At 48.8% G+C, this 68,879-nt stretch overlaps 4 protein-coding genes and 1 pseudogene across 8 annotated transcripts; all 5 read left to right on the forward strand.

Moving 5' to 3' along the window:
- The first annotated feature begins 1,810 nt into the window (after positions 1-1,810).
- Positions 1,811-16,026, forward strand: LSR (lipolysis stimulated lipoprotein receptor). 3 transcript variants are annotated; one of them, XM_054589020.1, is made up of 10 exons: positions 1,811-2,190; positions 3,334-3,678; positions 8,836-8,955; positions 10,882-10,938; positions 11,492-11,638; positions 14,294-14,455; positions 14,605-14,664; positions 14,763-14,894; positions 15,173-15,798; positions 15,891-16,026. In XM_054589020.1, exons 1-10 carry the CDS (start codon positions 2,082-2,084, stop codon positions 15,924-15,926), a joined length of 1,794 nt encoding a protein of 597 aa, XP_054444995.1. In that variant the 5' UTR covers positions 1,811-2,081; the 3' UTR covers positions 15,927-16,026. The 3 variants fall into 3 exon arrangements, with proteins under 3 accessions (XP_054444995.1, XP_054444996.1, XP_054444997.1); XM_054589021.1 differs by having other exon boundaries at positions 14,608-14,664; XM_054589022.1 differs by lacking the exon at positions 10,882-10,938.
- A 1,112-nt stretch (positions 16,027-17,138) lies between these two features.
- On the forward strand, positions 17,139-26,879 carry USF2 (upstream transcription factor 2, c-fos interacting). Of its 2 annotated transcripts, none has more exons than XM_054589024.1 (10): positions 17,139-17,206; positions 17,473-17,519; positions 17,629-17,747; positions 17,883-18,083; positions 18,471-18,621; positions 18,745-18,832; positions 19,119-19,177; positions 25,782-25,876; positions 26,011-26,139; positions 26,233-26,879. In XM_054589024.1, the coding sequence occupies exons 1-10, from the start codon at positions 17,145-17,147 to the stop codon at positions 26,320-26,322; spliced, it is 1,041 nt and encodes a 346-aa protein (XP_054444999.1). In that variant the 5' UTR covers positions 17,139-17,144; the 3' UTR covers positions 26,323-26,879. The 2 variants fall into 2 exon arrangements, with proteins under 2 accessions (XP_054444999.1, XP_054445000.1); XM_054589025.1 differs by having other exon boundaries at positions 17,883-18,002.
- A 2,155-nt stretch (positions 26,880-29,034) lies between these two features.
- Positions 29,035-30,521, forward strand: HAMP (hepcidin antimicrobial peptide). Its single transcript, XM_054589026.1, has 3 exons — positions 29,035-29,187; positions 30,171-30,230; positions 30,313-30,521. Exons 1-3 carry the CDS (start codon positions 29,101-29,103, stop codon positions 30,415-30,417), a joined length of 252 nt encoding a protein of 83 aa, XP_054445001.1. The 5' UTR covers positions 29,035-29,100; the 3' UTR covers positions 30,418-30,521.
- Positions 30,522-34,939: 4,418 nt separating this feature from the next.
- MAG (myelin associated glycoprotein) lies at positions 34,940-49,187 on the forward strand. Of its 2 annotated transcripts, none has more exons than XM_054588856.1 (11): positions 34,940-35,010; positions 36,818-36,877; positions 37,363-37,431; positions 37,611-37,979; positions 39,149-39,445; positions 39,562-39,819; positions 41,232-41,492; positions 46,152-46,439; positions 46,793-46,889; positions 47,625-47,724; positions 48,689-49,187. In XM_054588856.1, exons 3-11 carry the CDS (start codon positions 37,386-37,388, stop codon positions 48,851-48,853), a joined length of 1,881 nt encoding a protein of 626 aa, XP_054444831.1. In that variant the 5' UTR covers positions 34,940-35,010; positions 36,818-36,877; positions 37,363-37,385; the 3' UTR covers positions 48,854-49,187. The 2 variants fall into 2 exon arrangements, with proteins under 2 accessions (XP_054444831.1, XP_054444832.1); XM_054588857.1 differs by having other exon boundaries at positions 34,974-35,010; positions 36,841-36,877.
- A 5,293-nt stretch (positions 49,188-54,480) lies between these two features.
- LOC129083027 (radixin-like) lies at positions 54,481-56,583 on the forward strand (annotated as a pseudogene).
- The last annotated feature ends 12,296 nt before the right edge of the window (positions 56,584-68,879 follow it).

The following is a 68,879-nucleotide window of genomic DNA, read 5'->3' on the forward strand; positions in this document are numbered from 1 at the left end:
ACTATACCATGGATGGACTTGAAAACGTTATGGTTAGTCAATAAGCCAGACAAAAGACAAATGTTACATGATTTCACGTATATGCGTACCTAGAATACGCAATCTGATAAGGAAAGAAAGTAGAATAGAGGTAACCAGGGGATGGGAACAGGTAGGAATGGCGAGTTATTGTTTAATTGGTACAGAATTTATATTGGGGATGATAAAAAAGGATAGAGCGATGAATACACAACATTGTGAATGTAATTAATGCTGAATCTTACAGTTACAAATGGTTAAAATGGCCCGAACTTGTGCAGCTCAGTTGGTTGGGTGTCCTGCAAAGTGAAAGGTCACCAGTTCCATTATCAGCAAGGACACCTGCCTGGTAGCGGTTGGTCCCCGGTAGGGGTGCAGGAGAGGCAACCAATGCATGTTTCTCACGTTTCTTTCTCTCTTTCCTTCTCTCTAAAAATAAATAAATAAAATCTCAAATGGTTAAAATGATACATATTTTGCTGTGTACATTTTATCACAATACAAAATTTTTTTTAATAAAAAGAAATAGATGTGAAAGGTGGGGAAGGATGTTTAAATTTTATAGAAAGTGGCTAGGGAAAAATGTTACTGCAAAGGTGACCTTTAAGTAAAGCCGTAAAGGAGGCGGAGAGTCATGTGCCCACCTTCGGTAAGGGTGTCTCAGCAGAGGGATTATTAAGGGCAATGGGCTTGAAGTGGAAGTGTGAGAGCCATATTCCGGAATAGGGGAGGCCAGAGTGACTGAAATGGAGGGGGTGAGGTCTGAGAGGGCGCAGGCCACAGTTAAGTATTTTGGTTTCTGCTGGGAGGGAGGGTCACAGTAAGGTTCTGAACAGAGAGAGATACGTGATCCTACTTGAGTTTTAACAAGATCAAAACAAAACATCCCTGGTTATGGAACCGGCCAGCCAGAGTGGCCAGTTTGCGACCTCCAGCCTAGTTGATAGCGCGGGGTTCCCCAGGACGCAGTTCCCCTACCCGCCATTGTGGGGCAGCAGAGCCTCACCAAGCGCGGCGTCCCGACGGCCTCGCCCCGCCCCGCCCTAGCACGCAGGTGGTCCGGTCCTTGGGAATCTTAGCCGAAAATCTGAAAACCTGCCTTTAGTCCTGCGCCTCCGGTCGGCCCTTTCAGAGCCTGGGTTTCTGGAGGCCTGACCCAGGGCAAGAGTTGCCTAGGGATCAAACCACGATGGGAAGAGGGGGACGCGGAGAAAACTTCCTAAGTACAATTCCAAGTTTTCCTGGGCCCGATTCCCCTTGGACGTCCCAAAGGGATAAGTGCTTCCTTCCGAGAACTTCACTTGTTTCTTTACGTCGTCTAAGTGAAAGACCCGCCCTGGCAGGTCTCTAGTTAGAGAGTCGTTCCCGTACCCCAAAGTTGTGGGTTCGATCACCAGTCAGGTGATACCGACACTCCTCTCTCGCTGCTAGGTCCCTTTGACTCGCCCCGCCCTGCAGGGTGTATCTAGGCGGGTCCATCGCCGGCCCGGAGAGGGGCGCGAGGGAACAGGTGCGCACGAAGACCCCGCCCCCCTAAACAGGTGAATCACCCCAGTTGAGTCGCCGTTCTCCTGAGTCACACTCGGCTCGTCTTGGCACAAACAGGACGGAGCCGGACGGAACCCCAGGTCTATCGGTGTCCTCCCGGCAGACTTGTTACTTGGTTCCAACCCTAGGGGCCGGAGCGCACCTGGGTCAGCCCACTTCCGGGCAGGGAAGTGGAGGAGCCCCTTCCGCCGCAAGCCGCCCACCCCCTAGCCCAGCCCTTGTTCTCGCCCTCTGTACCTGGGCTGTTCCATTCTTCATAGTGTGCGGGGGGGTGAACGAGTGGGAGAACCAGTGAGTCAAGCCATTTTCTCCCCGAAACCTGGAAGAGTCCTTCATCCACGTTGTTTCCGTTTACTAAAATCCTAGAACCGGGAAGGGTGGGCTTGGAACAGGGACAAAGAACGGAACTGGGAGGGGGAGGAGCCTGCACCCCTCCCAGGCTTAGTGCGCGCCGCGCCCCCTACCCTCGGTACCCAGCAGGGGACGCGCGGACTGGACTATCCCAGACGGCCGCGATGGCGCCAGTGGCCCGCAGGCTGACTGGGGTGCTGGGCTCCTACCCGGGCAACCCAGATTGGGGCGCGGTCTTCTTTTTGTGGCTCTTTCTTGGCACTCTGTGCACAGGTACGGAGAGCGGGGCCCCTGGTGCCACGGAAGGGCGGGAGGGCATTAAAGAAGGAGGATGGATAAAGTTCTACACTGCCGAGGAGGCAGGAGAGCTGGGGGAGGGGGATCGGAAAGACCAAACCTTCTGATCCCCAGTGTCTGGGGAGATCCCATGTGTGCCAGTATGAGGGGAATTCTCCCATTCGCGTTGGAAGCGCTCCCCCGGCCTTGTTCAGAGGTAGCAGGAAGTGAAACTCCGGGACCGCCAACCGTGGAGCAGCAAGGAGAATGGAACTCTTTGTAGGGAAGGGGTGATGGGACCTCTGGGTAAGGCCGGGATGGAGACGAGCGCACGTGGAGATTTCTAAGTGTTGGGGTAGCGGGGAGCGGGCACTCGATCAGATTTGTAGTGGAGGGGGAGATCAAGAAACAGTGCCCAGGCCTCGGGTGGGTGCGGGATTAGAAACTCCTCACCCATGTCCCTCGGGCTCAGAAGTATCTGTGCAGAAGAGTCTGGCGAAGCCGACTTCTGGGCTTGGTTTGAAAGTCTTCTGCTGGCAAGTTTTCAACGGATCGGATGTTTGGGTGGAGGCGTGGGGGGAATTTTATCTTTTCCAAGCACTTTTGGCATGTTTATTTGAGATGGCTTTGGGTAGGGTGAGGTGGGAGGCTGATGGGGACATTGTGGGGCTTAGCTATTACATAGCAAAGTAGTCAAACAACTCCAAAATTTAACCCCCAACCCACAAAAGTGGGGGTAACTGGGAACGTTGGTTGTGCTTCTTGAAGTGAGGCCTCCAGCACTTTGCGGTGGCCATTTGGGCTTGCCTGTATGGACCACAGAGAGGAGCCCTTTCCATGAGAGAATGGTTGGGGGACGAGGGGGCTGAGGTGGTTCAGAGGACACACTCTGGGAAGAGAGATGGACAGGATGTTCCTGGAAACCTAGCTTTCTGGTCTTCCACCTGCTATGGGTCTATCGAATGGTCATGATTATCAGTGAGGACACTGGTCGTGGGGATTAAGGAACAATGTGTGCCAGTCTCTCTATAAAACCATACACTTGTAAGTGTCAAGTTGATGACAAGTGATGCTGCTTATTTCTGCTGAAGCACTTTCAGAGCTCATAGTGGTCCCTTCTGACTCTCCTCTTGCCCTCAGCCCCTGCCACTGCCATCCAGGTGACTGTGTCAGACCCCTACCACGTGGTGATCCTCTTCCAGCCTGTGACCCTGCCTTGCACCTACCAGTTGACCACAACCCCCACAGCACCCATCGTGATCTGGAAGTACAAGTCTTTTTGCCGGGATCGCATTGCTGACGCCTTTTCCCCAGCCAGTGTTGACAACCAGCTCAATGCCCAGCTGGCGGCTGGTAACCCGGGCTACAACCCCTATGTGGAGTGCCAGGACAGTGTGCGCACCGTCAGGGTTGTGGCCACCAAGCAGGGCAATGCCGTGACCCTGGGAGACTACTACCAGGGCCGGAGGATCACCATAACAGGAAGTATGTTGGGTAGGGCAAGGGAGAAGGCGGGATGGGGTCGGGAACAGGCTTGTGCAGGCTCCTTGGTGTGCAGCCCGGAGTCCCTACCTGGAGGATCATTACCGCCAGTGTGTGAAATGACTGATAAAGGGAGGATCCTTCCTTCTAGCCATCTTCTATTCCTTTACTTAACAGCAAAGATGTATTGAGCACCTAACATACCAGGTGTTGTTCAAGGCCCTGGAAATACAGCAGTAAAGAAAATTATCAAATCATTTCCCTCATGGAACTCGCAGTCCAGTAACGGAGATAAGATAAACACAACACATACTGTCAAATGCTTGGAAATTAAGAGCAGTGGGTAATGGAGAGAGAGGCAGGGGTTCTATAATACCAGTACTACCAGTAATAGTAAGTAAAATTTACATAAATAACAACTTGTAAAATACCCCCTATGTGCCAGGCTTTAATACAGGTTTATGTAGATTAACCCATTTAGACCACATCATAATTGTTTGAGTAGATTCTGTGAGTGTCATTTTACAGAGGCCCAGAGAGGCAAAGTGATTTGTGCAGGGTCACAGAGCTGGTACTGGCGGGGATTCTAAGTCAGCCACTTTGGGTCTAGTGTCTAAGCTGGTAACCCCTTTGCACAGGGCTCACAGAGGAGGTAACAGTGAACTGAAAGGGTGAGCAATTTTAATGGAGAAAGTCTATGACTTGCTTTACACATCACTGAGTCCTTACGGCCACATTTTACACTTGAGAACTGAGGTACCAAGAGGTTAAGAAGCTTGTCTAGGTGTATAGCTAGCAAAGAGCTGGAGCTGGGATTGAACCCAGGCAGCCTGGAGAGCCCTTGTCTATAACCTTAATGCTGTCTAATGCTAGGAAGTGCTTGTTGCTACTAAGTAAGGGGCAGTGGGGAAGTTCTTTCATTTATCCGTTCAGTTGGTATTTATTGAGCATTTACTAAATGCCAGGTGTTAAGTGTAGGTGCTGGGGATGGAGTGGTGATCAGGACATCTGATATCCCTGCCCTCAAGGAGGTGATGTGCGAGTGGGGTGAGGCAGGCAGTAAACAGCAGATAAAAAAAGTAAGAATATCAGAGAGCACTAAGTGTACAATAAAACAGACTTGTATGGAGTGACTCAGGTATACACCTTAAGACCTCTGTGAATGTGATTTGAAGAGGGCCTGGGACTGGGTCCTAAAGAATCTAGAAGGCAGGGAGGAAGGTGATGAGCAGCAGTGGACGAGGAGTGAAAGCTCACCCACTTAATGGAGTTATCCTTTTACTGTCTTAAACTAGATTAGATTTTAATCTTGGGCATGGGAGCCGAGGGATGAAGGGAGCATCCCTTTGTAGACCTCAAGAGACTGGGGCATGGGCACACTGCTCTCACTCTGTCTAGATCATGGACAAAAGGCAAGGTTCCAGGGACTGCACCTGTCAGTCCTATTTCTAGGAACCTACTTGAACTGAATTTCCATGGGCAGCTCAGCCCAAAGCATCCTGCTGTTTTGGAGAACAGAGTGCTTCTTGGGTGTTCAACCTGTCCTGCCCCCTCTCCCCCATATCCCAGTGACCTCTCCCACTGGCCAGGACCAGGTATGGCTGGCTGACTGGCAGCCCTGTCAGGACAGCCAAAGTACTGGGAGTGCCCTGGGAGGCTGGCTGGAATTGCACCTCTGCTGAGTCCGAAACTCCAGAGTAACCCTCAGGCTGTAGCCGGGGCAGATTTTTCATGCTCCAGAGGCCTCACAGACTCAGGTCTTTCAAGCTGCTTTGATCTGGGCCCATGTTTGATACAGGCTGTGAGCGTCCATTGTATGTACATCCTCTCAGGAAACCCAGTAGCCATGGGAGCTTCCTCCATTTCAGCTTTGAGAATGGAGAAAAGTGAACTCCTTGTGGTGTTCCGAGGGTCACCAGCCATCTGGTGTTTAGTGAAAGTAGTTCTGAGCAAACCATAATGGTGGTTCACCCTCAGAGTCCCTCAGGTCTTGGAGGGACACTTCCCCTTCCATTATTCCCTGCTCTGGGTGACGTGTGGAGTACCCGCATAGATTCCTATGTCTAGCTCTTCAGGCTGCTTGGGGACCTTGTCTGCCCCTCCGCCCCCCACAATCAGTTACACTGATCCAGATTGCCCACAGACACCCAAGATCGTGAGGGCTGCCTCTGCTGTGTGTATAAGGAACCAGAGGTCCAGCTTCTGTTCCCGACTGGAGTCCCAGTAACTTCTCCCTGTGTCTGAAATAGCAATGCCCAGCCCCAGGTGTCAGGACCAGACATAGTACATACCGGGAACAGGGTGCGCCATGCAGGAAAGAGGTGGGCCAAGGCCTTAGAGTTCATCAAACGAGTTGGAATTCTGTATTTTTCCTGGGTTTCGGAAATACCACGTAGGCCAAACAAAACATTGAGGCCTGGTTCCAGGCTACAGGAGCCCATAAACTTTCACTGTGGCATGGGGTTCCTGTCCACCTCTTCAGTGCTGGGTGGGACCTGCCCTAGAGCTCTGGTTTTGGAGAGTTGTGGTCAGAGTCTGGTTTAAAGATAGGGTAGGGAAATGATGGTGTTCTGGAGAGTAAAGAGTTTGGGAGAATGTACAATAATTAAGAGTTTTATAAGGATTCAGTGAACGAATATGTGCAAAGGGACCCAACACAAAGTAAGAACTCAGTAACCGGTGCTAGATACATGGCCTTGGAGGGGGGTCCTGTCCACCACTCCTACACATCTGCTCCAGAGGTCACCCTGCGTAAACCTGCACAGCCCCCGCCTTCACACGGGCACTTTCTGTCTGCCTCCCCCAATTAATTTTCTCTATGTTGCCTATCACCGTCTGATATGCCATATATTTAAATTTTTCATAAATATTTAAATATCTCTCCCAATTAAGGTCTGAGCTCTATATCTCCTGTCCATAGCAGGGGTTCTCAAACTCGGTTTAGGGCCTCTACACTCATTTCTTTTTTTTTAATCCTCACCTGAGGGTATGTTTATTGATTTTAGAGAGAGAGAGAGAGAGAGAGAGATTATCAGTGTGAGAAAAACATTGATTGGTTGCCCTCCTGTATGTGCCCCAACCGGGGATCAAACCGACAACCTAGGTATGTGCCCTGACCAGGAATCGAACCTGCAACCTTTGTGGTGTATGGGGCAGTGCTCCAACCGAACCACCCAGCCAGGGCAGGCCTCTACATTCTTAATCATGGAGGTCCTCAAAGAAATTCATTTTTGTAGCTAGCAAACTAAGAGAAGTTTAAAAAATATTTTAAATGGTGATAAGTTCCTTATAGGTTAATATGGATAACATACTTTTAATGGAAATACTACTGTATTTTCCAAAACAAAACAAAAAACTTTAATGAAAACTGTATCATTGCTGTTTGTTTTTGCACATCTCCTTGAAGTCTGGCTGAGTAGAAACTGGATTCTCAAAGCTGCTTCTGCATTCAATATATTGTGTGATAGCACATGTCATGTAGCCTCTGGAAAACTCTACAGTACATTCAGAGATCAAGTGAAAAAGGTATTATGCAAGTTACTTTGACCTCTGGGATCCTCTGAAAAGGTCTTAGGGAACATTAGGATCCCCAGATCATACTTTGAGAACTGTTTTTCTGAGGTATACCACATGCTTCAGATACTCCCCAGAACATAGGATGCTTTCGATAATTATGTGTTGAATATTGAATATGTCAAAGGCTTATTTGAATATCACCATGTGCCTAGAATGCTGGGATATCAAAAGCTAAGGAAGGTCAACTTGAGGGGGGAAGCGGTTTGTTTCTAGGTCCTGGGCAGGCCCTGTGTTGGGCACTAGGGGACTCAGCAGTGACTGACACAGACCAGGTTCTGCTTGCATGGAACCCACATTCTCCTGGGTAGGATCAGGGGTGCTCAGCCCCTAACTTGGCTGATAGAATTCAGCAGTGGGAGGGGGCTCTCTGTGAGCAGGATGGAAGCAGCCCTGTGTGAGGATCTGGGAACACAGTGCCAGGCAGAAGCACTAGCACAAGCGCAAGCCGAGGCAGGTGTGGGCCCAGCATGTCGGGGGCACAGTGGGGGGGCTAAGGTGTCCAGAGTCTAGTGAGCGGAGGAGAATGGTGGGATGAGGCTGGTGTTACCAGTAGCCAGATCATGCCAAGGGCCCTGTGAGTGGTGGAGGTAGATATTGTTGAAAGGAAGGATTTTCTATGGACATAAGGTTTTCCAAAGGAGGAAGGCTCTAGTCCTTTGATTCCCTTAGCAGTTGGATGATAACCTGGTGGGTGCCAGGTGCTGCCAACTGGGGCATACACAGTTACTGCCCTCAGCTGTCATGGAGAAGGGCAGTGGGTATGTGGGGCAAGGTGGTAGACAGATCAGCAGGGGGCCAGAGGACCAGAGCATCTGGAAAGAAACTGGCCTGATGGCTGTGGGGGTATTCCTGTCTGCTGTGCTCCATGGGCCTCAGGAGGCTTTGTCCCCTGCCTGTCACACTGGTAGATGGCTAAAGAGATTTAATAATTAGAGCCTGAGGAATAGGCAGGAAACGGGAAATGCTCAAAGACTTTTATTACTGGGATAATTAACAGGCTCCCTGTCCAGGGCTGCTTCAGACCTGAGCGTCCCCAAGCCCTGGGCCTGACCCTAGACTGGGGGCTGCTGGTGGGTGGATGGAATAGGGAACTGAGAAAGTGCAAGTCTTACACACACACTCATACACTCTTTCTCTCTCTCTCTCATGCCTGTATGTATCCTGATGCTTAGAATCTAAGCCCCTTATTTCCGCCTCTTTACCCTGTATTCACACCCCCAGCCTACACCAGGCTCCCTGGTAGTTCATGTTGGGGAAGGTAACTTTTGCTTTGAGAGGGTACAGAAGAGGATAGTTATGTCTGAAGCACTGGCTTTGGAGTCAAAGACTGATGAACTGGACAACTTTGGGCTGGTCAGATCAACTCAGCTGTAAAGCAGGAGAGGTTACGCTGTCTACCTCAAAGATTTCTTGAAATACCCCATGTTTAATACAGAGCGTGAGAGGAAGCACTGCCTGGTATGAATTACTTCTTTGTCACTTGGTGCTTCTGCAGTCCCACTCCCTTGCCCTCTTCCTTGATGGTCCCATGGGGGGAGGGTCCGGCCTCCCCCACAGTGGCCTCACACTCTCCTCCTGATGCAGATGCTGACCTAACCTTTGACCAGACGGCTTGGGGGGACAGTGGTGTGTATTACTGCTCTGTGGTCTCAGCCCAGGACCTCCAGGGAAACAACGAGGCCTACGCAGAGCTCATCGTCCTGGGTGAGTGGACTGGGCCCTGAGGGCCTGGGAAGGGAAGGGGAAAGGGGGCCTCTTCCATTTCTGTATGTCTCCCTTTGCCCTCCAGCTCACTCTTTGGCGCTGTTGCCTGCTTTGCTCTCCACTCACAGTACCACCAGTCACTTGGGCTTATCTGCACCCTAGGCAGAGACGCCTCCCCACACGACATTTCAAGTAAGCCAGAGCCAAACTAAGATTTGGGGACTCGACCTCTTCTCGGTCTTTTTTAAAAAATACAGAAATGGTCAGAGTTGATTGGCAGTTAATGAGGAGGGCTGATGGTGTGCATACCTGAAAGGAAGCTGGACCTGTCACATCTCCAGGGCCACATCTGATCCCAGAGGCCTTTGCCAAAGCACAGGAACCTTGCCCTCAGCCCTGCTGGGATGGCGTGTGTGGCTTATACAGTGAGGGCTTCCCTCAGGCCTGGCCCCTCCAGATGCCCAGGGGCAGGGTGGGGTAGCCACCAGCAGCCCCTGTTCAGCCATGAGGGCCCCCTGTCATGTGTGGAAAGGATTTGCCATTAGCCAGATGCTCTGTTCTCAGCCAACACATATGACCTCGTGTGACATGCTCTATGTGAGATGCTGCTGCGCCATACACTGCCATCATCATCACACATGCTGCAAGGAAACACGTGTAAATGAACACACATGATGGGGGAGCATGTTCCAGGACACTCAGACCATGCGTCAGTTCACGTGTGGGCTACAGAACGTGTGCACCAGTGACCCAGAGAGCTTCTGTGCGTCCTTTGGTAAAATGCACAATCTGCATTAGCAGTTCTCAAAATGCAGTCTCAGGGCCCACTTATGCTCTGAAAAATTATTGAGGATCTCAGTGAGTTTTTGTGTGTTATATCTTTAGTTGCTTAACAGCTTAGACATTGAAACCGGGAAATTTTTTAAGCAAGATACACAAGGACACAGTCCATTACCATCAAAGTAATAATGCATGTCATCACATGGCACAGAGCCATGGAACACTCCACTGTGCACCCTGACGGGATGAGAATGAAAAAGGCAAATAGCAGCACAGTGTTTTTATGAAAATTATTTTGGCCTTAGGAACAGGACCACACTTTGAGAATCACTGGTTTGGATGGAGGAAACCCCCTCCATGGGGCATCTGGCACAGTGTGTGTGAGCTCTGGGTAGAAGTCTGCTGGCAGAGAGCTGGGTGTGTAGATGTCCCAGTGATAACGCTTGTGGGCGCAGAGCAACATGGCACCTGAGGGAAGGCACTGGCTGGACCATGAAATGCAGATGGGACAGAATGCGTGGACCGAGAGGGGACCCTTGTTTTCCAAAGAACCAGGGCCAAACTATGACTTTTAGAGGCTATAGGTGCTTTTGACTTCATGGGCTTCTTCCTCTGCATTAAAATATATATATATTTTATGATTACCTTGCTATTTAGAATTCATTATTATGTATTTGGTGTTATTATATTTTTTCTTCAGATTTTAAAATAAAATTAAAACATTTTCAAGGGCCCTAGGATACTGTGCCTACTATGTCTGATGGAACAGAACTGTCCTTACCACATGAAGTTCAACCCTATGGGGCAGTAAGACCCGTGTATGTGGAAAAGATGGAATGCCCAAATTGAGGTTGCACCTTCAGAACCGACGGGAAAATTTATTGGGACCCACTTGGGCAACAGAATTCCCTGTAGCATGAGAGAGAGGGTAAATTATCTGATGGAAGTCTTCTGAAAAACAACACCCACAGGGGTGGGGGTGGAGGTGGAGGGCAGAAACCATGTGCTATGACCCTGTTAGGCCACCAACCTGTCCTCTGTTTCAGGGCACACCTTCACCCTGATAAGCCTGGAACTGGGCTTCTGGGGAGGGACGGCCTGGGCTGGCCCTTGCCAGCATAATCTGTCTCTCTTTTGTCCCTCCAGGCAGGACTTCGGGGGTGGCTGAGCTCTTACCTGGTTTTCAGGCGGGGCCCATGGAAGGTACGGGGGTGGAGTTCCCCTACACACCTCTCATTGCTTCTAAGTATTCTTCCCCACCCGAAACACTGCTCACTGTGTGGGACCCCAACTAACTTTGCCTGACTTCAACTCTGGCATCTAGTGACGTGGCTCTGGCTCTGGGCTTTTAGGTGGGCAGGGATGGCTGAGGATGGGCCTGGGGTGTAGGCAGCTCCTGTGACTGGTGTCTGTAGTGCTTTTCCGGGGTTTGGGATCTGGGCAGCTGGCTCTCTATCCCTTTCCTTAGGCTACAGCTTGTCTTGGTCTTAATCAGATCACCTCTCCTTTTCTGCCCTGCCCCGATGAGCCCAGAGCGAGTTCCCTAACTTTGTGACTGCCCTTGGTTGTAGAGGAGTGGGCATCCCTCAGCTGTGCCTCAGCATCTGGCAGTGGAGACTCCAGCAGGGCGCAGCTTCCCTGGCAAGCTTGTGCAGATCGCTTTGCCCCACCCCTGTGTCTGCACTGCCCTGCTGTGCCTGTGTCCCTGTTCCTGCCCAGGCACCGTGGCTCAGGGCTTGTTCCCGTCTCTCTGCAGACTGGCTGTTCGTGGTTGTTGTCTGCCTGGCTGTCTTCCTTGTCTTCCTCCTCCTGGGCATCTGCTGGTGTCAATGCTGCCCACACACCTGCTGCTGTTACGTCAGGTGCCCCTGCTGCCCGGAGAGGTGCTGCTGCCCAGAGGCTTGTAAGTGCCCCTTGAGTGACCACCCCCGCCTGACAGCAAGGGGAGGAGTTACCACTGGTCTGGAGGTTATGAGGTGGGCGATTTTGGAGAAAGTGGGCCAAGGAGGACCAGCTGATTTAGATTTTTATTCACAGACTTCAACTTTTCATTTATTTTAAATCTTTGAGTTTTTCTTTTTGAAAGTATACTCTACACAAGGTAAAAAGAAAAGTTTCAGATAGTACAAAGTAGACACTAGAAAGTAAATCTCCTTTTAAAAAATAAAATCTTAAGAGAAAAAGGTAAGAAACCAAACAAGGATTATAGCACCACATAATTTAAACAAATTTTAAAAACCCATCCGCATAAGCACTTGAATTTTGTACAGATACCGTGTTTAAAGACATATCTAGCACATCAGAGTGGCCCCTGGGGGGTTGGGAATGGAAGTGGGACCAGAGATGAAAGAGGCAAGAAGCAGGCAAAGCAGCAGAGGGGAGAGAAGGCAGAAAGTGAGTTTCCCCCCTCCCGCTGCCCCAGTGCCCCTCTGCAGGCTCTGTCGGGGTAAACCGGCACCTCTGCGCTCGGTTGTTGTGAAGTTTTCTTGACTGTTTTCATCGACTTTGACATGGATATTTAGGTTGGCTACTTTCTTGTATATATATATATATATCTAGTTTCTTGCAGTTAAAAAGGGCCATGAAAGCATACTTCTCTCCTAGTCCTTAGTTCAACATTTCCACCTTTTCTCTATCATGGTCAGGTCCACCGTATCTTTGGTTGACCTTGACAGCTAGAAACAAATAACTTTACACTTCAGGAGCACCTAGAACATGAGGCCAAAGAGGGATAGACCTGCTCCTCTCATGGCATCTGCCCATTTCTAGGCCAGTAGTGAACAGGTGATGGAAAGAATGACCCATGTACTCCAGATACATGGATGTTTGTGTACTAACATTTAAAGCTTACATGCCATAATTCCAGTGTAACGTCCAAGCTGCATGAACGGTTGAGTCACAAGCAATTGTCTGCACTCTTGGGCAGGTGGAGGTTTGAGGCCTGACTTGCCTCCTGATTATCTGCTTCGAAGCCCAGTGAATTCCCTTTTCAGTCTCAGTCTCTTTTTCTGTAAAATAGGGCTATGGCAGAGCCCTCTGTACAGGGTGGATGTGGGCAACTGGTGTGTCCAACATTTAGTGCAGGGCTCAGACTACATAAAGGGTTCCACACCCACCAGCCATTGGACATTGCTGCTGTCAGCATCAGTAATGACCGAGGGCCAGAGAGCAAACCAGAGCCCTGCCACTCGCACCCCAGACAAGCAGTGTTCCCTCTCCAAGCCTGTTTCTTTCTCTCCAAGTTTCCCTTCTCATGCGGTGTCGTGAGCATTAAGGAAAAACCGAGTACTGAGCAGATCTTTGGTTCAATCCATGATGTCTAATTTTATGGTCACTGGTAGGCAAACTGTTTTCTCAAAATAGCACTCCCCTAAAAAAAAAAAGTCCACTGCTCTCTGGGGCCTTATGCTAGCAATCACCTTTCTTGTCATTTTTAGTTGAGAGCTTTTGGTTCAGGTGTTGGATGTTCAGGTTCAGGTGTTAGTCCATTCCTTGGGAAGGGACCCCCAGGGGCTATAAATTTGCAATTACTCCACAAATTAGATTAGGGCTGGGGCCAGGACTGTAAATTCCCTCCATCCTGAGTCCCTGTTATCCTAAACCGAGGCCCCATTAACTCCCTACCAGAGGCTGTATTACTCCACAGCCATAGCCACAGTCCTCCAGGACCATTTGAGAGCAGCAGCTCCCACAGAAAATTATAAAACAGCCAATCACCTGAGGTACTGAGGGACTTCTCCTGGGAAGACCACTGATGCTTCTGCTTCCCCACTGAATCAGGAGTGGAGACTTTGCTGAGCTTATTGCCTCCCACCCCACCTCACATTTTCCTGTTGGAGGCCGGGGAAGAAGCAATTTGTCTAGGCATGGTGACTTTGCCCCAAGAGCAGCCAATAGAACCCAGCTTCTTGTCTGGGGAGGAAGGCAGCAAGGATTTTGCCTTGAGCTGTTGAGCCTAGAACCAGGAGAGGACAAAGAGTGAGAAGTGGGCGCAGCCCAGGACCTGGAAACACTAGAGATATTCCCTATGGCATCTAGGTCTGCAGACCCCATGGGGATGACCCAGCAGGCCTGAGAGGGGAGCAGGTATGGGACCTTCCCTAAGATGATTCCTTTTCTAAAGCTGGGGTTCAGATGCCAACAGGAATATGCTGGCCTGTGGGTCTAGTACATGGGCTTTATCTAAAGAGGCATCTTTGCCCTATGTTGCTATATAAAAATGTGGGCCCCAGGAAGCCACATCTTCTGATAAGGTGGCTATAGAGTTGGTTATGTAAAACCTTGACAAATGTTGGCAAACCATCACACAATCAAACAAAACTGCCAGATTGGGGCCATGGGCTGCCAGTATACACCCCTGTCCTCAAAGCTCTGTGAGTAATCACACAAGAGGTGTGGCCTCATGGAAGATAATGGACCTGCAGAAACAAAGTCTCCACGGTAGCTCCACAACTGGGGGTTGGGGGAAGGTCCAGGCACATGTCTGTCCAGACCTATCATCACAGGGAAGGGCTCTATGGCTCCTGGCCTCCGTCTCATGCTCTGTGTGTCCTACCAGTGTATGCAGCTGGCAAAGCAGCCACCTCAGGCGTCCCGAGTATCTACGCCCCCAGCACCTATGCTTACCTTTCCCCTGCCAAGACCCCACCCCCAGCAACCATGATTCCCATGGGCCCTGTCTACAATGGATACTCTGGAGACTTTGACAAGAATAGCTCAGGTAAGGTCTGCTGGGGCAGGGGTGGGCTAGGTATTTGGGCAGTAAGGGGTGTGGGGCTGAAGAAAGAGGGAACTGGGGGCAGGGGAGGGGGTTGGGAATGCAGGGCTTTGCTCCAGAGGGGGCAGCTACTGACAGCTAGTCTACCCCAGTAGGTGGCTGTAGCTCCCAAGTCCCCCTCCTTCGTGATACAGATAGCAGTGTGACCTCTGGTAAGACCTAAGCATTATAAATTGGACATGCCCTGGGGTAGGGGTGGGGGGGGCTGGGTCAATACCCAAACTGATTACCTCTTATTTCCTGTCTCTAGAAGTCCGTAGTGGCTACAGGATTCAGGCCAGCCAGCAGGATGATTCCATGCGGGTCCTGTACTACATGGAGAAAGAACTGGCCAATTTTGACCCTTCTCGACCGGGCCCCCTCAACGGCCGTGTAGAGAGGGGTGAGAAACCTTAGGGTTTGAGGGGTTCCAGAAGGAGGGGGTGAGCATGTCTCCCTTATTACCTGTCCCAGGGATGCTTGCTGCAAACTCTGGACATAGTACCTCCATCCCTACCATGGCCACAGTGAGAAATATATGGGACGCTGTATATCACCCCTAAGCAGGGTAGAAGCCTAGAGCCCAGTAGAGTATATTAGCTAAGCAATGACACTCCTGCACTCAGAGTGCCTGGCATTAAGTCTTGACCTAGCAGTCAGTGACATTTCCCTTCCCTACAGCCATGAGTGAAGTCACTTCCCTCCATGAAGATGACTGGAGATCAAGGCCTTCCCGGGGCCCTGCCTTCACCCCAGTTCGGGATGAGGAATGGGGTCGCCACTCCCCTCGGAGTCCCAGGAGGTGGGAGCAAGAGCCCCTCACAGAGCGGCCCAAGAATGGCTGGGGGACTGGTAGGCCCCGGGCCCGCTCTGTGGATGCTCTGGATGACCTCAACCGGCCAGGCTCTGCAGAATCAGGGAGGAGGTCTCCCCCAAGTAGTGGGAGGAGAGGCCGAGCTTATGCACCGCCCCGAAGCCGCAGCCGTGATGACCTGTACGACCAGGAAGGCCCAAGGGGCTTTCCACACGCCCAGGAACCCCACTTTGATGATCTCAGGTCTAGAGACCACCCTTACGCTGACCCTAAGTCCCGCTACCACCGCTCCCGGGACCCTCGGAACAATGGCTCTAGGTCCGGGGACCCACAATATGATGGGCGGATTTTGGAAGAGGCCTTGAGGAAAAAGGGGCCAGGAGAAAGGAGACCTTATAGGGAGGAAGAGGAAGAGGAGGCCTACTACCCACCAGCCCCTCCCCCTTACTCTGAGACCGACTCCCAGGCCTCAAGGGAGCGGAGGCTTAGGAAGGTGAGTGGACACCCTTCCCTGGCTTTAAGACCCTTTCTCGCCCCTCTCATCCAGTATTCCTGAGCTCACACCCTTTTCTTTCTCTTTTGCAGAACTTGGCCCCGAGTCGGGAAAGTTTAGTCGTCTGATGTCGTTTTGTATGTAGTTTTTGTACTTTTATTTTTTTTTTCAATTTGAGGCACTGTTGATGATACTCCTAAGTCTAATAAAATATGTGATCACAAGGCCTAAACCCAGAGGGAAGCATTTATTTTGCTGCGTAAGGTGGGGGGCCCCGAGAGCTACCGTTTGGGTTTCCACAAGGACGCGTGTGCCCTCCTCTCCCGGGACTTGTGCCCTGGGCCAGGAGGAAAGGACCCACTCAGCCTCCTAGCTTTCCCCTAGGCAGAGTACGTGCCCCACACTCGCTCCGCCCGGCCCTGCGTGCGCGCCCCAGCCCCGCCCGGACGTGCGCATGCGCTCCCGGGCCTCCGCCCCCACGCAATTTAGCCTGAATACCGGGAACGCGCATGCGCGTTCCACTCCATTCACCTTTACCCTGCTCCTGGCTACAGTCTCCAAACCCCACAGTCAGCCTTGGCCCCCGGCGTTCCATCCGGGGCCGCATTCCACCCGGACGGCCCACTGGCGAGTGCCAGGCGGCCCCGGGGGGTGGCAGGGATCTCGCGCCCCGCTGAGACCCAGGCCGGCGCGCGCCCGCGCGCCTTCAGAGACAAGCAGCGTGCGCGTTCCCCGGGGGTTACCCTCCCCCCGCGCGCGTCGGCCCGGGGCTCGCGCTGCCGCCGCCGCCGCCGCCGCGCGCGCGCGCGCAGCACAAGTAAAGGAAGAAAAAAAAGGAGGAAAAAATAGAAAGCGGCAGCCGCTGCAGCAGCGATCCGCCGCCGAACTGGGCCAGGCCCGGCGGCTGACGCTCGGGCCAGAGATCTAGGAGAGAGGCAGCGGCCGTCCAGGGCGGGCCGGGTTAAAAAAAAAAAAGTCGCGGCGGCGGCGGGTCGGGGAAGAAGGCCCGAGGGCCGCGTGCAGCGGGCGGGGGGCGACCGCGCTGCGTCCCGGAGCCTAGAGCCGCCGCGAGCCGGCAGGAGGGCGGGCGGAGGCGGCGGCAGCGGCGGCTGCAGGAAAAGCGGCGGCGGCGGCGGCGGCATCTCCTCCTCACATGACCCCACTGTTTGTCCCCGTGATCAGCGCGAGCGGCTCCCGTGTCTCCTCCGTCCCCTCCTGCCGCGCGGCGTGAGCGCCGGGCTCGGGGCCCCCCCGGCCGCCTGCCCGCCCCCTCCCCTCCCTCCCCTCCCCACCCCACCCCTCCCCTCCCCCTGGGCCCCGCGCCCCCCCCCGCCCCCACCCCCCCCATGGACATGCTGGACCCGGGTCTGGATCCCGCTGCCTCGGCCACCGCTGCTGCCGCCGCCAGGTAAGGGCGCCTGGTCGGTCCGTGCCCCCGCGCGCCCTGGCTCCGGCCCTTCGGCCTGGCGGCTGGGCCGCCATGATCCCGAGCGACCGCCGGGCCCAGCTCAAAATGGAGGCCGCGAGGGAGGGGGGAACGTGCTAATGACCCCGGCCCCAGGTCTTAGCGATACCCCAGCCCTAGTAAGGGCCGGGCAGGGTGGGGTACCTGCACCTGAGCAAAGGGGCGGGGGTGCGGACGGCCCTGACCTCCTCTTCCCGCCCTCCCCGCAGTCACGACAAGGGACCCGAGGCAGAGGAGGGCGTCGAGCTGCAGGAGGGTGAGTGCTCGCGGGGTCCACTGGGCTGCGGCCTGCGCCCGGGGAGGGCACTCGGGGTGCCCGGGCCAACGCGACCGCTGACCATCCCCCTACCCTCCTTCGACCGTAGGCGGGGACGGCCCTGGGGCGGAGGAGCAGACGGCGGTGACCATCGCCAGCGTCCAGCAGGCGGCGTTCGGCGACCACAACATCCAGTACCAATTCCGCACAGAAAATAATGGAGGACAGGTGAGACTGAGGGCCGTGAGCCCGGGGCGCTAGTGGAGGGTGAGCGGAGGGTCGACCTGGAGGGTTGGGAGGGGTTCTGACCTGGGCCCAGCCTGGGTTCTAGCGCTGGTCTCGCTGCTCTGCCGCCCCCTGCAGGTGACATACCGCGTAGTCCAGGTGACTGATGGTCAGCTGGATGGCCAGGGCGACACAGCAGGTGCCGTCAGCGTCGTGTCTACGGCTGCCTTTGCGGGGGGGCAGCAGGCTGTGACCCAGGTGGGTGTGGATGGGGCAGCCCAACGCCCCGGTCCCGCTGCTGCCTCTGTGCCCCCAGGTCCCGCAGCACCCTTCCCACTGGTAGGTGGTCAGCAACACTATGTTCTTGGGGAGCCCCAGTGGGTGGGGCATGTCCGGCGCAGATGCTGCCTTCAGGCTGTGAGGGTTAAATTCCTGTTCTGCGTTGTGAAACCTTGGGCAATATTTTTGGAACATCATTTTTTTCCTCTCTGTAAAATAGAAGTGATGGTAGTAGGAAAAGTCTCTTAAAGGTAAAAATCAATTGTATTTGCTAAGTGATTGCTGAGTGTTTGCAAGGTCTAGTGTTATCTGAGATATAGACAGAATGGCACATACAGAGGGGTTCATCATCCTCCATAATGGATCCAGTGTCCATCAAACAGAACAAGAGGATGAGTTGGGGAACAAGATGACTAAGGGTGGCCTCTGTGTCCTCCTACTCCCCAGGCTGTAATCCAAAATCCCTTCAGCAATGGCGGCAGCCCAGCAGCTGAGGCTGTCAGTGGGGAGGCACGATTTGCCTATTTCCCAGCGTCCAGTGTGGGAGATACCACGGCTGTGTCAGTACAGACCACAGACCAGAGCTTGCAGGCTGGAGGTAAAAGGAGGAAGGGGGCCGAGGTGGAAGGCAGGGGAGGCAACAGGCCGAGCAGGGAGGGAGTCCCCAGCCATTTTCTGACTCTGCCCCTGATTCTAGCACTAACCCCCACTTTTCCTGCAGGCCAGTTCTATGTCATGATGACGCCCCAGGACGTGCTTCAGACAGGAACACAAAGGACAATTGCACCCCGGACACACCCCTACTCCCCGTATGTGCAGGAGACCTGGGCCTAGAAGCAGGGGACACTGGGAGGGCCTGGTGTGGGGCTGAAGGCAGGGAAGGTTTTATGGAATATAAGCCAGGAAGTTGAGCACACAGCAGGCACTTGATTTATTTTTCAGTCTGCTCCTGTTTCTTTAGTATAAAGAAAGTATCATTTCCTCTTTCTGCATGTAGTCATGCCTTGTAAACGTCATTTTGAAGTCTGATACCCTAATAAATGCTTGGACAAATGGGGCCTGAGATAACATGTGCCCATTTTTTCCTTCTTCTAGAAAAATTGATGGAACTAGAACACCACGGGATGAGAGAAGGAGAGCTCAGCACAATGAAGGTAAGGTCAAGTTGAAGCCCCTGGGCCAGCCCAGGCCTCAGTTTCACAGACACAGCCAAGCCTGGTGTTTGAAGTCACAGATCACCGGGCACACTATAAGTGCTTCGTGTTTGCTGAATGCTGGGAAAGTAGATACAGGTGGGGCAAGTTCATTGTCTGGAACATACAGGCAGGAGTCATGGGCTGGAATGTGTTTTGTCATCCTGGCTGCTGGTTTTGAATTAATGACCAACATCTAAAATGGAAATTGTCACATTCACATAAGGATTTCCTGCTCCTCTTGAAAAATTGGATTGATCTGGCTCTCCTGGACCTACCTTTCCATTGGCAGCTGTTGTGTGCCAGTCCGTCATTTCCCTGCCCACTTTGCTCCCAGAAGTAACTCTGGTTTGATAGAGAGCACACCTGAAGCTGAAACTGCAGGAAGCTGTTTCTGGCTGGCCAACCCTGGAGCATCCTGCCTTTCCCATAAACACCAAATCCACCCTAAGGTTATTTTGGCCCTCATTGCTGTCCCCTAGTTTCCCACCCCCACCCCGCCCCTAATCAGTAGCCACTATGGTGGACATAGCAGCATTCAAGTCAAGGGGAATACTTACACCTAAATAGCCATCCTTCGCACATGTTTCCTGAAGGTGGATTCCAAGCTGAGCAACATGTGTCCTGGGCCAAGCATGGGGCGTGGTGTGGAGTTTCAGGGAAGCTTAGGAATTCAGTCTAGTGTCTGACTGAACACTGGGGTATCAGGTGAACCTTCCCCAGGGAGGTGGTCTTTGGGAGGGCCTATCAGTCAGAGGGGAGCACAGGCTAGAAGGGGGAAGGCAGAGAGGAGTCAAGTTTCTTTGTAGAGTGCAGGTTTGGTTGTTACGGAGGTTCTATGTGGAGTGCTTGGGAGGGAAGCCAGGAGAGTCAAGGAAGGCCCTGAATGCCAGGGTGAGGCCCCAGAATCCTAAAGGTACTTTATTATTGGGCACCTATAAGCTAATCAGGTCACTAAATTGAGGTATTCATTCAGCACATACATGCTATGTGCCCACTCCTGTTTTAGGTTCTCAGATACAGTGGATAATCAGAGAGAGGTCTTGGCTCTTGTAGTGTTTGTTCGGGTGGGAAAAACAAATTCCACAAAGCTATAATATGAGGTCAGATAGCATGAAGGAAGATAAAGCTGGCAAGAAGATGAAGGGTAATGGTGGCAGTGTAGGCCTCTGAGAGGTGACATTTGAGCAAAGGCCCAAATGGATCTTAAGGAATGGGCCAGCCAGGTACTGGGGGAAGAGTCCCAGGCAGAGGGATGAGCAAGTGCAAACAGCCAGGCCTGAGGCAGAACAGACTCGGCATGTTTAAAGAAGAGCAGGGTTCAGGAAAAGAAAAAGGAAGTTGGCAGGGTTGCAGGAGGATTGGTCAAGGCTGGGTCACGTGGGGCCTTGTGTGAGGCCCTCCAGTGTTCCTGCACTTGGATTTTTATTGTAGTTGGAGAGGAAACTAACAGGTTTGTGTATGGACCTAGGTAGTAAGGGATACCAGAGGCTAGGAAAATAGGAGGTGACTGAAGACATCGGTCAGAGACGGGGCAGGGCTTGGAGGGTGGGAGGGCATGGGGAAGACTCCAAGGCTGAAAAATCAGGGTTTCGTGAGTCACGATAGGGTCAGGTTGGCTTGAAAAGGGAAGGGGTGAATCTGAGCTGGGCTTTTCGGTGTGGCAAGTTTGAGGGGTTCTCCTGTAGGCTACCCGGTAGTTCTGTGGCTGCTGTTTATATCATGTGGCCTCAGACTGGTTCTTAATCTCTGCGCCTATTTAGTCCTCTGTAAGACAGTGTTAACACGACTCCTGCAGAGGTTCATAGTGAGGATGCAGCGAGCTGAGGCACGTTGGTTCCCCCAGCAGTGTGGTGTGCCCCCCAGTGAGACTGCAGCAAACTGCTCTTGGTATACCGTCCAGTCACCCTCTACCTCTTTCCCTCACTCTGCCTCTCCCTGGGTTAGTCCACCTGCAAACAGTCTGGACTCTTTCTCCTACCAAAAGCAGTCTTTTTCATAATCTTGCTCTTCTCCTCCAACTTTATTCTGCCTCTCCTAACTGAAGAGTATCTGGGCCACCTTCTACCCATCCTGTACCCTTGGCAGACCGGGTCTTTTCTCTACTGAAATGGCTCCATTTAAGGTCATTCATAACGACCTTGTTGTCAAATCCCCTGGCTTCCTTTGCTATCTGCACTCCAAGCATCTGACCCTGCCTGTTCCCCTCCTTTTGGTAATGACCTTTTCTGCTCTACCTGCTCTGAGTCTCCTACACTCATTGCCCTTCTTTCCCAGCGCACTCCTTAGAGCAGGGCTTCCCAAATGCTCCAGGAAGCTCATTAACAATCAAGGTCTCCAGGGTTGTCCTCACAGGTTCTGAATGAGTAGATTAGAGGGAGGCCCAGGAGTCCCTATTTTGACAAGTTCCGCAAGTGATTTCTTCCATTTGGCAAGGCTGAGAAACTTGCTTTCGCTCTTGGTGTTTCTTAAGGTCTTGTCCCTTCCCAGGTTAGGCTCAGGAGAGTGAAACGTTAGGCTCAGGGTTTGTCATTATCCCCAGAGCCCCATCCCCAGTAGGAGGAGGTCCTGCTGGCTTTCTCCTATGTGACTTTAAAAAGGTGAGACCTGCTCCTCAATGTCCCTCTGGAGCTTTCTTGAACTCCAGAGTCATTTTGAGCTGCTCATTCAAAACTTCCATTTCTGGATGTCCTTGAGACACCTCAAACTGAATGTGACCAAAACAGAACCTGCTGTCTTCCCTCCCCAAAGGCTCCCATTCAACATTTCTTTTTCCGGTGCAGCAATAGGCACCCCTGGCGTAACTATCTGAGCCAGAATTTAAATTCCAGTCCACCTTCAGCTCTGCCCTCTTCCCTCACATTCCCAAAACCAGAGGGTCTGTGGTTAAGTGGACTTTAAGTCAGCTTCTCTTTCTCCTTCTTACATCTTTTCCACCATTTCTTGGTACTGTGGGAGGTACTACGGAGGCGGGAACCCACCTCTGGCCCCACAGTGAGCTGGCGCATGTGCGTCCTTCCTGCCTGCAGGGTGACCCTTGCAGCCCCAGCCCACTGCTGCTGTCTCAGCGTCTCGGTCTCCTGTTGTGAGAACCTCTTGAGTAGCCCAAAATCCAGATGTGTATGTAAAATCTGATTTTTAAATGATGGATGGGATTGCTTTTCTTTTTCATTAGTTTCCACTCTTAATGTTACTAATTCATTCCTCTGCTTACTTTGGGTTTATTTTGCTGGGGTTGGGGGAGTTGGTTTTTCCTACTATTTAAAGATTATTTTAAACTTTTCTTTTTTCCTAATACCCTTTAGTTACAAATTTCACTCTAATGCTTGCTTTAGGTACCCCCCATTTGGATATGTTGTGTCTTCATTATTACTCAATTCAAAATACTTTCCAGTTTTCCTTGTGATTTCTTCTTTGACTCATGGGTTACTTGAAAGTGTGTTGCTTAATGTCCAAATATTTTTGGGTTTTTTAGATATCTTTTTGTTACTGATTTTTAATTTAGTTTTATTATATTCTGTATAATTTCAGTTCTCTGAAATTTATTAAGACTTATTATATGGCCCTGAATATGGTTTATCTTAGTGAAAGTTTCCATGTGCACTTGAAAGAACATGTATGTGCTGCTGTTTCAGTGGTCCCTCAGGGTCAGCTAGATCAAGTTGATTGACAGTGTTCCGCCTTCCTATTCTAGTGTTTTTGGTCTACTTGTTCTATCACTTACTGAGAGGAGTGTTGATGCCTCCAAGTATATTTGTGAATTTGTTCATTTTTCCCTTCAGTCCTGGCAGATTTTACTTGTAAACTGGGTTTTAAATGTTGTGTGGGTGTAACTTCGGTAGAATGCACATGGTGTTGGTCTTAATGGTTTTCCTCTATTTCAAATGTGCCAGAATGGTCTTTCCAAGTCACAGGTCTGACCATATCACCACCTGCTTAATGTAAGGTCCCAGACTCAAGGGCCTGGACTTTTAGAGTAAGAGATGACATCCAGGCCAATTAGCAGGGCATTTAAGGCCTTCGCAACCTGTTTACAACGTTTTCCTACCACCCTATGCCATGCCCTGCTCTCCAGTATTTCCATTTCACAGATCTTGACATCTGTCTGCCTGATGCTTCTTCCCTCAGAAACTAGCCCAAATGTTTCCTCTTTAAATCTTTGAAGCTACACCCCACCCCAGTCCCATGCAGAAATCGTTTCTCTATCCTGGAGTTTCCCAGGTACTTGGCACAGCCTTCAGTTGCACATACCCTTTAGTGTTGGTATCACTGTCACCTGTTCACCTGCACTTCACAGTGAGGGCCAGCAGGACAGAGACTGAGCTTACCATAGGCTCCAACCTCTCAGAGTGCGGTGCTCGCAGGAGGGCAGGCAATACGTTTTTAGGAAGTAAGTGCCAGCTGGAGATGTGCCATACGCCCTGTGCCTGCCCCCTGGTGGCTTGAAATGAGGAGTACCTGGGAGATGCAGCTGCAGCCTGGGTGCCCAGGCTCATGAAGGCGAGACTGCATGAGGGTGGGGAAAGAAACCAAGAAGCCATCTGCTGCTGAGTTCCACAGCTGAAACCTTAGGAAGGGAGCGTGCATGCTGCTTGAGGAAGTGGTGGGCCGAGCCACCAGGCCTGGCCTGCCCTCTTGGCTGTGCTGCAGCTTTTGGCCACAGAGTTGCCCGAGACTAAGACAGATATGGCTGTACTCGAAGGGGAGGTTCTCCTCACCCCGATGGCAATGGGGCCCAGGGCTGGGGTCAGATGAAGCTCTCTACTGGGCACCGTTCTTGTCGTGGTACTGGGGAGGTTTCTGAGGAAAGAGGAGAGTGAGGGAGGAACAGGGTCAGGGAGAAGGAGAGTCCTCCACAAAGGAGGGTGTTGTCACCCAGGCCAGAGTCAGGGAGCACTTGGAGGTGGGAAGGACTGGTCAGCGATGAGTGGACAAAACCAAGTGCCAAGAGAAGATTGGGATTTGTCCACTAGTGGCCAGGTGTGTTCTTTGAGGGAACACCAGGGTTGGGGTGGCACTGGCCTCAGGAGGTGAGGATTGGGGGGCATTATCCTTGTCCACTCCTCCTTTCTCACTCTCACTTGGCCCCTTCCCCAGCCTTTTTATCAGCAGTGCCCAGCCCTGAGAAGTTATCTTCTCGCCCTTCTAAATCCTACCTAGAGGCCCAGTCTCCTCTTACGAACACGCCTGCATTTGTCCATGGACCATCCTGGTAGGGGGTTGATATGAATGAGAGTTGGGGGATAACTAGGCTTTCCCGTGTGTCCCCACCAGTGCCTAGTACTGGGGTTGAAAGGTAAGGAAGGGCCGGGACAGGTTTGCTTCAATAGGCCCCAAACCAGCGGTCTCAGGCTTCCATGCAGGCAGACCCCAGGCAGCTGTCATGAGGGCGGGATGTGTAGGCCAGGTGAAAAGCCAGAGGAGAGACACGCCCTGCCTGAGCGTGGCAGCTGCTGCTCAACCATCTGGCAAAGTGAGATTGTGGTGGTTTATGAAAATCACAAATCTGGATTTTTTTTCAAGTGGATTTTTTTTTTGGCTTGCTGTCCCTGGCCTTCAAGGTAGTGTTCATGTAGTTCCTGGGTGACCCAGTGCCCTGATGGGCCAGGCCCCTGTGAACCATAAGTGACATTCTGGGTATCTGGGACTTGCTGCCAGTCCTCTGGAGGAGGGTTTTACACATGGATGAGACATGGTCAGACTGTGATTTTAAAGATGAAGAAAAATAATCATGGGAGCCAGTGCTCTGGAGAGACCTGGAGAACCAGACGCAGGGGCTGGGACCAGAGAGGGGCACTTGGTTTCCATGTAAACATACTCTGGCCTATTCTTGCCTCTCAAGAATACATGCCCATTGTAGCCACCACTTCTGTTCCCAAAAGATGTGTTCATTATTACGTTAAACTCTCCAAATTTTTAAATGTTGGCTCAAATTTTTAAAAATAGGCAAACAAAATGAACCCACAGCCCCCCATTGTTGATCCTGCTTTAAGGGTATGGTATTTGCCATGTATAATGCGCACTTTTTTGCCCAAATTTTTGAGGGAGAAATAAGGATGCACATTACCCAAGGGTAGAACTAACTCCACATCTATATAAATGTTTTTAATTTCTATTTATGCTTATGTGTTAAAAATGTAACTCTAGAAAGCAATAATGATATCTGTATCTAAAATAATAACCTAGAATATGACAGTTGGTTTTGTTTATAAATATAAATAAATAAATGATTGAATTTAAAATTTAAAAGATTTTTTTTTTTTGAAAGTTTGGGCCAAAAATGTGGGTGCGCATTCTACACAGGAGCTTATTACATACAGCAAAATATGTTACTTGAGAACGAGACTTCCCTTGTTCCTCTTGAGAAGCAGTGTCAAGCAGACGTGGAAGCCCGCCACCTGTGTTCAGATCTTGAACCTATGTTTGCTAGCAGTTTGACCTTGCCCAGGGTCCACCCTCTCCCTCAAGCAACCTGCGTTCTGCCAGCAACTGCCTCAGGAGGCAAATCACCTAGGTACACAGGAAGTGCTATAAACCTCGCTGTCATACTGCTGTTATTCTGCAGTGGAGCGGAGGCGGAGGGACAAAATCAACAACTGGATCGTCCAACTTTCAAAAATCATTCCAGATTGTAATGCAGACAATAGCAAGACGGGAGCGGTGAGTGTCCCTGGCCCCTCCTCGAAAGTCTGCCTGACCACTGAACATGGCAGTTGTCCTGGGGTGAGCCAGTGGGCAGAGGCCAGCGGGCAGTGTTTGCTCTAATGTTCTTGCTCACCTCACACTACCCGCAGAGTAAAGGAGGGATCCTGTCGAAGGCCTGCGACTACATCCGGGAGCTGCGTCAGACCAACCAGCGCATGCAGGAGACCTTCAAGGAGGCCGAGCGGCTGCAGATGGACAATGAGCTCTTGAGGCAACAGGTGAGTGCCAAGGCTGGAAGCTGGGTGGAGAACCCGGGACCCCAGAGTGCAGGGAGCTATCCCTGGCTCCTTGTCCCCTGTTGTGTCTGCCAGATTGAGGAGCTGAAGAACGAGAACGCCGTGCTTCGTGCCCAGCTGCAGCAGCACAATTTGGAGATGGTGGGCGAGAGCAACCGGCAGTGATGCCCACCCTGTCATGCAGCAAGGCCCTCCTCTGGGCCTCTGCTGCCCCCTTCCCCAGCCCTTAGCACAGAGAGGGACAGATGCCCCTCCCCCAGCTGCGTTTTTTTATAGTAGATTTTTAACAAAAAAAAAAACGGGGAGAAGTAATGCATTTCTGTGGATAAGCACCCACCACTCTCCTCAACGTGGAAGTGATATCCTCCCTCCCCCATCTGTCTGTGCCCCTTCTGGCCCCCACTAAGCCCCAGCACTTCTAGTGGTCTCTCCTGGAGGCAAAAGGGAGGAGGACAGAGGCCCTGCCATACCCCGCTGCCTCCTTGGTCTCTAGAGGTACTGATACGGTGCTTACGGGAAGAAGGGGAGCCCTTGGGGGGCCATCCCTGGGACCTGGACCTAAGCAGGGAGGCCATGTCCCACCCCACCTCTTGTTTCTGGATTCCTGCTTCCCTTTGGGCGTGTGTGTGTGTGTTTTAATTTTCTTTATGGAAAAATGGACAAAAAATAGAGAGAGAGGTATTTAACTGCAATAAACTGGCCCCATGTGGCCCCGCCTTGTCTGTCTGTGTATCTGTTCATCTCAGGTGTGGGCAGGGGGCATGGGGTCTGTGTAGGGCTCTGTGAGGGCAGGGCTTCAGCAGTTGTGTTGGTGGCTTTGTGTCAGTCCCTGCCATCCTGTACTGCATGGTACCCAGTCTGTTGCATGGATGGATGGAGGAATTGAGGAAAGAATATTCCTTTTGAGGTCCCAAGTGTGTATATGTGGTGTGGGCATGAGGGGAAAGATTGGGTCAAGAACCCATGTTCTGGAAGAGAGGCTGGGGTCTCCTGTGTCACCAGTTTCTAAAAACAAGACTGGCTCCTGGCCCTGCCCTTCTGGGCTGAAGCCCTTCCCTCTGCACCAGCCAATGGTGGGGCCTGGCCTTGAGCCCCCCACCCCCAAGGAAGGCAGATGGCCAAGAAGCCAGGCTTGGCCCGTCAGCCTGTCGCCTTGCACTGTGGCTCTGGCGCCTGTGCTATGACCCCTGCCCCTGGCTGATGATGAAACCTGGCCTGAATGGAGATGCAGTGACACCAGGAGGTGCCGGGGGATGCTTCTGTGTCTCCCTGCAGTTGAGCATGCAGCCCCCAAGCAACTGCATCCACTCCCAGGCCCTAGGCCTGCCAGTCATGACCTTGCTGAGTTCTCCAACCTGTGTACCCCAAATGCCCCCAACTAGTTTTTTTGCCTCTGAGAGCTCTGTCTCCTGTCCTGGCCGTTCCTCCCATCTTTGGGAGCGAGGGTGTGTGCAGCAGGAAGGGCCTAACATGGAGTGAATGAAGAGGCAGATGGCAGGGAGCAGCCTTTACTTCCCGGGGATCTCCCATTCTTGTGTTCTTGGCTTGTGTTCCTGTGAGGCTGGCTACCATTCATGGCAGGGGAGAGGTTTCCGTTCCTTGGCAACACCACCTCCAGGCTCCAATGGTAGGGTTGACACTGGATGATCCTAGAATGAGTCAGGCAAAATGGCCAAAGCCCAATCTCTGGAATCAAGTTTGTGGGTCCTTGGGCCTATGTGTACCTACTACCCATGGATCAGGTAATGGCTAGGACAGACAGCCTTGGTTCATGTCCCCATCCAGGGTGTTTTAGGGGACCAGCTCTCCAAAATAAGCCCTAGTTTGTAGTGCTGGCTGACGTTTGTGGTGTACACACCCTACTCCTGGTATCAGTGTATTAATACAATGTGGAGGTGGGATGAGATGTGCACAGTAGCTCCAATGAGCCAGTATGAGCCAGGTCTAGTACACCCCAATGTGCCCAGCTGTGTTCAAGGGGAGGCAGGCAAGCTTGGTGATCAGTGCACAGGCCTCAGAGTCAGGCTGTGTAGTCTGGAATGCCAGCTCTGCCTCTGGCCTCAGGCAGTGCCCCAATCTTTTCTTTCGGCTCCTGCCGTCAAGTGAGGACAAACAGATGGGTATGGTGGGTTCCTAAGAGGCAGCAGTGTCTGGGAAGCCGGGTCCTTGGGGATGGGCCGAGTAGGCAGCTAGGGACTCTGAATATAGTGCAAAGCCCAGAATGGGTAGGCAGGTGCTGCCTCGAGGACTGGTATTACTGGCTGCATTAACACAAATGTGAGTCAGTATACCTACTGTGGCGTAAGGTGCAGCCACTACTGCTACTGCTATCTGTCATGGTCAGTTCACAGGAACATCCCCCAGACACCAGGGCCACATCTTAAGATTCTGACACTTCTAAAAGATCACATGCATGCTGTGCCAACTCCAACTCATGCATCTGACTGTTGCAGTGTTCCCTATAGAACAGAACCGAAGCGGTGGCAGTTGTGCCAGGCACCCCTGAGGAGCCTGGTAAGAGCCAGCTGTTCCCCATGTGAATGACGGGACGGGTGGGGAGCAAGGACACCTTGCTCCTGCTCATCGACCTGTTCAACCTCTGGGGCAAAAGGGGGAATTTTTTCTGAGGTCAACAAGGTGATGTCATGTTAGGGAAAACGTTTCCCAGGTGGCTGGCTGGAGGTGTTGTCTGTGGCCCCATCTGCCCCACCCCCTGGACACTCCTCTGCTGGCTGAGGGTGACACAACCCTGTTCCCTGTCACTCTGTTCCCGCTTATCTCCCGCCTTTTCGGCGCCACTACCTTCTTGGAAATGAGTTAGAACAAAGGGGAGGGGGCTTAGCACCCCCGCCTCCCGCCGCAGGCCCCATAAAAGCAACTGTAAGAGCCCAGACACCAGAGCGGTCCTAGACCTAAGAGCAGGACAGCTAGGCAGACGGCACAATGGCACTGAACACGCGGATCCAGGCAGCCTGTCTCCTGCTCCTCCTCCTGGCCAGCCTTGCCAGCTCCTCACTTCTCCTGCACCAGGTGAGGAGAACCCGCAGGGCTTGAGCCCAGCAGGCAGCTAGGACTGGAGGGTCAGGCCCTGGGAGGGGACTGCTGAGGGCAGCTGGAGACCCCCAGGACTGGGCAGAGGGCAAGGCAGGCAGAGGGGGATGGGGAGCTGCTAAAAGTACAGAAATAGGGTCCAATGGCAGGGACTGGGGGCCCTGAACTAATTCCACATTTATTTATTGAGTACCTACTCTGTGTAAAGTCCTATTCTAGACAGTGAGGATCAAGCAGTGAACAAGGTAGATGAGAGATTTTTGTTCTCATGGTGCTTGCAATCTGGTCAGGAATTAGTTAAAAAAACAAAACAAGATCACGGTGTTCAGTAAATGCTATTCACAAATAACATGAGATTGTAATAGCGTGACCATGGTGGGGGGTGGGGACTTCAGGTGGAATCAAGAGTTGACAGTCAAATAGGAGTGTTCCATGAGAAAATGTTTTTTGACCTATAACTTGCAGGTTAAAAGAAAGGGACAGCAAGCAAAGACCCAAGATGGGGGCAAGCACCGTGTACTTGATGATCAGAGGCTTTAGGAAGTGGAGGTGATGGTGCTTGGAGATGGGATCAAGGGACAGATATGACAAGTCTTATGGGCAGTCATGCCAACTGATTTTCCTCCAAGTGCAGGATCTTAGAGACTTGCAGGCTTTCCTAATGGGAAAAGCCGCAATCTGATATTGCAAGGGGACTGGATTGTAGGTGCAAGATGCAGGGAGACTTGTTGCCGGCGAGGGCTGGCATCCAGGCCAGGGAGGGCAATGTCCCGAAGAAGAGCAGTGGCTGTGGAGAGAGCAGGAGATCTGGGTTGTTTGCGGGAAGGAGAGAAAAGGCCAGAAAGCAAGGATTCTATCTGAGCACCAGACACAACCTCTTGAGAAGGAATGAGTTGGCGGGGCCAAATCTGAGAGCTCTGCTGGGCTCCCTGTCATCCTCAAAATTCCTTCTGCCTTCACAGACAAAACAGCTTGCAGACCTCCAGACTCAGGACACAGCTAGAGCCACAGCTGGCTTGACGGTGAGAACACTTGGGCCTCCCTTTGGAGCCTCCACAGCCTTCCCTGGGCCCACACCCACTCACTCTTCCTTTCCTCCCACAGCCTGGGCTCCAGAGGCTGAGGAGGCGAGACACCCACTTCCCCATCTGCATCTTCTGTTGCGGTTGCTGTCATAAATCAAAGTGTGGGATCTGCTGCAAGACGTAGAGCTTCCCGGCCCTACTCTCCCTCCCTTATTTATTCCTGTCACCCTCCAACATTTGGTGAAAGGTCTCAGAATAAAATGGCTGGTTCTAGCTTTTATTTCCAAACCAGAGTGTCTGTTGTCCTTTCTCCCTGCCAGAGGCTATGCCAGAGGCGTGTCCTGGCCACTGTCTTGTAAGGGCCAGTACTCAGTGGGATATGCGGGGTTGCCGTGTACTGGGGCTGCCAGGAAGCTTGGTGAAGGCAATTTGTTATCTGTTCCTCCCCTCCTTTAAGCCACACTTCGTAAGACCTGGAATTTTTGTTGCCATTAGCAGGGAATGAAAACTAGACAAACTTTCTTCTTAAAAGTCTTAAAACGGGTGATAAACTCAAATGCCTAGCAGGGGTTCTCAAAGTCAGGTCTGGGGCTAAATCTAGGGCCCCACAGGGAAATGCTACTAAGATGTTACTTGTCTCTTTCACTCTCATTCTCACTTGAGCATACAATGGGGTTTTCCAGAAGCTGTGATGTATGATGACATCATCACTCTGAGAGCTAATGGACTGTGGCTTGTGCTTCGAAAATTTCCCAGTTTAAATTTCTAATATGTTAAGCAGCTATATATACATAACCCACTGAAATGAAAATTTTTTTGGAGTCCTCAATAATTTTGCAGAAATGGTTCCTGAAACCAAGAAGTTGAGAACCACTGGCCTTCCAGACAGATGCATAAATGAGTGAGGTGTGGATTTGATTCACAGGAGCATCTTATGTTGTTATCTCTCAATAAGAACACACTTTGCAAATGAGGCACATAAGAGAACACTGTTCACCTCCATAAGGAATTAAGGTCCCTCCCATTCTTAAAAACTGTATTCCTCTCGATTTATCTGATTTTCCCACTTTTGATAGAAACAAAGATGCAATTCACTATCTTCTTAGCTCATAAGAAAACATCAGCAGTAGTGTGATGAGAAAGGGCCTTGGCCATTCGGCCTCACTGCTGTGTATGGATGGGCGGTGGGAACCCTGGATCCCATCTAAAGGTGATGGTTGCCATGCTCAAAGGCAGGCGGGACACGGCCACAGTTTCTTTTCAAGAGAAGGTGGCAATCCTTACTTTTATGTGAAATTGCCTGATTTTTTAAAATTTTGGCAACCGATTAAAGGAATTTGTTTTTTTTCAAATCAACACTCTGTGAGCCAAACTTAACCCAACCGGGAGCTGGATAAGTCTGGTAACCCACAAACTTCGGCCTTCTGCCTTCAAAGACATGAGAGGCTCATCCTCTGAGAGAGGATTTCCTGAACCGAGACTGAGGCCGAGGGGCAGGGAGAGGAAGGCAAGCTGGAGAACCTGGCCTTCCATTTGCTGTGGAATCTCACAGGCATCTTCTCCTGGCTCTGAAACACCATCTCCTCCCAGGACTAAGTGTCTCTATAGTTTCCAGGTGATTGGGCTGCTGAACTGCTCTGTCAGGAATGAGTGTGAAAGGGTTTTTGGGAACTGTCAAATCCTTCATCAATGTAAAGGATTAGTAGGGACAGGAAGGTAGGGGGCTCTCAGACCCCTCAATAAATACCTCGGAGGTGGGAAACCTGAAATTACTAAGTACACTTAATGACACTGAGTATTCCTGGTTCATCTTGGCAAGTTCTCCAGGTGGTCCTAGAGATGAGAGGCAGTGGTACTCAAACTTCAGTGTGCACCAGAACCTCCTGGAGGGCTTGGGGTAGTGCACATTGCCGGAGTTCCTGACTCAGCAGGTTTAGGTAAGGCCCTAGAACTTGCATTTCTAACCAGCTCCCAGGTGACACTGATGCTGCTGGCCTGGGCCCACACTTTGAGGACCCCTAGTACACAGCTGCCAACTCTGGCTGAGGGCAGCAAGTGCCTCTGGGTTGGAACCAGCACCAGCTTCCGCTGGAGAGCATTAAGCAAGTGGGCCGGAGGGCTGATTCTGCCCTGAGATGAGTTTTGCTTGGTCTGCACAACATTTTAGATAAAGTTGGGCTAATATCTAAAAAGTGAGGTATTTCACATAAAAATATGAACTTCTGATGTTATGGGTTGAACTGTGTCTCCCTCCTCCAAATTTATAAGTTGAAGTTTTAAATCCCCATACCTCAGATTGTGACCTTATTTGGAGAAAGGGTCTTTCGAGAGACAATTTAAAATGAGGTCATTAGGGTGGGTTCTAATCCAATAGGACTGGTGTCCTTTTAAAAGGGGGAAATTTGGACACAGAGATCCTCACACAGGGAAAATGCCATATGAACATGAAGATGGCCACCTAGAAGCCAAGGGGAGAGGCCTGAGGGAAAGGAACAGGCCCTTTCCTCAAAGGAACCAAATGCCCTCAGACTTGTAGGGGACCTACAAGTTGACATCAGACTTCTATTCTCCAGCACTGTGAGATAATAAACTGTTTTTTGAGCCATTCAGTTTGTGGTACCTTGTCATAGTAGCCCTGGAAAACTAACAGCCCTGTCTTGTCTGGAGGGATCGGCTGAGTTGGCAGGGCTGGGAGCTGGAGGTGAGTGGCACCTCTCGCCATAGGCAGGCACGAGCTCTCCAGGCCCCGAGGCCTCCTGTGCTCTGGACAGGAGTTTTCAGAGTTTGGGGATAGTTGCCAGTGCTGTCTGTGGGACTCACTCTCCTGTGCATGCTTCTCCCAGGGACAGCCTTCACTTCACACCCAGAAAGGAGCTGTACCCCCAAACTGCACGGACACATGAGCCCAAGGGGGACGGGGCTGACACCGAAGGCTGTCGCATATGAGCACCTCAGGATCATGGTGTCCTCCCCTACTCCCCAGGCACCAGGCCCCTCTCTTCTCCAGGACCCAGGCGTTCAAACTCCACCCCACTCTCAATGGGCCTTTGTTCCTGACTGGGAAAGGCACGGGCAGAGTCTGACATCATGAAGCCCGAGGTGGGGATGGGACTCTCCCTCCCCCCTTTACCCAGCCTTCTCTGACTCCTCAATTCCCTGTCTAGGGATTTCCCACCCCTCACCACCACCCTACCCACCCAGGTTTTTTCTTAGGGGAAAGAGCATTCCCTCTCTCCTTCCCCACTGCTCTGGTTAAAGGGGGACAGATGACACCCCAGTATGACTGAGCATCTCATGGTCAAACCACTACTACACTTGTCAAACCACTGCCAGCTCCCAGCCACCACTTTGCAAAAATAACGACCAATGGTAGGGGCTGGGGTAGCAGGAGGGTCACTATAGAATCTGCCCATGGAGGGCCCCCACCCAGCTCAGAGTCAGCGCAGCCCTCAATGAGCCCTGGACACAGGCTCTGTTGCAGGGGACAGAGTGAATATGACAGAAATGCCTCTGGGTGCTCCTGGCTAGCAGGGAAGGAGCTCACTGATAGTGCAGGTGGGCAGATGTGCTGAGGGCTGTGGAAAGACAGGGTTGTATTTAAACTGAAGGGCTTTGTCCTGGCCAGGTGACTCAGTTGGTTGACCGTCAACCCTTGCACCAAAAGGTTGAAAGTTCGATCCCCCGACAGGGCACATACCTAGGTTTCAGCTTCCATCCTTGGGCAGGATGTGTACAAGGGGGAACCAATCAATGTTTCTCCCTCGTATCACTGTTTCTCTCTCTCTCTCTTTTTCTCCCTCCTTTCCTCCCTCTCTACATATCCTCAGGTGAGGAAAAATAAAATAAAATAAAATAAAATAAAATAAAATAAAATAAAATAAAATAAAATAAAATAAAATAAAATGAGGAGCTTTGGCTTGGTGAGAAGGCAGGTAGGCTTCAGAAGGAAATGGCATCCACTCAGGGAGCTTTGGCTCCGGTGGAGTAGGGATGGGATGAGGTAGGGGAGCTTCCCAGGAGGAAGGAACAAGTGCAAAGGTCTCCTGTGAGAAGGTGCCACAGGGTATTAGATGTGCACATTCATGCATCCACTCTGCATTTATGAAGCTTAACCGTGCCAGGAGCTGTTCTACAAACAGGATAGATTGGCAATAAGCAGGCAAAGCTCTTGTCTTTCTGAAGGTCATGCTTTCATGAAAGAGGATAGTCAATACCTAAGGCCATTTCCAACAACAAGGAGCGCCTAGAAGAAAACACACCAGGCTGCAAGCACCAAATGTGACCCAAGGAAGTGACTATAAGTGAGGGTGGAGGGGACACTGAAGCCTCCTCCTCCCACCCATATCAGCCTCTGTCATCTCTTGTGGCCAGGGTTATACCTATTGTTGCCACCAAGATTCCCTGGATGCTGAGGACACCTTCTGTTTCTCAGTCTGAGATGTTCAGAGATATTAGAATGCCCTCCCAGGGGCTCAGAACCAGAATGCACAGCGTTGGAGGATGGAGGGGAACAAGTGAGGCAGCACCCCCATCCCCTCCAGGAAGGAGCTGGTAGAACCCAGGCATCAGGCTGCCTAGTTGAGCAGTGGTGACAAGGGCCCCTTTGTGCCCCCCTCCCCCCGGAGGACAGGGAGGAGCTGGGCCCTGGAGGCAGGCGGCCCCTGGCACCCAGGGCGGGGGGAGAGGAGGGGCCAGCAAGTGGGGGCCTAGACCCTGGGAGGCCAGGGGACTGTGAGCTGGGCTGAGGAGCAGAGGGCGCAGATACAAGAGCATCCTGGTGAGTACACAGTGCCAAGAGGGACTGGCAACAGGGCGGGAGCCGAGGACCAGGGCTGAGAGGGTGGAGCAGGGGCACCCGAAGCACATGGAAGGTGAGGGTGGTCGCTGTGAACTGCCGCTAATTTAAGACGTGGAAGGATGTTCCTTAGGACTTTGAAATGAGCTGGGACCATGGCAGGACAGTGACAATACTTTGGGAAGAAACTGCAGAGAGAACCAAAGGCCCTCCTCAGCACCCCTCGTGGTAGAAGTTACACAGGAACAGCTGCCCTGGGGTTTCCAAGTTTGGGGCAGATGTGGTGGAAGCAGCCTCAGTCTGGGTGAAGGTGGACTGATGCCCAGGTGATTAGACACCTGCATCCTGCCCTCTGAGAGGGGGTGGGGCAGTGGGCTATGAGTGAACAAGTTGCAGCACTTGGGAGCACAAGGTGTGTGTGCATACGTGTGTGTGTGTGTGTGTGTGTGTGTGTGCATGTGAGCACCTCTCCTCAGTGGGTCTTAATTTATATCAGTGTTTGTCAGCCTTTCTTTCATTTCACCCCACTAAGGAAAATTTTTAGACCTGTTTTTCCTAAGTCCCACTCGCCTTGTGAATTTCACTACTACAGATATGCTCTATGTATGTTTATATCGTTTAGCCCTGGGGAGAGTCACAAATCACTGTCTAAACTAAGACTTTTCTTGCCCCCACCCCAAGAACCAGTATTCACCCCCATTAAGAAGGCTTGGCCTGCACGATTGTTTCACATGTCTGCTCTGGCCCTGTGTCTGTCTCCTGCAAATTCCCATCACAGGTGCAAGGGCGGCATCTTCCCTGTGTCCATGAGCTGTGTCTGGGCAGGTCTGTCCTTAGCTGCTCCTCAGTGTGGGTATACAGGCCCGAGTGTCTTTGTGAGCATGGCACGCAGGTAGGGCCATGTGCAGGCCTGGATGCTGTGCCCACACCAGTGCGGGTGCGAGGTGGGCAGGGGGAAGGCAGTGCACGTGTGCTTCTATGACTGTATGTGCCAGCATCCTGTGGACACAGGGGTCACAGTGCCTGCTGGTGTGTGCAGGGTCCTGATCGGGTATTCGCATGAGTCTCTATTGCACAAGTCTGCTCCTCTGCCTGGGTCTAGATCGATCATATTTCATAGCAGCATTTGCATGTGTCTGACTGTGTACACGTCTATGTCCGTAGGAAGAGGGTACTGAAGGTCACTTGGAAACCCCGGCTCCATCTCTGAGGGGCCCCACAGAGTAGCTGGATGCCAGAGTCTCCTACCTCCCAACCCCTGGTCCTTCCCGGCCCCATGTAGAGCTCAGTGAGGAGTGACAACTCTCCTCTCACCCCACCTACTACCCCAGGAGTCCTCCCAGAGGCAGCACCCTCCCCCTGGGGAAACAGGGCTCTTTTGTGCCGGGCACTGGCCTCTGCCTAGGGTGGGGACAGCAGGGGCCGTCTGTGGGGTGGGAGCGGGCGGCAGGAATTCACACGGCATGTTGGGAATGCTGATGCTGTGAAACCCAGTCATTGATGGCACTGGGTCCCTGCCTGCCACCCCCAGGCCTCACCCCACTCACCACATCCCTCTCCCCTCTTAATGCTCTGTCACTCCCCTTTCCTTTCCCACAGTCTGCATGGCAGTTTTGTGGGGAGGTATGGGGGGGCGTTGATTCTTCATAGAGTAGCTCCAAAGCTGTGGGAGAGTCCTGAGCATCCATGAGCAGCCTTACAACAGGCCACAACTCATAGCAGATGCTGAAAGAGAGGACAGGGGGTGCTCGGGCCCCCGACTCCTTGTACTTGCCTGACTTTGTTCCAGGGTGGCTGGCTGACATCTTCAAGTGGGACCAGAAGACATTCCCAACTCAGGGAGACTGAGGTGAGGGGCAGTGTTCCTTCCTCCTGGCTCCCCCTTCTTCCTGCTGCTGGTACAGACTTGGCTCTGTCCTTACTTTCTGGGGACCCCCAGGGGCACAATGATGATGAAGGTCATTGTCAGCATATTACTACCACATAGAGACAGAACAGCTGGGTGGTTAAGTCTGCAAATCTGGAGCCAGGTAGAGAGGGCTTGAATCCTACTTGTCATTTACCAGCTGTGTGGCCGTGTACAACTTACCTACCCTCTCTGGGCCTCAGCTATAAATTTTGAGGATAATAATTGTACCTACTTCAAAGAAATCAAATGAATTAACACAGCAGAACAAAGCACTGAGGAATGGTACATGTTGAATGCCACATAAATATTTATAATTATTAATAGCAGTAACACCTACCATCTAAACAAGCCCCCTCCTGAAGCCTTAGTTAGAAGCCCCTCTTTTCACTTCTCAAGTCCCTTAACCCCTCCACTTCCTTCTCCAGCTGTCACTTACTTGCTGTACAAAATGATATTCCTCACAACACTGCCCCTGTTTTGGATTATGATTGCAGGTAATGGCTGGGGCCGGGGGAGCTTGTGGCTGGGGATTCTGGGACTTTGGCCCCACGCAGGCTGAGGTTGTTTCTGTGGGGCTCTGGACCCCTCAGACTGTGAGAAGGTGATGGGAGCGGGGACTGGATGATTCGGTCAGGACATGTGCCACGGCCTCAGCAGTCCTGCTCACCCACAGCCTCTCGAGGGGGTCACTGGGGCGCCTGGATGCCATCGTCCATCTCGGCCTTCGAGGGCACATGTGTCTCCATCCCCTGCCGCTTCGACTTCCCTGATGAGCTGCGGCCTGCCATCGTGCACGGTGTCTGGTACTTCAATAGCCCCTACCCGAAAAACTACCCCCCAGTGGTCTTCAAGTCACGCACCCAAGTTGTCCATGAAAGCTTCCAGGGCCGCAGCCGCCTCCTGGGGGACCTGGGCCTGCGCAACTGCACCCTCCTGCTCAGCAACCTCAGCCCTGAGCTTGGCGGCAAGTACTACTTCCGCGGGGACTTAGGGGGCTACAACCAGTACACCTTCTCCGAGCACAGCGTCCTGGACATCATCAGTGAGTCTCACGGAGGCTGCACAGGCAGTGGGGCAAGGGCATCCCTGGGGTAGGCAAGGTGCAGCAGGAAGTCCTCCCTCACACCTTTTCAGGGAGGCCTCTCCAGCGCAGATCCAGGGACTTGTTTGTTAGGCTGAGAGGTGCAAAGCCCAGTGCCCACAGGGACCACAGGGACCAGTCAAATGCAGAAATCACCGAAGTGGGGCCCCAAACTGTCTTGTTGCCCTCAGAGGGAAAGGAGTGATTTTACTTTTCTAGAAACACCTGGGGAAAAGGCAGCGGGCCTGTGGGGTTAGGGGTTCGGCCTCTTGATCCCTGTGTTTGCTGGGCAACTGTGCACAAGTTACTTAACTTCTCTGAACCTTGGTTTCCTCTTCTGTAAAATGGGGATAAGAGCAGCATTTAAAGCTCAGGGAATGAACGGTTGTCAAGTGCTCAGAGCAGAGCCCAGCACATGGCACCCAGCTCTGCTAACTGGTGCTGGGCAAGAATTGCTGTCAGGCAGACTGAATTTTCAAAAGAAACCAGAATTTTCCTGTGATCTTCTAATTCCCAAACATTAGCTGGTGATTCAGATATATACATATTTTTTTAAATTCCTAAATTTAGGCCAAATAAAATGCAGCTCTGGGCCAAATTTGACAATCAGAGTAGGGCTGACTGCTTGATTTTAGGCATTTGTACTGCCGAGTTTCTGAGAAACTTACTGTGTAGAGGTCTTATTCTCAGGCTCCCTATCAGCACGGAGTCTATGAGGAGCCAGATTACAGCCCTGATCCTGATCCAGAAAGAGACTCCCTGCCCCCCAACACAGATGGAAGTAAACCAGAACAAACATGGGGAAGGAGACAGGTTTCTTAAGGAATGTGTTGTAGTGTAAGATACAGTCGATGAAGCCAGAGTGACAGGGTTTGAAGCTCAGTTTTACCAGCTGTGGCCTCAGTTTCCTGCTAGCACGGCTGGAAGGGCTGGCAAGTTCAACACTTGTAAAGTACTCAGACCAGTATATTTTCACTACTGTTACATCTGAGGTTGGATGTGTGCGGGGCTTCTGGGTGAAGGTTTTAGGGAATTCTGTGTCCCAGGGGAGGGGACCAGATACCAGGATTGGACATGGGCAAGGTAGGGGTGTCCGCTTCCTCAATCCTCCCTCTCCCCACCTCACGTAGACACCCCCAACATCGTGGTCCCCCCAGAAGTGGTGGCAGGCACGGAAGTGGAGGTCAGCTGCATGGTGCCTGACAACTGCCCAGAGCTGCGCCCAGAGCTGAGCTGGCTGGGCCACGATGGGCTTGGGGAGCCCGCTGTGCTGGGTCGGCTGCGCGAGGACGAGGGCACCTGGGTGCAGGTGTCACTGCTACACTTCGTGCCCACTAGGGAGGCCAACGGCCACCGGCTGGGCTGCCAGGCCTCCTTCCCCAACACCACCTTGCAGTTCGAGGGCTACGCCAGTCTGGACGTCAAGTGTGAGCCTGGGTGCGGGCAGGGGGCGGGGCGGGGGGGCGGTGGTGGTGCCGTGGGCGGGGACCGCGCCGGGGCGTGCGGCACGCGCCCGCTGACCCCGCTGTGTCGCCGGCCTCAGACCCGCCTGTGATTGTGGAGATAAACTCCTCGGTGGAGGCCATCGAGGGCTCCCACGTCAGCCTGCTCTGTGGGGCTGACAGCAACCCGCCGCCGCTGCTGACCTGGATGCGGGACGGCACGGTGCTCCGGGAGGCCGTGGCTGAGAACCTGTTCCTGGAGCTGGAAGAGGTAACCCCCAGGGAGGACGGCGTCTACGCCTGCCTGGCAGAGAACGCCTATGGCCAGGACAACCGCACCGTGGGGCTCAGTGTGATGTGTGAGTGGCCGCCGGATGCGCACACGGGCCTGGCGCTGGCGCGGGTGCTGGAGGGGAGATGACGGGGAGGGGCCTCGCCCAGAGCGGGGCGGGGCTGGCCCCGGGCCAGCAGGGGCCAGGACGGCGGCGCGGTGGACGTGAAGGTGGAGCGCAGGTTGTGGGCCAAGGCATTTCCTCATTCTTCGCACAAATATCTAGTGAACACCTAGATACGGTGTTCACTCTGCACCACTCTCATCCCTAGGACAGGAGCAGAAGACAGACGAAGTCCCAGTCACCCAGGAAAAACGGTTATATTCCGTTTCCTGGGGCAGCCCTGCCTGACCTGGTAGTACATCTGGGCCTGGCCTTGGAATCTGCATTTTAAAATGAGCCTCATTGCAGTTTTAATGGGGGTGGAGAGGTTTGGGGGGGACCCTAGGCCTTTCCCAGGCCCTTGTGCACACTTGTATGTTATGGGGCCCTGGAGAAGGGGGCTAGTCAGACAGGATTCTTAGCTAGGAACCCAGGAGAGATCATTCATTCATTTATTCATTCACAAATACGTATTGGGGCAAAATGCCAGGGCTGGGGATAATAATAATGACAGCAACAGCCAACATTTGCTCAGCAGTTTCTGAGTGCTTTACACAAATGTTCTTCCCCCAGGCATCCCAGAGGCTGGCTCCTCCCACCTATTTCTCCTCTCACTGAAACCTTTCCCTACCACCCTAGTTAAAACTGTGACCACCCTGATTTCCCATCCCTCCCTTCACTTTTCTCCAAAACACTTATTCCCAATTTGCCAATGATATATTCTATTACATGGCATCTACCCACACAGGCAGGGATCTTTGTCTACCTCATTCAGGCTAGAGCTGTGCCTGTCACTTAAGTTCTCAGTGACCCCTATGAAGTTGGGACTATTATTATCATTTTTTTAATCTTCACCTGAGGAAATGTTTATTGATTTTAAAGAGAGGAAGGAGGAAGTGGGGGAGAAAGAGAGAGAGAGGGAAACTTCAATGTGAGAGAAGCATTGATTGGTTGCCTCCCATATGTGCCCCAACGAGAGATTGAATCCGCAAACTTTTGGTGTATGGGATGATGCTCCAACCAACTGAGCCACCTGGTCAGGGCAAGCTGGGACTGTTATTAAGCCCATTTCCCATATAAGAAAAAATTAAGCCCAGGGAAGTTAAGACATGAGTCCACACACAGCTGGAAGGGGCAGAGCCCAGATTCAAGCACAAGCATTCTGGCTTCAGAGTCCCTGTTCTTGTAAACAAGACAGCCAGGCCTGGAGTTACCTGAGCCATCCTGAGCTGTGTGCTTGGATTGGGGTGTCTGGGGTCACATTTGGGGTTGGGAGTTGGCTGGCAGAAGAAGCACCTGCTGGCTTCTGATCATCAGTTCCTTTTTCTGCCCCCTAGATGCACCCTGGAAACCAACAGTGAACGGGACAGTGGTGGCTGTGGAGGGGGAGACAGTCTCCATCTTGTGCTCCACACAGAGCAACCCAGATCCTATTCTCACCATCTTCAAAGAGAAGCAGATCCTGGCCACAGTCATCTATGAGAGTGAGCTGCAGTTGGAGCTGCCTGCTGTCACACCTGAGGATGATGGAGAGTACTGGTGTGTGGCTGAGAACCAGTATGGCCAGAGAGCCACTGCCTTCAACATATCTGTAGAGTGTGAGTCCTCCCCTTTCTCTCCCCTTCTCCTGCTGAGAGCTGGCTGGACTTGTGTCTCCCCTCCGTCTGAGGTAGAATGTTCAATGGGGGGACATCTGGGTAACTGGAGGTACCCACATATCCCAACCAAGGGTCAGCTTTGCACCAACAGACAAGGATGGGGAAGGCAGGGAAGCAGAATCCATAGCAAGAAAATACAAGTCCCACCTAAGAACAGCGTCTCCACATCCTGGAGTGTGTTTTTGACCAGGGAGATTCTGCATCCTTGTAAACAGGACAGCCAGGCCTGGGATTACCTGCCATCCTGAGCTGGTGTGATGTGGCCACTGTTCCTTTGTGTTAACTAAAATACTAACCATGACATCTAACCCTTGTGGAGCATTGCTCATACCAGGTACTGTTGAAAGCTCTGTATAGGGACCCACTCATTTCATCCTCATGACCATCCGTATGTGGGAGGTTCTACTGCTGTCCCTAGTTTCCAGAGAAGGAATTTGAGGCCCTAAGAGGTTATGCTACTTGACCAAGGTCACACACCTAGAAAAGGCAATAGTTAAGATTAAAATCCAGGAGATCTGGTTCCATTCTTCTGTACTGCCCCAAATTGACTTCATCCTGCATTATTACATCAAAATACAGTCAGTGGTCAAGCAGTCATGTGTGCAAAGGCTGTGTGGCTCAGTGGGAGGGGGAAGACCGGACTAAGAGGGCACCAAGCTTATTAACAGACAGAGTATAGCCAGAGAGATGAGATGATACACACGAAAAGCTAACTGCCTCAGAAATGAAGCTCACTATTCCACTGCCAGCCAGCGTCTCTCCGGACCTCCTCTCCACGGACAACGCCACCAATACCCTGCCCCTGACCCTGGCCACCATTCTGGGTTGTAGCTCCCAAGTCACAGTTTTGATTCCCCCTCCTCCAGCAACTCCCTGTGGAATGTCACCTCCATATTTCCATTTCTCCTGCTTCCTCCTTAGCTCTGACCTGACCTCTGGCACTAGTCTCCAAACTTCACTACTCCCTGACTCAATTACTCCACTTATAATGGTCCCCATCACACGGGTTTGCCAGGAGATATTGAGTAGTTCATATTTAATATTCTGTATGTATGATGATAATCAGTACAAGGTAGCTATAGATTATTCCTGAAGTGCTAACTTCCAGGGCAATGTGATGGTTGTCCACTTTCGTGAACCTTTCATCTTTGGCCACATTCCCTCTGGTCTCTGGTCACTCATAGCATCCAATGTGATCACTGCATATGAGTTGTGTGGTATTCTTTCTTTTCCATGCGCGCCTTCTGGGCCCAGCTCCCCTCTTCTGTTGTACTCTTTTCCCTGTCACACCTCAAACCAGTGATCCATAAGTTTAAGCCTCAGAACCCTCTGAGAATCTGATGGCAGCCACTGAACATACACATAACACCATCTCACATATATTGTCAATCATAGACCCATACTCCTCCTTCTGCATAATAAAAGTGGTGGCAGCAAATGGACATTGAGGGCCTCCTCTGGGTCACGATTACCTTCTCTACAGATGTTATTTTGCTAAGCCCTTCTGATGGCCCTGTGAAGCAGATGTGTATTATCATTAATCCTTAATTAAGGAGAAATGAAGGTCAGAATTCCCCTGTGGCCATGCAGCTAGGAAGTTTGGCCAGAGCCAGAATTCTTCTGGACTCTTATCTGCTACAGCTGTTAAACCTCTGGCAGCTTCATCTCTCCCACAAGTCTTAGGAGTCAGGGACTCACTTAATCTGGCTTCTTTTAAAAACATATTTGGAATATAAAGCCTTCAATCCACTGGAGTTGAGGAGCAGTTGTGACATCCCCCCACCCCCACTCCATCTGCTGAGCCCCTCATGCTTCTTCAAGGCCTGGGTCACAGGGCTTTCCCTCAGCATGCAGCCTCAGTTCCCTCTCTCTCCAAAGCCTGTATCTCCCAGCACCTGTCTTTGGTGGGTATTTCCAGCACAAGATTCCTTGTCTTAACTGCCTACCCCAGAACCCAGCATGGTGTGGGCACTGCAGGAGGCTCTCACCCTTACAGAGTGCTTGCAACATGCAAGGGAAAAGTCTGAGCTCTTTGCATGTATTGACCGACTTTGTTCTCACAATAGTGTGATTGGTGGAGGGGACTGTACTGCACCCCAAACCAGTTTAAGAGAAGGAAACTAAAGTATTACTGGTGACAAGACCCAACAGGGCTGAACCCACCTGGGTCAATATACTAGCTCTTAGACAAGTAACTTCACCTCTGCTGAACCTAAATTATTTCCTCTGAAAAATGGGTGTGATAACAGTATCTTACTCCAAAGATGGATGTGAAGACTAAGGAAATTATGGTGATATAGGAAGCACCTGATACTTCCTGTATGTTTTGTAAGTCTTAGATACCCTCATCATTTACCATTCATCCTTTCTTTGAACTCCAAGCTGGATAGCCTCCGTGCATTCTGAAGCTTTGCTTAAGTGCTCCCTCTGCTGGAATGGTTCTATTGAACTAATCACAGATCCTGGGGTGGATGTTAACTTAACCCTTTATAGCACTCATGTGCCCATCTTTGTAGTCCCCATAGACCCTTGTGAGTTAAAGACCATAACGCCGCCCCCCCACCCGCTCCCCCCACCCGCCCCGTTGCGCAGATCAGAGCGCCATCTTGGAGACCAAAAAAAGCTGAGGGCCTGATCAGGGTCACCTGACGACCACTTGAGGTTTGTCTAGCGTCAATTGGGGTTTCATAGGTCTCCCAGGCTGCCTGTGAAGCTTCAGCAAGGCTGAGTGCATGCAGGCAGAATGCCAGTGTTCCAGTAGTATCTAGGGCAGACATTGTTACAGGAACATCAGTAGTGCAGTCTTGAGTAAAAGGGTTTTTAAAAATTTTAGTTGCTGTCAGTTCAGATTTGTCGTTATTGATTTACTCTGTGGTGTGTTAGTTTGGTAACACTATGGCAAGCATGATGCATGTGTGCCTAAACAGAATTGAGGTATGTAGTTTTTAATTTACCAGACTTAGATATGTGTATGCGTTGAGGTTCCGATTAGGATCATCTTTCTTGTGAATACACCTGGTCACGTGAGTCTTTGGCCCATCACTGCCACTTGCATATTCTCTTTTGTTAGAAATTGAAAATAAGTGGGGTTGGTGAGCCAAGGGCCTTTTGTCTGCGTGTAAGTGGGTTTTGTTTAGAATTGAGAACCAGAATTCAGGCTACAGTGAGCAGAGGAGAGCACTGGCCTCTCCAGGAGAGAGAGAGAATATAGTGTTTTCGTTTTTGTTTTTTTAAAAATTTTATTGATTTATTTTTAGAAAGAGGAAAAGGGAGGGAGAAAAAGAGGGAGAGAAACATCGACTGGCTACCTCTCACACACCCCCAACTGGGGACCTGGCCCACAACCCAGGCATGTGTCCTGACATGGAATCAAACCAGCAACGTTTTATTTCACAGGCTGACTCTCAATCCACTAAGACACACTGGCCAGGACAAGAATATAATTTTAAAAAGCAACATTCGAAGTTATATTATAACTTCATATTTTGGAAAATGAAAGAAAATTATTATACCTGTACCATTTAAAAAAATACAAATAGCAGCAAAGTTCTGCTGAATGGTCTTGGGTGGAGGGTGGTGCTTGATATTAGTGACACTGGGGAATCCTGTGAGGGCGGGAGGGTCAGAATGGATGGGGGCCCTGGGGAGTCAGCACGGCCATCTGTAGGATGGCCTGAAGGGGGGCCAGCAGAATTCAATAATCCACCTCACAAGTCTTCCCAGAGCTTTGCTACATGAAAAGCATATTTTAAGTGTGGGCCACAGAGTAGAGACAGAATGAGAGCCTGTCTTCATGGGAAAGAGAGACAAGCCATGTCAATATATAACATGTGCAGGAATGAGTGGTCGGGAGACAATGTAGAGGGACAGGGAGAGAAGTTAGTGAAGCGAGATAGCAGGAGAAGGAGTGTCTGAATATCTGGGTAGAACTTTCTTGGAGTGAGGGAGTGAGTTGGGAAGGTACTTTCAGGGAGTCTTCCAGGCTGAGAGAGAAACACAAATAACTGGGTGGGGAAGAGCTCCATAAACTTGAGAAACAGCAAGGAGGCCAGTGTAACTAGAAAGGAACAAACCTTTCAGGGTAAGAAAAGGAGATCAGAGTGTGGCTATTTCCCGCAGGGCCTTGCAGATCAAGGCAAAGAAGTTGGATTTCAGTCCCAGCTGGTGGGGCTCAGTGGATCAAGTGCCTGCCTGAGAACCCAAAGGTCACTGGTTCAATTTCCAGTCAGGGCATGTGCCTGGATTGCAGGCTGGGTCCCAAGTTGGGGGGATGCGAGAGGCAACTGATCTCTCACATAATGTTTATCTTCTTCTCTTTTTCCCTCCCTTCCCCTTTTTCTAAAAATTAATAAATAAAATCTTTAAAAAAAAAAAAGAAGTTGGTTTTATTCTAAGTGACACAGAGCAATTGGAGGACAGGTTTGAGCAGGGAATGCCATGATATGGTTTATATTTTACAAGGTGAAATAGTTTAGGGTGCAAAAGAGAAAACTGGAGCTCATTTCCCTGACAGTTTACCACCCTCCTCTTGGCCCTCAGCCAAGGAGTCCTGGTTTCTAGTTGTCTAAAGCCCACTCAAGTCTTGATTTTGTCCTGCAGTTGCCCCTGTGATCCTTCTGGAGTCCCATTGTGCAGCGGCCCGAGACACAGTGCAATGCTTGTGCGTGGTGAAATCCAACCCGGAGCCATCTGTGGCCTTTGAGCTGCCCTCGCGCAACGTGACGGTGAATGAGACAGAGCGGGAGTTCGTGTACTCCGAGCGCAGTGGCCTCCTGCTCACCAGCATTCTCACGCTGCGGGGACAGGCCCAGGCCCCGCCGCGGGTCATCTGCACCTCCCGCAACCTCTATGGCACCAAGAGCCTGGAGCTGCCCTTCCAGGGAGCCCGTGAGTGGTGTGGCCTGGCACTGGGAGCCACAGGGACAGAGGGGGCTCCTCTTGGATCCAGGCTCCTCTCCCCAAAGCTGACTGACCATCAAGCCACCGAGCATGGGTCAGGCTATGCAGGTTGATCAAGTGGTAAAGAGGCCCTTCTGGTCAGTAAGGAGAGGCTGCCCCACGTTTGCCTGTACTGTACTAGACCCTCCCCAGGCCCTCCAGGATGGTCAGTCAGTGCAAGGGTGTGCCATCTGTGCAGATATTTTTCACTATCACTAATGTCCCCACCCATCTCCTAAGATCCCAGATGTCTTCACTCCCACCAGCAGCCCTGAGGGCGCCTGGGTTTTCTCTATTCTCAGACCGCCTGATGTGGGCCAAGATTGGGCCAGTGGGAGCCGTTGTTGCCTTTGCCATCCTAATTGCCATCGTCTGCTACATTACCCAGTCACGCAGAAAGTGAGTGCCCTACCAGGGCAGACCTGGGAGTGGGAAGACTCCAAGGATGGGGAAAGGAGCTAAAGGGTGGGCAAGGGAGGGCAGCCCTGTGTGAGTGGGGGAGGGTGGATTCTGCTCTGAGAATTTTTGGCTGGATGGAGGAGAAAGGGGTCCTGTGCATGGGCCAGTCTCTGAGCCAAGCACTTTCCACCAACCATTTTCCACCAACCATTTCCTGTTTCCCCACCTTCTCTGCTATGACATCCTGCCCTCGAAGAGGTATGATGGGAAAAGCCAGCTCCCCCTGGCTTGCAGCTAGAGCAAGCAACAATGACTACACACATCTGTGGCAACAAAAATCATCTAGCCCCAAATTTGCACACAACTCTGTTATTTTTCTTCCTGGGGCTCTCTGGAAAATGAATTAATCTCCCTGCTCCACACCTTGGCAGCAAGAGGGAAAGACAGACCCCAAGCATAGGAAGAGAACCCAGAGAAGCCAGGCTGGCGTCCTGAAAAGTGGCAGAGACCAGGAGCTAGGTGGCTCATCCTCAGCCACAAAGCAGGGGAGGGATGGTCAGTGGTGGACAGGAGGACACTGGTCATTTGAAGAGCCATCTGCCTCGTCCTAGAGGGATGGGTGGGAACAATTCTGGTGTCCCTTGGGAAAAACTCCCAAGGTAGATGGGGGTACAGAAAGAGGGGGTGCTGGAAGGCCTGGGAGGCCCACTGGGGCTGCCATGTCCTGCCCTGCAGAAAGAACGTGACAGAGAGCCCCAGCTTCTCGACAGGGGACAACCCCCCAGTCCTGTTCAGCAGCGACTTCCGCATCTCTGGAGCACCGGAGAAGTATGAGGTAAGGGCCAGAGCCCTGTGGCTCCGGGCTAGTTGGAGAACCTGGGTGTCAAGGACACTGGGTCCCAGGAAGGGCCTGAGAGGCCAAGCAACAGAAGGGAGGCCAGGCTACTTAGGAAACAAAAGGAGGAAGGGCAGAGGGCTGGCTTGGACATGGGCTGGGAGGAATGCTTCAGCCTAGACTGTGAAGGGGGCTCTGGGGCTCAGGCCCAAGGAAAACCCTCATCTGGGTCTATGACTGCATTTCCTTCTCCAATAGTCCAGAGAGGTCTCTACCCTGGAATGAGCAGCCCAGGAGGTAGGTTTTGGGGGGCCTCAGTGTGCCTGCCTCTGGGTCCTCAGTGGGCCTTGGGGCTGTCATCCATGTGTGTGAGTCACTGCCACGAGTCCAGGATGGTCCCCTGCTAAAGTCTGCCCTGTCCAGTACTCCTGTCCCATTGCTGTTCCCTTCTGTCTGTCTGTGGCCACTGTTCAATGTGTCTGTCCAAAGGCTCATGTGTGTATGTGTGTGTGTGTGGGGGGGGGATGGAAAACATGAGAGGGAAACCAAAGTCACACTTGCAGGATTGTTAAGATTAAAGGGGGACTACACACTAGACCCAAACATAGGGGAAGGACTTAATGGAGCCAGGCATGTACAAACATTTGGAAGGTGTTAATGGATTGAATTTTGTGCCCCCCAATTTCCCATGTTGAAGAAGGCTTCCTGAACATACTGAATTCATAGGCTATTATCAGGGTTAGTGATGAGGATCGTGTTGAGAAGGGAGATCAGTGTAGGCAAAGGCCCCAGAGTGGGACCTGGGTGGGGACTGTGGGGCTGGATAGGCTGGGGGTCCTTGAGAAAAAAGGTTCACACAGGGCTTTGAGGCGCAACTCTGGGGCTGTGAGGGTGAAAGCAACTCCAGCCTTATATCTGAAAAAGGTAGAAAAGGGCTCTTCTAATGGGTTGTTTCCCTTTATAGAGTGAGAGGCGCCTGGGATCTGGGAGGAGGCTCCTGGGCCTTCGCGGGGAGCACCCAGAGCTGGACCTGAGCTTTTCTCACTCAGACCTGGGAAAACGGCCCACCAAGGACAGCTACACCCTGACAGAGGAGCTGGCCGAGTATGCTGAAATTCGTGTCAAGTGAGGGAGCTGGGGACAGCCTGCTTGGCGAATACCCCTTCAGGACCCTTGCTAGCCCCCACTGGCTGTGGGCTCTCTTTCTCCCAAAAGTAGTGAGCACTGAGGCAGGAAAGGGATGGGGTGGGTGACAGTGAGGTCCTGGGGGTCTGGCCTCCCCCTCCTTCCTAGCTGCCCCCCCACCCTGCCAGCATTGCACCCTCACAGTGTGGCTCCCCTCTAACCTCCTTTAACCTCATCTGTCTGGAGGGGAGTTTCGTCTGTTTGTGTTATTTATTGCTATCCCCTGCCTGGTCTCCTCCCCCATACCTGTCCCCATGGTCTATACTGAAGGGACTGAAATAAATGCCCTAAAGCCAAATACCTGTCTAGATCCTGATGATTTCTGGCCTGTCCTTGGGGGAGCCTTCTACCCCACTCCTCACCTTGTGCTGGGCCCTGTGCGGGGGAAAGGCCCAGGGATTCCAGCCCTGAACCCAGGCCAGCTGCCATTAAATTGTTCCCACTCTGACCTGTGGGCAGCATCTGGCCCACAGAATGTCTTATTTGACTTCTGGTTGATTTCACATAACAACACTCATTCCTGCCTTCACCATAGTCAGAGTGACTGACAGTGCTGGGCTCGCACTTGCCCATAGCTGTGACTCACTGAAAGTGAAGGTAGCTGTCCCTTCTGGAGTGGCATGACCTCACTATTTGCCAGTCCCTACCATTCCCTGTTGTTCCACACATTACTGGCTTCACTCACTCACTGACATGCCTCCTGTGCCCTGTAGGTCAGGGGGATCCCAGGTCTCAATGTTTCATGAGCCTGTGTTGGTTTGATTACCATCTCTCATATTCACACTGTACTTTGCAACTTCAGTCTTCAGACTTTGCTCCATTTGGTTCAAGAAACACTATTTAGGCAACACCTGTGCATTTAGTCCCTTCAGAAGACTCAGGCTATCCTGGGAAGACACCCCCTAGGACAAGCCTGAGAAGATGAAAACACTGGAGCTAAGAGAAGCTAGGTGATTTTTCCAGGGTCCCAGAGTTAGGAAATGGTGTGGCCGGGCTCTGGACCCAGTTCTTCTTTTTCCACAATGCCTGTCAGGAATTGAAAGAGGGCCAGACGCTGTGCACCAGAATAGTGCCATGCCCTCACAGGAGATTTACTAGCTTCATGATTATAAGGATGCCCTCCTTCTCAACCTCCTGGCAGTGATGCCCTATCCAGTTTGCACTTTGCAAAGTTGTCAGCTGGCTCCAGCCAGCCTGGGTCCATGGTTCAGACAGTCTTAGAAAGCTCTCAAGGAGGTACAGGCAGACTCATGGAGAAGACTGAATTGTGTGGGGTCCTCTAGCATCGGGTCCATTTTCCCCTCACACGTCTAACTGGCACTGCCTCCCTGTGTAGAGCGCTCTCTTCAAAGGGCTAAATTTTGGTCTTTTGGGTCTTGATGAACTCTGCTGACTTCATTCTGATGAGACCTTGAGACCCTACCTAACCACATTCATCCACAGGCCCCTGGCAGGTGGTAGTTGGCTTTGGTGTATTCTGAGACTTTTGCAGAGTAGCCTCAGACTTAGCTTTGGTGCCGAGTTTGAATTTGTATGAACCTGGTGAACACCACTAGCCCCTACCTGGTGGCTCACTGAGAACCTGCTTCAGGCAACTCTTGTACTTCCAGAGGCTCTTTCAGTGACTGAGCTTAACAGGCAGCCAGGAGGCAGAGGCAGATCTTGGATCTCCAGTATCTTGGGTCATATGCTGACCAGCTTGATGCCAATGGGAGCTGGCCTTAGAATGCAGCTTGGCCCCTTCCATGTCTTGGCACCCAGGCCAAGCAGAGGCAGCCACCAACTGTGGATTGCTTTGTATCTCTAAATAGGTAGCCCAGGGCCAGTCACAGGAAACACCAGATATTGATCTGCACCAGAATCTCTCCCAAGAAGCCCCAGAAACAACACACCTGTTGATGGGCTTCAGACCACATCAGAGTATAACCCAATTAGCTTCACAAGCAGCACATCCAAAGGGAGATCTTGACAGGCATCAGGCCCTGCTGGGGTGAATTCCGCTCCATGGGGTCAGCCCCTCCACAGCAGCTTATACACTGTGGTTGGGGTCAATCCTCATAGCCAGGCTGAGGGTCAACTTCACCCATGATGAGCTAACAGAAATCAAGGCTCAATAGGAGGACATTCCTGGAGCACCTAGAGTAGGTGATCAGGGAGCACAGAAGACACCTACTACATAAGACCACCATGCCAAGACTGGGACACATAGCAGATCTACCTAATACACAGAAACAATTAAAGAAAGGCAGACAAAATGGGGAGACAAAGAAATATGCCACAAATGAAAGAACAGGATTCCCTAGCAAAAGAACTAAATGAAATGGAGACAAGCAATATACCAGGTACAGGTTTCAAAACAATGGTTATAAGGATGTTCAAGTAACTTAAGGGAAGAAGTGAGAACTTAAACAAAGAGATAGTAAGCATAAAAAAAGGACATAGAAACCATAAAAAAAGGGTCAGAAATGAAGAACACAATATCTGAAATGAAGAATACACTAGAAGGAATCAATGACAAGATGAAGCAGAAAATTAAATCAGTGATTTAGAAGACAAGATAGCAGAAAACACCCATTCAATGTAGAAAAAAACTTAAAGGAGGATATTTTAAGGGAACTCTGGGACAATATCAAGTGTAACAACATTCACATCATAAAGGTACCAGAAGGAAAAGTAGAGAGAGAACAAGGGACTGAGAACCTATTTGAAGAAATAGTGACTAAATACTTTCTTAATCTGGTAAAGGGAAGAATCACACAAGTCTAGAAAGCTCAGAGTCACAAACAAGATGAACCAAAAGAGGCCCACACTGAGACATATCATAATTAAAGTGGCAAAGGTTAAAGAGAAAGAATCTTAAAAGCAGCAAGAGAAAGACAGTTACTTACAAGGGAGCTCCCATAAGACTATCAGCTGGTTTTTTTCAATGGAAACATTTCATGCAAGAAAGGATTAGCACAAAATATTCAAAGTGATGAAAAGCAAGGAACTACAACCAAGATACCCTCTACCAAGCAAGGGTATCATTTAAAACTGCAGATGAAATAAAGGGCTTCCCAAACAAGAAGAGCCTAAAAGAGTTCATTACCACCAAACCAGTATTACAAGAAATGTTAAAGTGACTTCTTTAAGAAGAAGAAAAGAAAAAATAGGAACATAGTAATAAAGAATAAAATGACAAAAAATACATAACTATCAACTTTAAATTTAAATTACCTTAAATGGAAATGTATTAATGTTCCAACCAAAAGACATAGGATAACTAAATGGATAAGGAACTAAGTCTTACATATGCTGTCCAAAAGAAACCCACCTCAAAACAAATGATACACACAGACTGAATGTAAAGGGATGGAAAAAGATATCTCATGCAAATGAGAACAAAAAAATAAGCAGGAGTATTTGTGCTTCTATCAGACAAAACAGACTTTGAAACAAAAGCAAAAGAAGAGACAAAGAAGGATATTACATAGTGATTAATGGATTAATCCAACAAGAGGATAAAACCCTTGTAAACATTTATACATCCAACATATAAAGTAAATCTTGACAGACATAAAGGGAGATATCAACAGTGACACAATCATACTAGGGAATTTTAACACCTCATTGATACCAATGGATAAATCTTCTGGCTAGAAAGTCAACTAGGAAACAGCAGCCTTAAATGACACACCAGACTAGATAAATTTAATTGATATTTTCAGAGCATTTCTTCCTAAAGCAACAGAATGTACATTATTTTCAAGTGCACATGAAAATATTTTCTAGGGTACACCACATGTTAGGGCACAAAACAAATCTCAGTAAATTTAAGAAGTTTAAAATCATATCACACATCTTCTCCAATCACAATGGTACGAAACTAGAAATCAATTACAAGAAAAAGAAACTAAAAAGCACAAACATATGAAGGCTAAATAATATGTTACTAAACAATTAATAGACTAACAATGAGATCAAGGAATCAATCAGAAGATACCTTGAGACAAATGAAAATGAAAACACAACAAACCCAAATCTATGGGATACAGCAAAAGCAGTCCTAAGAGGGAAATTCATAACATTACAGGCCTAACTCAAGAAATAAGAAAAACTAAAAAAAAAAAAAAAAATCTAAATTTATACCTAAAGGAACTAGGAAAAGAACAATAAGCAAAGTTCTAAGTAACTAGAAGGAAGAAAATAATAAAGATGAGAGTGGAAATAAATAAAATAGAGTCTAACAAAAACAATACAAAAGAGCAATGAAACCAAGAGCTGATCCTTTGAAAAGGTAAATAAATTTGATAAAACTTTAAGCAGACTCATTAAGAAACAAAAAGAGAGGACCCAAATAAATAAAATCAGAAAAAAAGGAGAAATAACATTAATGCCACACAGTATTTTAAGAAAATATTATGAAAATTTTAGTACAAAGTAGTGTAAAAAATATTATGAACACCTATACAACAACAATTGGACAACCTAGAAGAAATGGATAGATTCATGGAAACACACAATTTTCCAAAACTGAATCAAGAAGAATCAGAAAATCTGAACAGACCAAACACAACTAATGATATCAAAGCAGTAATCAAAAAACTCCCAACAAATAAAGGTCCTGGACCAGATGGCTTCACAGGTGAATTTTACCAAACATTCAAAGAAGGATAACAATTATCCTTCTCAAACTATTCCAAAAAATCAAGACAAGGAAGGGTTTCCAAGCTCATTTTATGAGGTCAATCTTATCCTAATTCTAGAACCATATAAAGATACTACAAAGAAAATAAGTTATAGGCTAATATCCTTGGTAAACAGAGATGCAAAAGTCCTGAACAAAATATTAGCAAACTGAATTGAGCAATACATTAAAAAGATCAAAAGATCATACAGCACAATCAGGGGGAATTTATTGCTGGGATGCAAGGTTGGTAAAATATTCACAGATCAATTAATGTGACATACCACATAAATAATGAAGCATAAAAACCACATGATCATATGAATAGATGAAGAAAAAGCATTTCACAAATCCAGCACCCATTTCTGATAAAAATTCTCAGCAATAGTGGAAATAGAGGAGTAATGCATCAATATAATAAAAGCCATATATGACAAACCCACATCTAACATCCTACTCAATGGGGAAAAACTAATAGCATTTCCCTTAAGATCAGGGATGTCCACATAGTACTGTCAACATAGCACTGGAAGTCCTAGCCACAGCAATTAGACAAGAAGAAGAAAGGCCTCCAACTTGAAAAGGAGGAAGTAAAATTGTCATTATTTGCAAATGGCATGATAATGTGTATAGAGAACCCTAAAGATTCTGCCCAAAACTACTAGAACTGATAAAGGAATCCAGTAAAATAGCAGGATACAAAATTAATACCCAGAAATAAGTTGCATTTTTATACACCAATAATGAACTATCAGAAAGGAAAACTAAGAAAATAATCCTATTTACAATTGCATCAAAGAATACTTATAAATACATTTAGCCAAGAAGGTAAAACCTGTACTCAGAAAATTGTAAGACATTGAAGAAAAAATTTAATAAGATATAACTAAACGGAAGTATATACCATGTTCCTGGTTAGGAAAAAATAACATCATTAAAATGGCCATACTTCTCAAAGCAATCTATATATAGATTCAATACAATTCCATCAAAATACCAATGGCATATTTCACAGAACTGGAATAAATAATCCAAAAATTTATATGAAGCCACAAAAGACCCCAAATAGCCACAGCAATCTTGAGACAAGAACAAAGTTGGAGGTATAGTAAAAGGTTATAGTAATCAAAACAACACAGTAGTTGAATAAAAACAGACATATAGATCATTGGAACAAAATAGAGACCCCAGAAATAAACCCACACCTATATGGTCAATTAATATTTTACAAAGGAGACAAGAGCATGCATTGGGATAAAGATAGTCTATTCAATAAATGGTGTTGGGAAAATTGGACACATACATGCAAAAAAACAAACAAAACTTGGTCACCTTCTTACACCATATACCAGAGTAAACTCAAAATGGATTAAAGACCTAAACATAAGACCTGAAACCATAAAACTCTAGAACAAAACTTAGGCAGTAAAATCTCTGACATTTTTCTTAACAGTATTTATTCTGATATATCTCCTCAGGCAAGGGAAAGAAAATAGAAAAATAAACAAATGGGACTACATTAAACTAAAAAGTTTTTGCACAGCAAAGTAACCATCAGCAAAATGAAGAGATGATCTATTGAATACGAGAATATATTCACCAATGATACACTGGATAAGGGATCAATATCCAAAACTTAATCCCTTATTAAGGGTGAAAATGGTAAAGGCATTAAGAACTCATACAACTCAACAAAAGAGCAGTGGGAAGAAAGAATACAGAACTGTCATGAAGAACATAGAGGAATGCTAAGGGAAGATTCTATAATGGAATACCTGAAGATTGCACAAGATCTAGAAATGTATAGAGTCAATTATTTTGAAGTAAAAAATAAAAAAGGAACTGAATTGTGGCTAGGTGTTGACGCTTTGGGTCTGAACATTTATGAGCATGATGACAAGTTAACACCTAAAATTGGTTTTCTCTGGAGTGAAATCAGAAATATTTCATTTAATGACAAAAAAATTATTATAAAGCCAACTGACAAAAAGGCACCTGATTTTGTTTTTTATGCACCTCGTCTGAGAACCAATAAGCAGATTTTGGCTTTGTGTATGCGAAACCATGAACTGTACATGCGAAGAAGGAACCCTGATACAATTGAAGTACATCAGATGAAAGCTCAGGCTAGAGGGGAGGAACATCAGAAGCAGTTGGAAAGGGCGCAGTTAGAGAATGAAAAGAAGAAAAGAGAGATAGCAGAAAAGGAAAAGGAAAGAATAGAATGGGGAAAGGAAGAGTTAATGGAACGTCTAAGGCAAAGTGAAGAACAGGAACCGAAAGCCCAGAAAGAACTGGAAGAATAGACTCGAAAAGCTCTGGAACTGGACCAGGAATGAAAATGAGCAAAAGAAGAAGCAGAAAGGCTTGAAAAGGAGCGTCAAGCTGCTGAAGAGGCCAAGTCAGCTATTGCAAAACAAGCTGCTGACCAGATGAAGAATCAGGAACAGCTAGTAGCAGAACTTGCTGAATTCACTGCCAGGGTTACACTTCTAGAAATAGCCAAGAGGAAAAAGGAAGAGGGAGCTAATGAGTGGCAACAAAAAGCTTATGCAGCCCAAGAAGACTTGGAAAAGACCAAAGAAGAGTTAAAAAGCATAATGTCTGCCCCCTTCCACCTCCACCACCACCAGTCATTCCTCCAACCAAAAATGAACATGATGAACATGATGAAAATAAACTGAGGCTAGTGCCGAATCATCAAATGATGGGGTAATGAACAGTAGAAGTGAGGAGAAAGAGAAACACAGAAAAATGAGCATGTTAAAAAGCAACTCCAGGCATTAAGTTCAGAATTAGCCCAAGCCAGAGATGAAACCAAGAAAACAGAAAATGATGTTCTTCATGCTGGAAATGCTAAAGCAGGCCGTGATAAATACAAGACTCCGTGACAGATTCGACAAGGCAATACCAAGCAACGTACTGATGAGTTTGAAGCCATGTGGGGACCCAAACTGTATGCATTGTTCCAGATGTGTTCTTACCAAAACAACATAAAGCAAATGTAACAGTTAGGACAAAGGCTCCCTCTCTCACTAGAGCAAAGCCTTCGATTGAGTGTGACTCTGCCAGTGTTGTCAGAAGTAGGAAAATAAATTTCCTGCATGACTCACCGGAAAAGTCAAGATCAGATGACAGAGATCTTGAATTATCCAGAGATTAATTTGTTAAAGGATCAAGCAATAGGCAATCACCACGTCACTTCCTTTAGCTTGAAATGTTTCATAGTTGGCAGCCTCAAAAGAAAGGCTGGCCCCTCTATAATTGATTATAATGTTATTGACCCAAGAAAAAGGACAGGGACTTCTAAGGGGCTCTCTGGTCCTTCTCCTCCAGTCTTTAGGGTTTCTCCATCAGACTCTCCTCCTGTTTCTCTGTGGCCCGTAGGATTATGGTAGTGATGAATTAGAGGCAGCATCTATAGCCATGGCTCAGCCTTAGCCATGGTTTCTTCGGGGGTAGAATGCTCTGCAGCCTCAGGGACCAGACTGCAGCCCAATTACTAGTTGGCCCCAAAGGCCCCTGGCAGTCAGGTGCATTCAGAATCACAGGCTTCTTGCTTGCAGCCTTCAGACCTTGTCCTTTCTATGAGGCGCTAGGCTGATTGTAGCTTAGGAGACTGTGTTAGACCTGATCTGAAGACACTCTCTTCTTGACCCCTGGGGTGGGAAGTGGCCTGAGGCGGGGATGGTGGAGCTGCTGTAAATACAGTGAGCTCGTCCTTTGGGTACACATGCCCCACAGGCTGCTCAATGACTTCTGTGATGCCTGTCACAAAGGTTTATATGACTGTGACTACCCAAAAGGGAATGTGTCTACACTGTGCTCTGCTATCCTCATCCTAATTCTGGATCTGAAATTCGCACAATCTGGTCCACTATGTTAGAGTCCCTTTGAGACCAAACATAACTGTAGCCTGGCTGGGCTCAGAGGGTGAGCCTGTGGACCCACCTTTGTTCTGGAACAATATGTGTGTCGGGGCCTTGCGTTTATCCCCCTTGTAATTCAATGGAGGACTCAACCGTGGCTGATGCTACTTAGGAAATGTGGAAAGGTTTTCAGGGCCGTGCTCATTTCAACACTATTATGGTAATATTTAAGTTTCACTTTCTTCTTTCTTACTGAACTTTCCTGTTCACTATGTCTTCATGCAGGTCCCTGGCATCTGACGTACGGCAAGCTTTCAGATAAGGACCTACCAAGATAAGCCCGATGTTCTGCATGTGAATATTTATACCCCAAAGTCCAGAATCACAGCTGGAACCAGATGGACACATGTTCCTGAAACCGGGCTCTTGCTGATGGTTCTCTCCACATCTCAGTTTACTATTGGTTTTCCCTTTCTTGCTATCCCATCTCTCCAAACCCCTCTTGATTGCCTTTCCAAGGCACTGACCTTGGAAAGACAGGACAGGACTTGGGGATTCTGTAGTGCACCCTGCAGTCCCAAGCCAGTGTCTGCTGCTTACTGTCCCCAAGGCACCATCCCTCAAACATGCAGGAAGGCATTGGCTTCTCAGAGCCCACTTTTATTCTGCATGGCCAGCTTGCAAGGAGGGCTATATGGAGACAATTTCCAAGAATTTTACACTTTTTCAAGAAAAATGTATGTGACTTATTTTTGGCTTTGAACTGAGAGCTAACTCAGTGGTGTACAGCTCTGTTTACTGGCTCATATCTGTGAAATCTGTAGACATTGATGCAACACTCCTTCTCCTGTCTGGGCTGTTTGTATAACTGTATATAAATGTAGCAATGAATATATTCTAACAGCAAAAAAAAAAAAACCAAAAAAAAAAAAAAACAAACTCATACAACTCAACATACACAAAAAACAAACAAACAATCCAATTTAAAAATGGGCAGAGGACCAAAAAGACACTTCTCCAAAGAGGACATACAGGTGGCCAGCAAATATATGAAAAGATACTCAATGTCACTAATTGTCAGAGAGATGCAAATTAAAACCACAATGAGATAATCACCTTACACCTGTCAGAATGGCCATCATCAATAAACCAACAAACGACGACAAGAGCTGGTGAGGATGCAGAGAAAAGGGAACCCTGTGCGCTGTTGGTGGGAATGCAAATTGGTGCAGCCACTGTGGAAAGCTGTGTGGAGTGTCCTCAAAAAATTATAAATGGAATTACCTTGGGAAATGACCCAGCAATCTCACTTCTGGGTATATATTCAAGGAAACCCAAAACACTAATTCAAAAGAATATATGCACCCCTATGTTCATGGCAGCATATTTCACAATAACCAAGCTTTAAAAGCAACCCAAGAACCTATCAACAGAGGAGTGGATAAAAAAGTTGTGCTACATGCACACCGTGGAATATTACTTGGCCATAAAAAGGAAAAAATTCTTACCATTTACAGCAAGAGCATGGAGAGACCTAGGCGGTATTATGCTAAGTAAAATAAATCAGTCAGAGAAACACAAATACCATACGATTTCACTTATATGTGACATCTAAACAACAATATAAATGAACAAACAAAACAGAAACAGACTCATAAATACAGAAAATAGGCTGATGGTTGCCAGAGGGGAGGAGGCATCACAAACTGGGTGAAAACAGTGAAGAGATTAAGAACTATAAACTGGTAGTTATATAACAGCCATGGAATGTAAAGTACAGCATAAGGAATATAGTCAATAATATTGTAATAACTATGTGTGGTGCCAGGTGGGTACTAGAAATGTTGGGGGGGTCACTTTTTAACATATATGATTATTTAACCACGATGCTGTATACCTGAAACTAATACAAAATAATACTGAACGAAAACTGTGATTGAAAAATATAATTAAAATTCTTTTAAAAAATAAACAAAAAAAGTAAACAGGGCTAGGCCCTCTGGTATAAGTGGTATTAATAACTAAGAGTTGTTGAGCGCTTACTTCATGCTTCATGAGTCTACCTAATATACATTCATTCATCTCCTTTTACCTTTCCTAACAACTACCACAATGGATCTCAAAATGGGGTCCCTGTACCAACAGCAACAGCATCACCGGGGCATCTGCTAGAAAGGCAAATTCTGCAGGAATGCAAAACTCTGGGGTGAGGCTTAGCACTCTGTGTTTTGATGAGGCTGCCAGGTGCTTCCAAGGAGCTGTTTGAGAACCTGGAGGAGCCGAGGCACAGAAAAGTTAAATCTCTTCCTTGGGGTCCCCCAGCTGGCAACCGTGCAGCTCTGATTTGAGCCCAGAGCACTGGCTCTCCAGTCCGTGCGCTTACCACTGTGCTCCACTGCCGTTATTGTGAGAAGCCAAGGGAGCCCCACAACCCATGGTGCTAACAAAGCAGTAAAAAGAGAGCTGCAGGGCTGCGGGCAATTTGTGTGGTTCCTGAGGAAGGCAGCTCTCCCTGGTTTTCCAGGAAAGCAGAGGCCAAAGAGGCCACAACAGAGGACACAACAGAAGCCAAAGTCAAGATCTAGCAGCAAGAATAACCAAAGCAAGTTGGGAGAGAAGGTGACAGACAGAAGTTGCTTTGTCCCTATGGTAGCAGGCTGTGAGCAGAGAGGCAGGCCCCTGTCCTGAGTCCTGCCCAGGCCCTGTCCTCACAGAACTGGCAGCCTTGCTGGCAGGTGGACGTTAGACAAGTAGCCTCACCCATAGTGCCCAGCTGCCTATGGTGACACCTGCTCCTAAGGTCAGTGCAAAGCCGACTTTTAGAGCATAGAATGGAAGTATGCCTTAGGGCCTCAGGTATCAGAGGTCCCTGTGGAAGGAAAGTCACTTGGAAACTCCCTGAATGAAGGCCCCAAGTGGAAACGTGTTTGCCAAAACTCCAAGAACTGAACCAAGGCCAGGTGGTGTGAGATGAATCAGAGAACAGAAAGGGCTTCACGGTAGTGACAGTGGAAATTTCTCTTGCACAGGCAGGGGCCCCGCCCTGATACACCTGTCCCCTGACCACAGACTCTGGCTCCAGCAGGTCTGGCCTGATAGGAATGCCCCTAAGGACTTTGCCCTGAGGAGCAGAGTAGTGTCAATAATGAGGGACTCTGAGTAACCCTGGCTGCCCCAAGTCCCACCCCATCACCTTGAGCTGAGGAGGGGTTGGGAGTGATTTTTCCGTTAATATTTATGTCTTATTTAGTATGTGTCAGAACAAAAGGAAACCAGCATACCAGACTGATGATTTTCTTCTATAAAAGCTTAGGAAGAGGCTAAGTTTTAAAAAAACAAATCAATCAAATGACTTGATTTGAAGAAATATATTGAATGTGAAATAAAAATAGTTCAGGTGGTTTACAGACAGGACAAAAGTCCTGGAGGTCCTAGGAAAACCTTTAAACTTTGGGAAATAATGAAGCGCTCTGACACAAAGACTAACAGTCAGTGCTGACACACAGGTAGGGCCGGAGCTCAGGCATCGTGCAGCATGCAGCTCCAGCACCTCCCCCGCCTCCCTTCCCCAGAATTTCTCCACTCTATCAACACATTCACTGAGCACCTACTGTGTGCCAGGCCTTTGCTGGTCTCTAGAAGGTGACCAAGAAGGAACACTCTCTGACCTCAGGGAGGTGACATCCTATGGAAGGGCTAAAAAGATTAACAAGTGTTGGTCAGATAGGTCAGTGTTGTGTACAAGACTGCCATTTTAGAAAGAGGTCATTTGAGCAGAGATGGCAAAGAAGTGAGGGAGGGAGTTCTGTTCATTTATGGGGAATGTGGATCCAGGGAAAGCCAAGATCAGGTGCAAAGACTTGTGGTGGGGATGTACTTGTAATGTTCATGAATCAAGAAGAAAAGCAGCATGCCTGGAGCACAGTGATGGAGCCGGAGTGGCTACCCAAGGAAACCTGATCACAGAGGGCCTCGTAGGCCACTGTCTGGATCTGGACTTTTACTCCATGAGAACTGGGGAGGTGCCAGAGAGTTATACACAGAGGAGTGTTACGGAGAGTAGCTGTGTGGACAAGGCACAGAGAGAGGGCTTGTGTAAGAGAGAAGTAGGGACGATGAGAGGCGATGAGGTTGGGACCTATTTTTGGAAGAGGATCTGATGGGGCTTGCTCATGCTGGAGGGGAGGAAAAGAGAGAAGTCCAAGATGACCGGCCATCTCCTTGATGTCAAAGAAAGCAGAAGGAACACATTAAGTGAACACAAGTGTGCTCTACTCTGGCCATGTTCAAGGTCAGAACACGCTGATGGTACCCCTTTCTTGGGAACGTCTAAGCTGAAGAGTCAGAACCCATGAATAGTGGCTCAGAGTGATGAGGATAGATGTAGAAGATGAGGTCTAGCTGGGCTGAATAGAGGTGAGCAGGTCTCATGTCCTATCTGGTAGGGTTAAGCCACTGGGTGCAGGAGGGAGGACATTCAGGCACCAGGCCAGGGTCAGGACAACACAGACCTCTTGGTCCCTCCCCTCCCACCAACCTCCCAGGTTAAAGTTGGCTGAGATAACCCTGTCCTAAGGGTTATGTCTGAGGCAGCATCTCTGTCATTCATCCTCAGGGATGAAAAGGATCCAGGTCTGAGCCTGATGTTCCAGTCCCCTCCCCTGGGTGGGGGTTGTGTTCTCACAGCCCTGCTGTTGCAAAGCTCCAAGCCTCCTTCTTCCCCACCCACCTCACTCTCAAATCGAGCCAGCTCACAGGATGGGCGGCAGCCAAATAGAAGACCCCCTCCCACCCCCAGAGCTTGGTCTGCCTGAAATCCCAACTTCCCTGGGGAATGGGAAGGGAGCAAGTGTTTGGTCTCAAGGGACCTCTCTGTCAAGCTCAGACAGGGCTGAGTAGCCGCAGGTGTGTGACTCAAGGTCATCATGGAGTGTTGGTCAAGTAGAGTAAGGGACAATGTGCATAACTGACAGTGACAGCTCACTTTTACAGAGCGCTCATGCCGTGACAGCCACTGTGAAATCGCTGTGGGTGCTTGTGATTTCTTACAGTGCATCCAGGTTGGTACCACTAATTTCAGCATCACCCTTAGAAAGGAATCTGAAAGAGGTCACAGTCAACAAATGGCACAACTGGAATTTGAACTCAGGTCTGTTTACCACATGCTTGTCATAGGCTGTGCATGCGACTACACGCATCATGTGTGTGACCTCACTAACCCTGTGAGGAAGGCACTGCCATTAACTCCATCTTGCAGTCTTGGTCAGGGCACTCAGAGCGCCACACAGCCAGGAGAGGAATGACAGCCCAGGCCTCTCAGGGGCACTAAGTTGCCTGGCTTCATCGCTTCCCTGGTGGGGGTGGAGTGGTGACAGGTCACCCGAAATAGAGGCCACCTCCCTCTTTGAAGGAAGAGGGAAGGTGCCAAAGCTACTGTTCCCAGGGGTTCTACTCCCCGATGCTTGCCTTCTTCACACAGCCCTTGGCCTCAGGAAATTAAGGCACATCCACAAGCCTGCAGCCCAAGTTAATCCGGTTACAGGACCATGAGCAGTGCCTGGAGCTGTGCCAGCAAAGGTCCCCAGACACTCCTTCTAGGTGATGAGTAGGGGTTTAAGTCCTCAGTGGGTTCTCTGCTGAAGACCTTTGGGACCCTGTCCCCCAGCCGGAAGCCCCCATTGAGGTCACTGTCTTATTTTTTATCTTCTATTTTGAAATACTTATAGAGTCACAGGAATTTCCAAAGAAAACAGGTCTGGCATGCCCTTCACTCAGTTCCCCCCATGGTTACTTCCCACATAATTATAGTGAAAAATCAAAACCAGAAATTTGGGTTTGGTCCAAATGTGTGTGTATTGTCCCAAGTCCTTTTATCACACATCTAAATGTATGTAATCACTACCGCAATCAAGATACAGAACCATTTTGTTACTACAAAAGATCTCCCTGTAGTTGCATCCACTTCCCTTTCCTTCACCATCCCTAACCCCTGGCAACCAGTAACCTGTTCTCCATCTCCACCATCTTGTCACTTCAAGAATGTTACATAAAATGAATCATTCAGAATGCAACCCGTTGAGACTGACTTTCTTTCCCCCCCTTTTTTTTTTACTCCATATAATGCCCTTCAGAATTGTCTGTGCTTTGCATGTATCAATACTCTGTTCCTTGTTATTGCTCTGTAGCACTCCATGTATAAATCAATCACTCTTGATTTAGCCTAGTGAGAGAGATGTTGGTTTTTTCCAATTTTGGGCTATTACTCATGAAGCTGCTAAAGATAATCAGGTGCAGGCTTTTGGTTGGACATAAGTTTAATTTGGGGGATAAATACCTACGAGTGCAATTGTTGTATCATACAGTAGGAGTATTTTGTTACTTTCTCAAGAAACTCACAAGATGTTTTCCAGAGTGGCTATACTATATTTACATTTTCACCAATAACGTATAAATGATTCAGTTTTACTGCATCCTTACCAGCACTTCATATTGCCATTATTTTTAAAAATTATATATTTTTGATTATGCTATTATAGTTGTCCTGATTTTTGCCCTATTGCCCCCTCCATCAAGCAGTCCCCCCCATTCCCTCAGGCAGTCCCTATACCATTGCTCATGTCCATCGATCATGTGTATCAGTTCTGTGGCTACTCCATTTCCTATGCTATATTTTTTACATCTCATAGCTATTCTGTAAATACCTATTTGTACTTCTTAAACCCCTCACCTCTTCACCCATTCTCCCCACCCTCCTCCCATCTTGCAAGCATTAAAATGTTCTTGTATCCATAATTTTATCTCTGTTCTTCTTGTTTGCTTAGTTTGTTTTTTAGATTCAATTGTTGATACATATGAGCATTTGTGTTTGTTTTTTTTTTACCATTTTATTGTTCATAGTTTTGATCTTCTTTTTTTCTTAAATAAGTCCCTTTAATATTTTGTATAGTAATGGTTTGGTGATGACAAACTTCTTTAGTTTTTTCTTGTCTGGAAAGCTCTTTATCTGCCCTTTGATTCTAAATGGTAGCTTTGCTGGGTAGAGCAATCTTGGCTGTAGGTCCCTGCTTTTCATGACTTTGAATATTTCTTGGCAATCTTTTCTAGCCTGCAAAGTATCTTTTGAGAAATCAGCTGACAGCTTCATAGGAACTCTCCTATAGGTAACTAACTGCTTTTCTCTTGCTGCTTTTAAGATTCTCTCTTTATCTTTATCCTTTGGCATTTTAATTATGAAACTTTGCAGTGACACTGGATGTGCTGACACTGAGGTTTCCAGGATGGTGCAGGCCAGGGTCAGCCCCCACCTGTGTTTTACCCAGGGCACCCTCCATGAGCTATAAAGCATCTGAGATGGCTGCTGCTTGTGCTGGGCTTGGAGATTCCCACGAAAACCCAAGCCATGAATCTGAGTTGGATACTGCTAGTGCCAGGCCTGGGGCTCACTGAAGCCATCTGTTGCTTGTTTGATAGTATTTAGGAAGTTAAGTATGAGCCAAGACCAGCCATTCATATAGAAAATCAGCCTGGGGAGGCCCGTGAATTGGGTGGGGCGCTGTCTCTGGAGACCTCCAAAGTAGGTCAAATAGTGTTAACCAGGTTGATGGAGTCTTAGATGTGGTACCAGCTTCCTTACCCATCTGCGCCCCTCCTACCAGTCTGGATGGATGCCATTTCTTTAATTCCATAGTTGTCAGACTTCCATTCAACTTGATTTCTGGTGGTTCTGATTGATGGCTGTTCTATACGTTAGCTGTCATTTTAATGTGGTTGTATGATGAGATGAGCCAGTCTGTCTACACTGCCACCTTGATTGAATGATGTTGTCATTATTTTTTATTTCAGCTATTCTAATATGTATGTAGTGATATATTATCATGGTCTTGATTTGCATTTTACTAATAACTAGTGATGTTAAACACCTTTTCATGTACTTATTTGCCATCTATATAACCTCTTCCATGAAATGTTTCTTTATGCCTTTGCCCATCTTCTAATTGGATTGTTTTATTTATTTTTTTTAATTTGGCATTGAGAGAGTTCTTTATGTAGTCATGCTGAGGCCTTTGTCAGATACGTGGTATGCAAATTTTTCCCTCAGCCTGTAGTTTGTCTCTTCATTCTTCTGACAAAATTTTTCACAGAGAAAAAAAGGTCAATTTCGATGAAGTCTAACTTATTGATTTTTAGAGGTCATGCTTTGATCTCATATCTAAGACATCCCCCCAAATTTCTATCATGTTTTGCTCTAAATTTTATAATTTAATGTTTTACATGTAAATCTATGTTCCACTTTGTTTATAAACCTTACACCTTATAAAGTGTAAGGTTTAGGTTGAAACTCATCTTTTACCTATGGAGATCCAATTGCCCTGCCACCATTTGTTGAAAAGACTATCTTTCATCCATTGAAATGCTTTTGATCCTTTATCAAAAATCTGTTGGTCATACTTGTGTGAGGTTATTCCTGCATTCTCTAGTATATTCAATTGATATATATGTTTGTACCTTCACCAATACCACACAGTTTTGATTATTTTATATGAGTTTATAATAAGCCAAGAAACCAGAGTGATTTTCCCCCCCTTTTCTTCTTTTTCAGAAATATTTTCTATTCTAATTCTTTTGTCTTTCTGTATAACTTTAGAATAATATTGTCCACAACTACAAAAATATCTTGCTGGGATTCTGATAATAATTGGATTAAATATGTATATAAATGTGGGGGGGATATCTTTACTATGCTTACTATGTTCTTCCAATTCATTACCATGATATTTATTTAGTTCTTCTTTGATTTTTGCCACCAGCATTTTGTAGTTTTCAATATATGAATCTTATATATGTTTTGTTAGATTTATTACATCTGAGTATTTCTTTTGTTAAGTCATTAGTAATGGACTTATATTGTAAATTTCAGATTCTATGTGCTCATTGTTAGTATAATATGACTAATTTTTGTGTTTACCTTGCATTCTGCAACCTTGCGGACACACATTAGTTTGAGATTTTTCTTTTTGTAAGTTCCTTGGGATTTTCTACATAGACCATTGTGTTATCTGCAAATAAGGATGGTTTTGTTTCTTCCTTTAAGATCTATATGCTTTTCATTGCCTTCCTTTACTAATTGTGCTTTCTAGAAGTTCCAGTACTACCTTTAGTAGGAGTGGTGAGAGTGAACATCCTTGCCTTGTTCTAAATCTTAGGGGAGAAAATATTCAGTCTTTCAGTCCTGCAGTTTTTGTAGGTTAGTTATAGCTTATTAAGTTGAGGAATTTCCTTTCTATTTCTAGTTTTCAGAGAGTTTTTATAAACAATGGGTGTTGAATATTGTCAAATTAATTTTCTGCAACAATTTATGTAATCATGTGACTTTTCTTCTTTATCCTATTAATATGACATTACATTAGTTGATTTTTAAATACTGAACCAGCTGTGCATCCCTGGAATAATATACTTGGTCATAGTGTATAATATGTAATATATATCTAGATATATCTCTATCTATCTATATATCTATATCTATATCTGTATCTAAATCCTCTCCTGAGGAGGTGGTGGGGCAGGAGCAGTGGGGAGAGAGAGAGAGATACATTGATGTGAGAAAGAAACATCCATTGGTTGCTTCCTGTATGCACCTTGATTGGGAATCAAACCCACAACCTAGGTATGTGCTCTGACCAGGGATCAAACTTGCAATCTTTTTAGGGTACAGGATCATGCTCCAATCAACTGAGCCACCCAATTAGGGGTACTTGCTAATATTTTGTTAAGAATTTTTGCATCTAGTCCTGGCTGGCATAGCTCAGTTGATTGATTGTCGTCCTGCAAAGCCAAAGGCCACTGGTTCAATTCCCAGTCAGGGCACATGCCTGGGTTGCGGGCCTGGTTCCTGATTGGAGACCATGCAAGAGGAAACTAATCAATGCTTCTTTCTCTCTCTTTCTCCCCACCTTTCCTTCTCTCTAAAATAAATAAATATTTATTTATTTTATTTATTTTATATAAATAAATAATCTTAGAAAAAGATTGTTTTGAAAAAATAAATTTTCAAAAATTCAATAAAGAATTTTTTTTTCAAGATGGCAGAGGAGTGAATGGAAGTCACACTGACCTCCTCCCAGAACCAATCTGGAATTACAACTAAATTGTGGAGAAATCACCCCGAACAAAACAACTGAACAACAGCCAAAGAGAAGCCTTATAACCTCGGACAGACAAAAGAATTAGCTTTAGCACAACCTGACTGATAAGGACTGTGATGGAGACTTGAGAAGGCTACCTGAGCACCCACAGGCAGCAATGCCAGAAGGATATTTAAATGGCCAGTGGGATCCCCCTGAGAAGAGTGAGGTCTAAACCATAAGCAGGGATCCCCAGCCTATAGCACCAGAGGCCAAAAAGTACACAGATAACAACCAGTTGTGAAAAGCGGCAGGTTTCCTCTCTGCCAGAGACAGGCAGCTGGAGACGCAAAGAGCCATTTAAAGGGCCAACACATAAATTTTTATTTGCAGCCATTTACCCTGGGCTCTGGCAAGGAGGGGTTAGAGTGGAACAGAGACACCTGAGGAGAGACTGGAGTTGGAGGCTTTGGGGAGAGAACTGAGAAAGTAGCCGTTGTCAGGATCCCGGTGCTGAGACATCCCCCATATGGCAGCACCATCTTGCTCAGGCAGACCACTCCCCTGAGCGGCAGTAGTGTGAGAGGAAACAATAGTCCAACGCCCAGGAGTAACTCTGCCCTACCTTGCGATGCCTAAACCTGACTGCTGAATGCAGAGTGACTAGATTAACAACTGAAAGAGACAGCCATAGATAGTAGAGATTCCTGGAAGTCTTGAACAGACGGCCTAAAGTCAGGTGGGGTCAACATCTGACATCATGAGAGACGGTCTCAGAAAGAAAAAAACAAATGTAAATACTAGAGGCTACTGAGACAAAATCTACTGTGGTCTTCTCCATGAATTGTGATATTTTCTTTATTACTTAGCTTTTTAACATCCATTTCAGGTCCATCAAGTTTGTGCATGTAAAGTCATTAGATTTTATACTAACAGTTTATTTCTCTCCTTTCTTATAATAGTCTTAATCTCATTACAGCCTTACTAATACTGGTTCATTTGCTTTTGATAGTGGGATTGCAGAGGAGAGTTATTTTTGTGAATGTGGGTTTTTTTCCTTGAGTTTTGTGGTTTTGTTCTGGCAGCACCTACACAAAAACACACAAGTCATGGTGGGCAGAGTGACCCTCAGTCAACCAACTGGAGGAAAGGACCCACTAAAGAATGACCAGACAATAATTAAAACCCAATTACTTCCAGAGACCCAACATAAATGGCATTAAAGGCATCCAAAGAGCAGTAAGTTCAGGAGATCAAGAAGGCTGCACCACTGATTCTCACAGGTATCCTACCTAGAAGTTCACACCACAAAGT

Source organism: Pteronotus mesoamericanus, unplaced genomic scaffold (genome assembly GCF_021234165.1).
Source record: "Pteronotus mesoamericanus isolate MK-2021 breed Mesoamerican mustached bat unplaced genomic scaffold, CSHL_Meso_final scaffold_165, whole genome shotgun sequence".
Classification (NCBI taxonomy): domain Eukaryota; kingdom Metazoa; phylum Chordata; class Mammalia; order Chiroptera; family Mormoopidae; genus Pteronotus; species Pteronotus mesoamericanus.

What these genes read in the sequence shown, in the direction of transcription:
- USF2 (XM_054589024.1), top strand. Translation starts at nt 17,145, where the DNA reads ATGGACATGCTGGACCCGGGTCTGGATCCCGCTGCCTCGGCCACCGCT. An exon ending in CCAGAGCTTGCAGGCTGGAG is followed by an intron (nt 18,622 to 18,744) that starts GTAAAAGGAGGA and finishes CTTTTCCTGCAG; the next exon opens with GCCAGTTCTATGTCATGATG. An exon ending in CGGACACACCCCTACTCCCC is followed by an intron (nt 18,833 to 19,118) that starts GTATGTGCAGGA and finishes TCCTTCTTCTAG; the next exon opens with AAAAATTGATGGAACTAGAA.
- MAG (XM_054588856.1), top strand. Translation starts at nt 37,386, where the DNA reads ATGATATTCCTCACAACACTGCCCCTGTTTTGGATTATGATTGCAG. An exon ending in GTTTTGGATTATGATTGCAG is followed by an intron (nt 37,432 to 37,610) that starts GTAATGGCTGGG and finishes GCTCACCCACAG; the next exon opens with CCTCTCGAGGGGGTCACTGG. An exon ending in GAGCACCGGAGAAGTATGAG is followed by an intron (nt 47,725 to 48,688) that starts GTAAGGGCCAGA and finishes TTCCCTTTATAG; the next exon opens with AGTGAGAGGCGCCTGGGATC.
- LSR (XM_054589020.1), top strand. Translation starts at nt 2,082, where the DNA reads ATGGCGCCAGTGGCCCGCAGGCTGACTGGGGTGCTGGGCTCCTACCCG. An exon ending in TCAGGCGGGGCCCATGGAAG is followed by an intron (nt 10,939 to 11,491) that starts GTACGGGGGTGG and finishes GTCTCTCTGCAG; the next exon opens with ACTGGCTGTTCGTGGTTGTT. An exon ending in GGGAGCGGAGGCTTAGGAAG is followed by an intron (nt 15,799 to 15,890) that starts GTGAGTGGACAC and finishes TCTCTTTTGCAG; the next exon opens with AACTTGGCCCCGAGTCGGGA.
- HAMP (XM_054589026.1), top strand. Translation starts at nt 29,101, where the DNA reads ATGGCACTGAACACGCGGATCCAGGCAGCCTGTCTCCTGCTCCTCCTC. An exon ending in CCTCACTTCTCCTGCACCAG is followed by an intron (nt 29,188 to 30,170) that starts GTGAGGAGAACC and finishes CTGCCTTCACAG; the next exon opens with ACAAAACAGCTTGCAGACCT. An exon ending in GAGCCACAGCTGGCTTGACG is followed by an intron (nt 30,231 to 30,312) that starts GTGAGAACACTT and finishes TTCCTCCCACAG; the next exon opens with CCTGGGCTCCAGAGGCTGAG.